The following is a 72,089-nucleotide window of genomic DNA, read 5'->3' on the forward strand; positions in this document are numbered from 1 at the left end:
ACTATCTGGAGGGAACACAATATCATCATTCCTTACAAGGCCCTTCTCAACTAAAATATTCCTTGCCTTATCATCCAGATTATCCCAGTTTCATGGGTCAAAAATATCAAAAGTGAATGGTTGTTGTTTATCGACACTCGGTGATTCACAATTTGATGAACGAGTTACATTTTCATGCTCGCTGGAATTACTACTACCCACATCCATATCATCATCAGTAGCATTTGCATTCTCAGTTGGTTGTTCAACACATACTATGGCCAATTCCATGGGACCTCTAGAAGAACTACCAGGTTTGAAATATCTGCTAAGTGATCCTTTTAGAGATTTTACCTCTTCATCTTTTTGCTTTTTTATCTTCCTTTTGTTACTACCAGATAAATGCTTTCTAAAGAACATGTTACTTATCAAGAACAAGCAGCATAAAATGATTAAAACAGGGAACAAAGCCACCTGAATGTTGAGGCAGCCAAATCAGCAAATCCGCGAGTGGCAATCAGCAGGACCCTTCTCGAGGTGTGCAGTTCAGTTGTTCGATGTTCAGCTGATTCGTTTCACCAGGAAGAAAAAAATCCGTTCTAAGAGAAAGTGAAGAACCTGATTACCTGAAACAGATCAGCTTCGGCCCCCTCCTTTCGGCTTCACCTTCGGCCTTCAAGGCTTCAAACAGATTAGGAGGCAGCAGCGAACAAGGGAAGCCAAATAGACCTGCTTCGGCTCCCCCTGCCTCAAATAGATCCCCTGTCCACTGAAACAGAGAAAGATAAGAGAGATTAGAGATGCAGGCAGGGGTCAGGGTCATCTATTTATCTGAAAGGAGGAACGGGATCACCGGGAAGTGAGGAACGGGCAGATCTCCCTGTCTCCAAGACTCCAATGTCTAGCTGATGGGGAAGTGAGGAACAGGAAGATCTTTGAAGAAGGAAGGTGAGCAGATCGGGGATATGATTTGCGCCATTAGTCTCCATTAATGGCCGGCGGTGATCTTGGAATCGGAGACGGCACGGGATGACGGGAGCGGCGGCGCTGTTCTGGGAGTCTCGGATTTGGGAGGAGAGTCTGTCTCGAGAAGGAACAGGAAGATTTCTCTCTCAGGCTGCGTTGAGTGCGTTCGCTAGTATAACTTGGGCTGGGATCTGGGAAAGTATTACCTGGGTTGAGGCCCCTGCCTTCCGGCGGCCCAGGGCGAGCGCCCATTTTCCCGGCCTATGGGCCGGCCCTAATCCCCAAGCTCACGAGCTTGGCAGCTGACTCCCGGAAAACCCACCACATGTCTCACAATCCCCAAGCCCCTTGATGACCCACAAGTATAGGGGATCAATCGTAGTCCCTTCGATAAGTAAGAGTGTCGAACCCAATGAGGAGTAGAAGGCTCCGATGGACGGATTTTAGTAAGGTAATAACTGCAAGCACTGAAAGTAGCGGTAACAAGTGATTGTGTAGCGAGGTGAAACGTAGCAAGCAAAAAGTAACAGGTAACAAGTAGTAGAAACAGTGCAGCAAGTGGTCCAATCGCTTTTGTAGCAAGGGACAAGCCTAAACAAAGTCTTATAGGAGAAAAAACGCTCCCGAGGACACATGGGAATTTTTGTCATGCTAGTTTCATCATGTTCATATGATTCACGTTCGTTACTTTGATAGTTTGATATGTGGGTGGACCGGCGCTTGGGTACTGCCCTTACTTGGACAAGCATCCCACTTATGATTAACCTCTCTCGCAAGCATCCGCAACTACAAAAGAAGAATTAAGACAAAGTCTAACCATAGCATTAAACTAGTGGATCCAAATCAGCCCCTTACGAAGCAACGCATAGACTCGGGTTTAAGCTTCTGTCACTCCAGCAACCCATCATCTACTTACTACTCCCCAATGCCTTCCTCTAGGCCCAAGTATGGTGAAGTGTTATGTAGTCAACTTTCACATAACACCACTAGAGGAAAAGACAACATACAACATATCAAAATACCGAACGAATATCAAATTCACATGACTATTATTAACATGACTTACCCCATGTCCTCAGGAACAAAAGTAACTACTCACAAAGCATAATCATAATCATGATCAGAGGTGTAATGAATATCATCAAGGATCTGAACATAAACTCTTCCACCAAGTAATCCAACTAGCATCAACTACAAAGAGTAATCAACACTACTAGCAACCTTACAAGTACCAATCGGAGTCGCGAGACAAAGATTGGTTACAAGAGATAAACTAGGGATTGGAGAGGAGATGGTGCTGATGAAGATGTTGATGAAGATGCCTCCCCTCCGACGAGAGGAGTGTTGGTGATGACGACGGCGACGATTTCCCCCTCTGGGAGGGAAGTTTCCCCGGCAGGATCGTCCTGCCGGAGCTCTAGATTGGATCTGCTCAAGTTCCGCCTCGTGGCGACGGCGAAACCACGAAAAAGCTCCCGTCTGATTTTTTCTGGACCAAAACCCTTCATATAGCAAAAGAGGGGGGCTAGTGGGCCGTCAAGGAGCCCACAAGCCCCCACTCCGCCACCAGGGGGTGGTGGCGGTGGCAGGGCTTGTGGCGCCCTGGCAGCCCCCCTCCGGTACTTCTTTCGCCCAGTATTTTTTATATAATCCCAAAAAAATCCATGTAACTTTTCAAGGCATTTGGAGATGTGCCGAATAGTGGACTAAGATTTGCTCCATTTCCAGTCCAGAATTCCAGCTGCCTGAATTCTCCCTCTTCAAATAAACCTTGCAAAATAAGAGAGAAAAGGCATAAATATGGTACCACAAAGTAATATAATAGCCCAAAAAGCAATAAATATCAACATGAAAGCATGATGCAAAATGGACATATCAACTCCCCCAAGCTTAGACCTCGCTTGTCCTCAAGCGAAAACCAAGTTCCATAAACATGTCCACATGTTTGGGACAAAGGTGTCAATAAAACATAATACGGACATGAGGGCATCATGATCACACATAGAACAGCAATACATCATAAAGACTCTTATGGGAAAGTAACAATTCCTTCACAAAGCAAAGCATGAAGCAAAAACCTTACCAAGAAGTAACCAACAATAGTCCATAGTCATTGAAGGAATTGCAATTTATCACAACATCAGAAAGAGTCAAATAAGAGCTTGTAAGGCAAACCCACATACTCAATCATCTCTTTTGTTTTCCACAATTGTTACAACTCACGTGGTACTCATGGTGTCAAAGCTTCAGCTGGACACAGAGGAAGATAGGGGCTTATAGTTTTGCCTCCCAACGATTTACCTCAAGGGTAAAGTCAACAATAATAAAGCATAAGTACTCAACTCCAAGTTGATATATGAATATAGATCTTTCCCAACCATCTGACGGTAGCCAAGACTGAGGCAAAGTAGGGAATTCGTGAAGATCACCATGACTCTTACAAGGGCAAAAAGTAAAGGTACAAGATAGGCCCTTCGCAGAGGGAAGCAGAGGTTGCCATGCGCTTTTGAGGTTTGAATGCGTGTCCTCTTAGTGAGGAGGAACGTCACTTTATATTGCCTCCTGTGATAAAAAACTTTATTATGCAGTCTGTCGCTTTTATGTCTTCCTCGTCATAGGTTCGTACAAAGCTTATTTTCCACACACTAATAGATCATACATATTAGAGAGCAATTTTTATTGCTTGCACCGATGACAACTTACTTGAAGGATCTTATTCAATCCATAGGTAGGTATGGTAGACTCTCATGGCAAAACTGGGTTGAAGGATTATGGATGCACAAGTAGTATCTCTACTTGGTGCGGGAGTTTTGGCTAATATGAGGTGGAAGCAATCGTCACATGCTAAGGGATCTCTAATCATATAACATTGTTTTGAACCAAGCAAACACAATTCATTATGTTGTCTTCCTTGTCCAACATCTACTCCTAAGCATGTAATAGTTTGATGAGTGCTCACAATTGTAAAAAGTGTCTAAGATGATATATTTATATGTGAACCTCTCTTTCCTTATTACTTCTTATTAATTGCAACAATGACTGAGGTCTATGTTGATTTATTATCAACAAGTTTCAATCATCATACGTGTCATAAGTGAAGTTATCACTTTCCATAAGATCGTCTCATGATCTTTCATGCTATCGTTCTTTTCATACTATTGATCATGGCACAAAGCAAAGACCTTGACTAAGATACTCTTTATTATATAGCTCATAAGCTCGAATACATCGGGGGAGAGACAAAAGCAAAAGACTCAAACTAAATACTAAAGACTTATTCCTCTAAGAGAAGAAATAAAAACTGAAAAGGAAAGAACTAAATGTTGGACATATGCCCTAGAGGCAATAATAATTAGTTATTATTATATTTATTTGTTCATGATAATCGTTTAGTATCCATGCTATAATTGTATTGATTGGAAACATAATACTTGTGTGGATACATAGACAAAACACTGTCCCTAGTAAGCCTCTAGGTGACTAGCTCGTTGATCAAAGATGGTCAAGGTTTCCTGGCCATACGCAAGTGTTGTTACTTGATAACGGGATCACATCATTAGGAGAATCATGTGATGGACTAGACCCAAACTAATAGACGTAGCATGTTGATCGTGTCATTTTGTTGCTACTGTTTTCTGCGTGTCAAGTATTTGTTCCTATGACCATGAGATCATATAACTCACTGACACCGGAGGAATGCTTTGTGTGTATCAAACGTCGCGACATAACTGGGTGACTATAATGATGCTCTACAGGTATCTCCGAAGGTGTTCGTTGAGTTAGTATGGATCAAGAATGGGATTTTTCACTCCGTATGACGGAGAGGTATCTCGGGGCCCACTCGGTAATACAACATCACACACAAGCCTTGCAAGCAATGTGACTTAGTGTAAGTTGCGGGATCTTGTATTACGGAACGAGTAAAGAGACTTACCGGTAAACGAGATTGAAATAGGTATGCGGATACTGACGATCGAATCTCAGGCAAGTAACATACCGAAGGACAAAGGGAATGACATACGGGATTATATGAATCCTTGGCACTGAGGTTCAAACGATAAGATTTTCGTAGAATATGTAGGATCCAATATGGGCATCCAGGTCGCGCTATTGGATATTGACCGAGGAGTCTCTCGGGTCATGTCTACATAGTTCTTGAACCCGCAGGGTCTGCACACTTAAGGTTCGATGTTGTTTTATGCGTATTTGAGTTATGTGGTTGGTTAACGAATGTTGTTTGGAGTCCCGGATGAGATCACGGACATCACGAGGGTTTCTGGAATAGTCCGGAAACGAAGATTGATATATAGGATGACCTCATTTGGTTACCGCAAGGTTTTCGTGCATTACCGGAAAAGTTTCGGGCTCATCGGTAGTGTACTGGGAGTGCCGGGAGGGGTGCCGGGGACCATCAGGAGGGGTGTCACGCCCCAAGGGGTCTCATGGGCTATGGGAAGAGATAAACCAGCCCCTAGTGGGCTGGAATAAGTTCCCACTAAGGCCCATAAGGTTTGAGAAGGAAAAAACACAAGGTGGAAAGAGTTTCCAAGTGGGAAGGTGGAATCCTACTCCAAGTAGGATTGGAGTAGGACTCCTCCACCTCCAATTTCGGCCAAACCTTTAGGTTTTGAGGCTGCCTCCTCCCCTCCCTCCTTCCTATATATAGTGGGGTTTTAGGGCTGATTTGAGACAACTTTTGCCACGGCAGCCCGACCACATACCTCCACGGTTTTACCTCTAGATCGCGTTTCTGCGGAGCTCGGGCGGAGCCCTGCTGAGATTAGATCACCACCAACCTCCGGAGCGTCGTCACACTGCCGGAGAACTCATCTACCTCTCCATCTCTCTTGCTGGATCAAGAAGGCCGAGATCATCGTCGAGTTGTACGTGTGTTGAACGCGGAGGTGCCGTCCGTTCGGCACTAGATCGTGGGACGGATCGCGGGACGGTTCGTGGGACGGTTCGCGGGGCGGATCGAGGGACGTGAGGACATTCCACTACATCAACCGCGTTCACTAACACTTCTGCTATGCGATCTACAAGGGTACGTAGATCGGAAATCCCCTCTCGTAGATGGACATCACCATGATAGGTCTTCGTGCGTGTAGGAAAATTTTTGTTTCCCATGCGATGTTCCCCAACAGTGGTATCAGAGCTAGGTTCATCCGTAGATGTAATCTCGAGTAGAACACAAAAGTTTTTGTGGGCGGTGATGTATGTCTTGCTGCCCTCCTTAGTCTTTTCTTGATTCCGCGGTATTGTTGGATTGAAGCGGCTTGGACCGACATTACTCGTACGCTTACGAGAGACTGGTTTCATCGCTACGAGTAACTCCGTTTCTCAAAGATGACTGGCAAGTGTCGGTTTCTCCAACTTTAGTTGAATCGGATTTGACCAAGGAGGTCCTTGGATAAGGTTAAATAGCAATTCATATATATCCGTTGTGGTGTTTGCGTAAGTAAGATGCGATCCTACTAGATACCCATGGTCACCACGTAAAACATGCAACAACAAATTAGAGGACGTCTAACTTGTTTTTGCAGGGTATGCTTGTGATGTGATATGGCCAACGATGTGATGTGATATATTGGATGTATGAGATGATCATGTTGTAATAGTTAATATCGACTTGCACGTCGATGGTACGGCAACCGGCAGGAGCCATAGGGTTGTCTTTAAACTAACGTTTGTGCTTGCAGATGCGTTTACTATATTGCTAGGACGTAGCTTTAGTAGTAATAGCATGAGTAGCACGACAACCCCGATGGCGACACGTTGATGGAGATCCTGGTGTGACACCGGTGACAAGAAGATCGTGCCGGTGCTTTGGTGATGGAGATCAAGAAGCACATGATGATGGCCATATCATGTCACTTATGAATTGCATGTGATGTTAATCCTTTATGCACCTTATCTTGCTTAGAACGACGGTAGCATTATGAGGTGATCTCTCACTAAAATTTCAAGACGAAATTGTGTTCTCCCCGACTGTGCACCATTGCGACAGTTCTTCGTTTCGAGACACCACGTGATGATCGGGTGTGATAGACTCAACGTTCACATACAACGGGTGCAAAATAGTTGCACACGCGGAACACTCGGGTTAAGCTTGACGAGCCTAGCATGTGCAGACATGGCCTCGGAACACATGAGACCGAAAGGTCGAGCATGAATCGTATAGTTGATATGATTAGCATAGTGATGCTTACCACTGAAACTATTCTCGACTCACGTGATGATCGGACTTGAGATAGTGGATTTGGATCATGTACCACTCAAATGACTACAGAGATGTACTTTTTGAGTGGGAGTTCTTAAGTAATATGATTAATTGAACTTATTGTCATGAACATAGTCTAATGGTCTTTGCGAATTACGATGTAGCTTGCGCTATAGCTCTACTGTTTTTATATGTTCCTAGAGAAAATTTAGTTGAAAGTTGATAGTAGCAAACTTTGCAGACTGAGTCTGTAAAACCGAGGATTGTCCTCGTTGCTGCGCAGAAGGCTTATGTCCTTAATGCACCACTCGGTGTGCTGCACCTCGAGCGTCGTCTGTAGATGATGTGAACATCCGACATACACGTATCTGATGACTACACGATAGTTCAGTACAAAATACTTAATGGCTTAGAAGCAAGGCGCCGAAGACGTTTTGAAACGTCACGGAACATAAGAGATGTTCTAAAGAGATGAAATTGTGATTTCATGCTTGTGCCCTTGTTAAGAGGTATGAGACCTCCGACAAGATTCTTTGTCCAAGAAGTAAAGGAGAAAAGCTCAATCGTTGAGCGTATGCTCAGATTATCTGAGTACGACAATCGCTTGAATCAAGTGGGAGTTCATCTTCCAGATAAGATAGTGATGGTTCTCCAAAGTCACTGCCACCAAGCTGTGAGAGCTTTGTGATGAACTATAACATATCAAGGATAGATACAATTATCCTTGAGCGATTCGCGATGTTTGACACTGCGAAAGTAGAAATCTAGAAGGAGCATCAATAGTTGATGGTTAGTAAAACCACTAAGTTTCGATAAAGACAAGGGCTAGAAGAGATACTTCGTGAAACGGCAAAGCAGTTGCTGCACTAATGAAGAGACCCCAGATTAAACCCAAGCCCGGGACTAAGTGCTTCTGTTATGAGGGGAACGGTCACTGAGGCGGAGCAACTCTAGATACTTGGTAGATAAGAAGGCTGGCAAAAGTCGAAAGAAGTATATTTGATATACATGATGTTGATGTGTACTTTACTAGTACTCCTAGTAGCGTGAGGGTATTGGATACCGGTTCGGTTGCTAAGTGATTAGTAACACGAAATGAAAGCTACGACATAAACGGAGACTAGCTAAAGGCGAGGCGACGATACGTGTTGGAAGTGTTTCCAAGGTTGATATGATCAAACGTCGCACGCTCCCTCTACCATCGGGATTGGTGTTAAACCTAAATAATTGTTATTTGGTGCTTGCGTTAAGCATGAACATGATTGGATTGTGTTTATTGCAATACGATTATTCATTTAAAGAGAATAATGGTTACTCTATTTGCTTGAATAATCACCTTCAATGGTTTATTGAATCTCGATCGTACTGTTACACATGTTCATGATATTGGTGCCAAAATATACGAGGTAATGATGATAGTACCACTTACTTGTGGCACTGTCGCTTGAGTCATGTTGGTATAAATTGCATGAAGAGGCTCCATGCTGATGGATCTTTATACTCACTTGATTTTCAATCACTAGTGACATGCAAATCATACCATATGAGCAAGGCCTTGTTTTCATTGAGATGAAACAAGATAGTAACTTGTTGGAAGTGATACATTTTGATGTATGCAGTCCAATGGGTGCTGAGGCACGCAGTGGATATCATTATGTTCTTACTTCAATGACGATTTGAGTAGATAAAAGAGTATTTACTTAATGAATCACAAGTCTGAAATATTGAAAAGTTCAATTCTGTTTCAGGAGTGAAGTTCGTCGTAACAAGAGGATAAACTACTACGATATGATCATAGAAATGAATATCTGAGTTACGAGTTTTGGTACGCAGTTAAGACAGTGTGGAAATTGTTTTGCAGTTCATGCCACCTAGAACATCATAGTGTGATGATGTGTCTGAACGTCATAGCCACACACTATTTGGTATGGTGCATGCTATGATGTCTCTTATCGAATTACCACTATCGTTTATGGGTTATGCATTAAAGACAACCGCATTCACTTTAAATAGGGCACCGCGTATTTCTGTTGAGATGACACAGTATAGACTGAGGTTTAGAGAAATCTAAACTGTCGTTTCTTGAAAATTTGGGGCTTCGACACTTATGTGAAAAAGTTTTAGTCTGATAAGCTCGAACCCAAAGCGGATAAATGCATCTTCATAGGATATACAAAACAGTTGGGTACATCTCCTATCTCAGATCCGAAAGCAAAGTGTTTGTTTTTCGTAACGGATCCTTTCTCGAGGAAAGGTTTCTCTCGAAAGAATTGAGTGGGAGGGTGGTAGAACTTGATGAGGTTATTGAACCATCACTTCAACCAGTGTGTAGCAGGGCGCAGGAAGTTGTTCCTGTGGCACCTACACCAATTGAAGTGAAAGCTGATGATGGTGATCATCGAGCATCGGATCAAGTTACTACAAGCCTCGTAGGTTGACAAGGTCGCGTACTACTGCACAGTGGTACGGTAACCCTGTCTTGGAGGTCATATTGTTGAGCAACAGTGAACCTACAAGTTATGGAGAAAGCAATGGTGGGCCCGGATTCCGACAAATGGCTGGAAGCCATGAAATCCGAGAGAGGATCCATGTATGAAAACAAAGTGTAGACTTTGGAAGAACTACTTGATGGTCATAGGACTATTGAGTAAAGATGGATCTTTAAAAGGAAGACAAACGATGATGGTGATAAGTCACTATTAAGAAAAGCTCGACTTGTCGCAAAGATGTTTCCGACAAGATCAAAGAGTTGACTATGATGAGACTTTCTCACTCGTAGCGATGCTAAAAGTCTGTTAGAATTATGTTAGTAGTTGCTGCATTATTTATGAAATATTGCACATAGGATGTCAAAACATTGTTTCCTCGACGGTTTCCTTGAGCAAACATTGTATGTGATACAACCAGGAGGTTTTGTCGATCCTAAGGATACTAGCAAGTATGCAAGCTCCAGCGATCCTTCAATGGACTGGTGCGAGCATCTCGGAGTTGGAATATACACTTTGATTAGATGATCAAAGATTTTGGGTTTGTACAAGGTTTATGAGAAACTTGTATTTCCAAAGAAGTGAGTGGGAGCACTATAGAATTTCTGATAAGTATATGTGGTTGACATATTGTTGATCAGAAGTAATGTAGAATTTCTGTGAAGCATAAAAAGTTGTTTGAAAGGAGTTTTTCAAAGGAATACCTGGATTGAGCTACTTGAACGTTGAGCATCAAGATCTATGGAGATAGATCAAAACGCTTAATAGAAGTTTCAACAAGATGCATGCCTTGACAAGTTTTTGAAGGAATTCGAAATAGATCAGCAAAGAAGGAGTTCTTGACTGTGTTGTAAGGTGTGAATTTGAGTAAGACTCAAAACCCAACCACGGCAGAATAAAGAGAATAGACAAAGGTCATCTTCTATGCCTTAGCCGTAGACTCTAAAGTATGCCATGCTGAGTACCGCACCTCATGTGTGCCTTGTAGCAAGTCTGTTAAGAGGTATACAGAGTGATCCACGATTGAATCACTGATCAGCGGTCAAAGTTATCCTTAGTAACTAAATAGACTAAGGAATTTTTCTCGATTATGGAGGTGGTTAAAGAGTTCGTCGTAAAGGGTTACGTCGATGCAAGCTTTGACACTAATCCGAATAACTATGAGTAGTGAAACGGATTCGTATAGTAGAGTAGATATTTGGAGCATTTCCGAATAGCACGTAGTAGCAACATCTATAAGATGACATAAAGTTTTGTAAAGAACGCACGGATCTGAAAGTTTCAGAACCGTTGACTAAAACCTCTCTCACGAGCAAGACGTGATCAGACCCCAGAACTATATGGGTGTTGGATTCATTGAAATCACATGGTGATGTGAACTAGATTATTGACTCTAGTGCAAGTGGGAGACTGTTGGACATATGCCCTAGAGGCAATAATAATTAGTTATTATTATATTTCTGTGTTCATGATAATCGTTTATTATCCATGCTATAATTGTATTGATTGGAAACACAATACTTGTGTGGATACATAGACAAAACACTGTCCCTAGTAAGCCTCGAGGTGACTAGCTCGTTGATCAAAGATGGTCAAGGTTTCCTGGCCATAGGCAAGTGTTGTTACTTGATAATGGGATCACATCATTAGGAGAATCATGTGATGGACTAGACCCAAACTAATAGACGTAGCATGTTGATCGTGTCATTTTGTTCCTACTGTTTTCTGCGTGTCAAGTATTTGTTCCTATGACCATCAGATCATATAACTCACTGACACCGGAGGAATGCTTTGTGTGTATCAAACGTCGCAACGTAACTGGGTGACTATAAAGATGCTCTACATGTATCTCCGAAGGTGTTCATTGAGTTAGTATGGATCAAGACTGGGATTTGTCACTCCGTATGACGGAGAGGTATCTCGGGGCCCACTCGGTAATACAACATCACACACAAGCCTTGCAAGCAATGTGACTTAGTGTAAGTTGCGGGATTTTGTATTACGGAACGAGTAAAGAGACTTACCGGTAAACGAGATTGAAATAGGTATGCGGATACTGACGATCGAATCTCAGGCAAGTAACATACCGAAGGACAAAGGGAATGACATACGGGATTATATGAATCCATGGCACTAAGGTTCAAACGATAAGATTTTCGTAGAATATGTAGGATCCAATATGGGCATCCAGGTCCCGCTATTGGATATTGACCGAGGAGTCTCTCGGGTCATGTCTACATAGTTCTCGAACCCGCAGGGTCTGCACACTTAAGGTTCGACGTTGTTTTATGCGTATTTGAGTTATATGGTTGGTTATCGAATGTTGTTTGGAGTCCCGGATGAGATCACGGACGTCACGAGGGTTTCCGGAATGGTCCGGAAACGAAGATTGATATATAGGATGACCTCATTTGGTTACCGGAAGGTTTTCGTGCATTACCGGAAAAGTTTTGGGCTCATCGGTAGTGTACTGGGAGTGCCGGGAGGGGTGTCGGGGACCATCAGGAGGGGTGTCACGCCCCAAGGGGTCTCATGGGCTATGGGAAGAGATAAACCAGCCCCTAGTGGACTGGAATAAGTTCCAACTAAGGCCCATAAGGTTTGAGAAGGAAAAAACACAAGGTGGAAAGAGTTTCCAAGTGGGAAGGTGGAATCCTACTCCAAGTAGGATTGGAGTAGGACTCCTCCACCTCCAATTTCGGCCAAACCTTTAGGTTTTGAGGCTGCCTCCTCCCCTCCCTCCCTCCTATATATAGTGGGGTTTTAGGGCTGATTTGAGACAACTTTTGCCACGGCAGCCCGACCACATACCTCCACGGTTTTACCTCTAGATCGCGTTTCTGCGGAGCTCGGGCAGAGCCCTGCTGAGATTAGATCACCACCAACCTCCGGAGCATCGTCACGCTGCCAGAGAACTCATCTACCTCTCCGTCTCTCTTGCTGGATCAAGAAGGCCGAGATCATCGTCGAGCTATACGTGTGCTGAACGCGGAGGTGCCGTCCGTTCGGCACTAGATCGTGGGACGGATCGCGGGACGGTTCGTGGGACGGTTCGCGGGGCGGATCGAGGGACGTGAGGACGTTCCACTACATCAACCGCGTTCACTAACGCTTCTGCTGTGCGATCTACAAGGGTACGTAGATCAGAAATCCCCTCTCGTAGATGGACATCACCATGATAGGTCTTCGTGCACGTAGGAAAATTTTTGTTTCCCATGCGACGTTCCCCAACACTAAAACAAAGGTAAAAGCAAAAGATATAAAGGTGATACGATACCAGGGCAACTCCCCCAAGCTTGGAAGAAGCCAAGGGGATTACCCATACTAATGTTTAGTTGTCTTCCTTCGGTGGTGATGGTGGTGGAGTTGTTGGAGCAGTCTTGAGCTTGTCTAATTTCCACTTGAGCAAAAAGTTCTGCTCCCTTAGATCGTCATTTTCTTCCTCAAGTTTCAACAATCTATGGCAAAGTTCATGCTTACTCTCCTGCAAGAAACGAGAAGGGATAAACAAGGTCTTAGGCTTCTTCCTATGGTCGGGGAGGCTTGACTTTTTGAACTCCACATGGGTGTTTGCAGGTTGAGGTAGAGGAGCCTCCTCTTCATCGGAACTCGTTTGCTCCTTCCCTTTGGGCTCATAGTCCTCTTCCTCATCAGTGGTCCAGCCATATGGTTCCAAGTCCCCGTAGACCTTGGGGTTAGCAAGGTAGTCAGCCACATAGCTCTCCTCCTCTGAATCCTGAGAAGACATCTTGACCTAGATCTGCGGCAGAAACAAGCTCGAAACGAAAACAGAGGAAAACTGCGCGATACGGAGATCAAAACCTTCGGGCGACTATATATTGATTTTGTCTGGACCAGAAGGAGTGCTCCGTAAGAAAACAGAGTCCGGGAGGCACACGAGGTGCCCACAAGCTTGCCCTCCGCCACCAGGGGGGTAGGGGGCGGTGGCAGGGCTTGTGTCCGCCTCGTTCGCTCTCCGGACTGATTTTTATTTTTCTAATTTTCCAAAAATTCCAAAACGGAGGAAATTTCCTATTGGAAAAGCATCAGAGTCCAATTTCTTACCGAAACAGATACCTCTTCGGTTTCCGGGTCTGAAACAGGCTGATAAACATCCCTTATGTACTCCTCTGGAGTTATGACATTGATGATATTGGTCTCAACATTTATGGGAGTACTAGAGATGTAATGTTTGATTCTTTGCCCATTTACCACTCTAGAAATTTTCATTCCGTGTTATTGATTTTGATGGCACCGGAACGATATACTTCCTCGATAACATAAGGACCTTCCCATTTAGAGAGAAGCTTGCCTGCAAAGAATCTCAAACGAGAATTGTATAGCAGGACATAATCACCTACGTTGAACTCTCGTTTCTGTATTCGTTTGTCGTGCCATCTCTTAACCTTTTCCTTGAACAACTTGGCATTCTCATATGCCTGGGCCCTCCATTCATCTAACGAGGTGATATCAAACAACCACTTCTCACCGGCAAGTTTGAAATCAAAGTTGAGCTCTTTGATTGCCCAATAAGCTTTGTGTTCCAGCTCAAGAGGTAAATGACAGGCCTTACCGTAAACCATTTTATACGGCGACATGCCCATGGAATTATTATAAGCAGTCCTATAAGCCCATAGTGCATCGTCAAGTTTGCTAGACCAGTTCTTTCGAGATCTATTAACGGTCTTTTTTAAGATCAACTTGATCTCCCTATTACTCAGCTCCACTTGACCACTAGACTGAGGATGATAAGGAGATGCAACTCTATGGTTGACATCATACTTAGCTAGCATTTTGCGGAAAACACCATGAATGAATTGTGAACCGCCATCAGTCATCAAGTATCTAGGGACTCCAAATCTTGGGAATATGACTTCTTTAAGCATCTTAATAGAGGTGTGGTGATCAGCATTTTTAGTGGGGATAGCCTCTACCCACTTAGTGACGTAATCCACAGCAACTAAGATGTGAGTGTACCCATTGGAACTCGGGAAGGATCCCATATAATCAAAGCCCCAGACATAAAATGGTTCAATGACAAGTGAATAGTTCATAGGCATTTCCTGACGCTTACTGATGTTCCCTATTCTTTGGCATTCGTCACAAGACAAGACAAACTTATGGGCATCCTTGAAGAGAGTGGGCCAATAGAAACCTGATTGCAATACCTTATGGGCAGTTCTATCTCCAGCGTGGTGTCCTCCGTAGGCTTCGGAATGACACTTCTGCAGGATCTGTCCCTGTTCATGTTCATGCACACAACGTCTAATAACACCATCTACTCCTTCCTTATAAAGGTGAGGATCAACCCAAAAGTAGTGTCTCAAATCAAAGAAGAATTTCTTCTTTTGCTGATAGGTGAAACTGGGTGGTATGTATTTGGCTACGATATAATTTGCATAATCTGCATACCACGGTGCACTATGTGAAGTGCGGATGACATTTAATTGCTCATCAGGAAAGCTGTCATCAATAGGTAGTGGGTCATCAAGGACATTCTCTAGCCTCGACAAGTTCTCTGCTACAGGGTTATCAGCACCCTTTCGGTCAATGACGTGCAAATCAAATTCCTATAGCAGGAGAACCCATCTGATTAGCCTAGGCTTAGCGTCCTTCTTCTCCATAAGGTACTTAATAGCAGCATGATCAGAGTGAATAGTGACTTTGGAGTCAACTATATAAGATCTGAACTTTTCACATGCAAACACGACTGCTAAAAATTCCTTCTCCGTAGTGGTGTAGTTTCTTTGGGCACTGTCTAGAGTTTTACTAGCATAGTGAATGACATTCAACTTCTTGTCAACTCTTTGTCCTAGAGCAGCACCAACAACATAATCACTAGCGTCACACATGATTTCAAATGGCAAGTTCCAGTCAGGTGGTTGAACAATAGGTGTGGTTATCAAAGCCTTCTTAAGTATTTCGGAAGCTTCCTCACAATCCTCATCAAAAACATAAGGAACATCCTTCTGGAAGAGGTTAGTAAGAGGCCTAGAAATCTTAGAGAAGTCTTTAATGAACCTTCTATAGAAACCAGCATGACCTAGGAAACTTCGTATACCTCTGATATCTGTGGGGCAAGGCATTTTCTCAATTGCATCAACCTTAGCCTTATCAACTTCAATGCCTCTTTCAGAAATTTTGTGTCCTAAGACGATACCTTCATTAACCATAAAGTGGCACTTCTCCCAATTCAAGACGAGGTTGGTGTCTTCACATCTCTGTAAGACTCGATCAAGGTTGTTGGGGCAATCATCAAAGGAAGACCCGTAAACGGAGAAGTCATCCATGAAAACCTCGACGATCTTTTCACAAAAGTCAGAGAATATAGCCATCATACATCTTTGGAAGGTGGCAGGTGCATTGCATAAGCCAAAAGGCATACGTCAATAGGCAAAGGTACCGAAGGGGCAGGTGAAAGTGGTTTTCTCTTGATCAGATTGTGCAACAGGTATTTGCGAGAAACCTGAATAACCGTCTAGAAAGTAGAAGTGTGTGTGCTTTGATAGCCTTTCTAGCATTTGATCTTTCCTGGTTGCCTTGTTCAGTTTTCGGAAGTCTATCACCATCCTATAGCCGGTAATAATCCTTTGTGGGATTAGTTCATCCTTATCATTAGGAACGACGGTGATACCTCCCTTCTTAGGTAAGCAATGTACTGGACTTACCCAATCACTATGAGCAACAGGATAAATGATTCCTGCTTCCAGAAGCTTTAATATTTATTTTCTAACGACCTCTTTCATCTTAGGATTCAATCTCCTTTGATGATCAGCAACTGGTTTGAAGTCAGGATCAGTTTTAATCTTGTGCTGACATAGAGTAGGACTAATACCCTTAAGATCATCAAGAGTATATCCAATAGCAGCACGGTGCTTCCTTAGAGTTCTTAGTAACTTATTCTCTTCGTGCTCTGAGAGGAGAGCACTAATAATAACAGGATATATCTCCTTCTCATCAAGATAGGCATACTTAAGAGTATCACGCAACTGTTTAAGCTCGAACACAGGATCACCCTTTGGTGGGGGAGGATCCCCAAGCAGTTCAACAGGCAGATTATTCTTGAGAATAGGATATTGTTCTAAGACAATTTTATCTATCTCATCTCTCTCCTCCATATGCATATCATTTTCATGCTCAAGCAGATATTGATCTAAAGGATCCGTAGGAGGTACGACAATAGAGGCAAGAGCAATAATTTCATCTCTACCAGACGACTCTCTTTCATGGGGTTGTCTTCCAAACTTGGAGAAGTTAAATTCATGAGACACACCCTTGAAACTTACTGTGACAGTCTGCTTAATGCAATCAATGTGAGCATTGACAGTGTTGAGAAAGGGTCTACCAAATATGATGGGACAAAAGTTATCTTGTGCAGTACCAAGGACGAGGAAATCAGTAGGATACTTCATCTTACCACACAGGACTTCTACGTCTCTCACAATTCCCAAAGGGCAGATAGTGTCTCTATTAGCTAGCGTAATAGTGACATCAATGGGTTCTAACTCAGCAGGTGCAATCTCATCTTTGATTTCATCATATAGAGAACGGGGTATTGCACTAACACTAGCTCCCATATCACATAAACCATGGTAACAGTGATCTCCTATCTTGACAGAAACAACGGGCAGGCCAACTACAGGTCCGTGTTTGTCTTTCGTGTGAGGTTTAGCAATTCTAGCAGAGTCCTCACAGAATTTGATAACAGGCCCGTCTATGTCTTCGGCTAAGAGATCTTTGATAATAGCAACACTAGGTTCAACTCTAATTTCCTCACGGGGTGCAAGTGGTCTAATGTAACCCCTACGTATCACAGGAACAACAGGATCACTAAAAGCAATGACTTTCTCCTCAACTAGATTGGTTTTGGCTATGTTGCTTTCTATAGGAGGATGATATTTAAACCACTTCTCTTTGGGAAGATCAACATGAGCAGCAAAAGGTTCACATAGAGAAGCTACTATCTCAGAGTCAAGTCCATACTTAGCGCTAAAATCTCTAGAAGTGTTTGTCTCAACAAAAGATTTAACGCAATCAAACTGGAAATTCATACCTGACTCCTTACCTTCCTCCAGCTCCCAATCTTCAGAGTTGCGTTTGATTCTTTCCAATAAATTCCACTTGTGATCAATATCCTTCTTCATAAAAGAACCGGTACAAGAAGTGTCAAGCATGGTACGATCTTCATGAGAAAGTCGAGCATAAAAGTTTTGAGTGATGATTTCTCTCGAGAGCTCGTGATTGGGGCATGAATATAGCATTGATTTAAGCCGCCCCCAAGCTTGAGCTATGCTTTCCCTGTCACGAGGCCAAAAGTTATAAATAAAGTTCCAATCACGATGTACTAAATGCATAGGATAGAACTTTTGATGAAATTCCAATTTCAACCGATTGTAGCCCCATGATCCAGTATCATCACATAGCCTATACCATGTCAACGCCTTATCCTTCAAAGATAAAGGAAAGACTTTCTTCTTTACCTCATCCTCGGGCAAACCTGCAAGCTTAAATAAACCACAAACTTCATCTACATAGATCAGATGCAAGTCTAGATGTGAAGATCCATCTCCTGTAAAAGGATTAGCCAGCAGTTTCTCAAGCATACCCGAAGGAATTTCATAAAAGATATTTTTAGTAGGTACCTCAGGTTGAGGAACAACTCCTCGTGCTTCCATTCGTGGTGAAGATACCCCAAACAAACTCCTCAAAGGAACAGTTTCCATAGTGACAAGTGACAATAAATTTCAGCACAGTATAAAAATGTTTCCTTACCAATTTCCACTTACCAAAGGCGCTTCACCCCCCGGCAACGGCGCCAGAAAAGAGTCTTGATGACCCACAAGTATATGGGATCAATCGTAGTCCTTTTGATAAGTAAGAGTGTCGAACCCAACGAGGAGGAGAAGGCTGTGATGGACGGATTTCACCAAGGTAATAACTGCAAGCACTGAAAGTAGCGGTAACAAGTGATTGTGTAGTGGGGTGAAACGTAGCAAGCAAAAAGTAACAAGTAACAAGTAGCAGCAACGGTGCAGCAAGTGGCCCAATCCCTTTTGTAGCAAGGGACAAGCCTGAACAAAGTCTTATAGGAGGAAAAACGCTCCCGAGGACACACGGGAATTTCTGTCATGCTAGTTTCATCATGTCCATATGATTCGCGTTTGTTACTTTGATAGTTTGATATGTGGGTGGACCGGCGCTTGGGTACTACCCTTACTTGAACAAGCATCCCACTTATGATTAACCTCTCTCGCAAGCATCCGCAACTACAAAAGAAGAATTAAGACAAAGTCTAACCATAGCATTAAACTAGTGGATCCAAATCAGCCCCTTACGAAGCAACGCATAGACTGGGGTTTAAGCTTCTGTCACTCCAGCAACCCATCATCTACTTACTACTCCCCAATGCCTTCCTCTAGGCCCAAGTATGGTGAAGTGTTAGGTAGTCGACGTTCACATAACACCACTAGAGGAAAAGACAACATACAACATATCAAAATACCGAACAAATATCAAATTCACATGACTATTATTAACATGACTTATCCCATGTCCTCAGGAACAAAAGTAACTACTCACAAAGCATAACCATAATAATGATCAGAGGTGTAATGAATAGCATCAAGGATCTGAACATAAACTCTTCCACCAAGTAATCCAACTAGCATCAACTACAAAGAGTAATCAACACTACTAGCAACCTTAGAAGTACCAATCGGAGTCGCGAGACGAAGATTGGTTACAAGAGATGAACTAGGGATTTGAGAGGAGATGGTGCTGATGAAGGTGTTGATGAAGATGCCTCCCCTCCGACGAGAGGAGTGTTGGTGATGACGATGGCGACAATTTCCCCCTCCGGGAGGGAAGTCTCCCCGGCAGGATCGTCCTGCCGGAGCTCTAGATTGGATCTGCTCAAGTTCCGCCTCGTGGCGGCGGCGAAACCAGGAAAAAGCTCCCGTCTGATTTTTTCTGGACCAAAGCCCTTCATATAGCAAAAGAGGGAGGCTAGTGGGCTGTCAGGGAGCCCACAAGCCCCCACTCCGCCACCAGGGGGTGGTGGCGGTGGCAGGGCTTGTGGCGCCCTGGCAGCCCCCCTCCGGTACTTCTTTCGCCCAGTATTTTTTATATAATCCCAAAAAAATCCATGTAACTTTTCAAGGCATTTGGAGATGTGCCGAATAGTGGACTAAGATTTGCTCCTTTTCCAGTCCAGAATTCCAGCTGCCTGAATTCTCCCTCTTCAAATAAACCTTGCAAAATAAGAGAGAAACGGCATAAATATGGTACCACAAAGTAATATAACAGCCTAAAAAGCAATAAATATCAACATGAAAGCATGATGCAAAATGGACGTATCACCCCTCTCTTCTCCTCCCCCCTAACGGCCGTCCTCGATGCGATCTCATTCTATAGCGGCTCCCCAATGGTTAGGCACTCCATTCGCCACGTACGTACATGCATTCTTGTGGAGAAGATTGATCGGGATGCACAAGTCAACCATAAGAGGTAAGTCACACGACCATCTTTCTTTTTGTTAGAAATTTGCTTCTCGAGTCACACGGCTCCTTAACAAAACCAGACTATAGTTTGCTCCTGAAAATAATCACCGACCACAAGGCTCCTTCTAATTCTGACCAAGAACTAATCTCATATGATTTGTACATATAACAACAATTTAGTATGAGACACTTCATGTTTATAAAAGGGGAGTTGGTAGCTTTTTTTTAGTTGTTTTGTCTCCCTCCTACCTTTGTCTGATTGTTTTTCATCCCTTTTTTTGTCCGGCTTTTTACATCATCCCTTTTCACGCACGCGCACGACGCACCCCTCCTCCTGCGAGTGGCCCCATATGCCCTATCCCTTACCCACTCTCGTCTTCCTCCTAGGACGCAACCGCCCTCCGAATCTAATCCCGCTGTCGGGCTCGTCCACCTCGCAATGGCCGATGAACATGTTCGTTGCGGTCGCGTCCCTCTCCGAATGGCGGCCATGATGGAGGGAGCCGCTGGCCTAGCTTTATTTGCAAAATAAAACACTTGTTTTTGTGCAGCCATATTGTACATGCGGGCGTAGATTATGAGGCAAAAATGCTACATCTACGTAAGAATTTAACGTAAACTTACGTTCTTTCCTCAATCAACCAATCACCCTCCCCCGTCCGGAATGGGAATGACGTAAGTTTTTCCACGAAAACCTAAAACCCTCTGGCGATTAGGGTTTCGGTGGACATTGACGGCGCCCGTTGTTCCTCGGACGGCGGTGCGCCCTAGGACTTCCCTGGGATGGCCTCCAACTCCAACTCATGCGATGCGTCGCACACCTCTGGTCCATGTCCCCCCCCGGGCGAAGAGGGCTAAGCTGGAAGAGGTGCTGGGAAAGATGGCGATCACAGACGAGGAAGCAACACCGCTCGTGATTGATGACTGGGAAGATGATAAACCGGCCAAGTGGCTCCTGGCGGGAAGGATACTCCATCGAAATCTCCTGCACATCCAGACAATCTCAGGTGCTCTTATGCCGGCATGGGGTAACCCTAGAGGTCTACAGTTCCGATCTATGGGAGAGAATACTTTCGTGGCAGAGTTTGAGTCACAACGAGACAGGGATAGGATCTGGGAGGGATCCCCCTGGCATGTCAGTAGAAACGTTGTCGTCCTCGCTGAATTCGATGATTGCATGAGGCCAGATGAAGTCCAGTTTGACACGCTCAGTCTATGGGCTCGTGTCCCAAATCTCCCATACAATCTACGTAATGATGCATGGGGGAAGTTGATAGCGCAACAGATCGATAAGAACGCGACAGCTGTTCAGTTTGATCATGTGGGCGGCTTTCTGAGAGCAAGAGTTTCAATCGAGGTAAACAAACCACTCTGGCGGTGGATATTGATCGATTCGGCCAAGAGGAAGAAGGTGGATATGTATGACATCCAGTATGAGCATGTACCTCACTTTTGCTTCTCCTGTGGCCGGCTCGGACATTCAGAGCTCTACTGCCCTAATCCAGGCCCCCGAGATGCTAAGGGCGATCTGCCTTTTGGGCCAAAACTTAGGGCTAGTGACGACTGGAAGAAGGTTGCGTCTGGTGAGAGCTCGAATAAGGAGCACTATTCAGGAACAAGTAACCAGAGGGAGTCCAAGAACTCTACTACTAGTACAAAGGGTGGCAACGCTGAAGTCAATTCTCCTGTCAAAAACCGCACGAACTATAAGAGGAAAGATGTACCTAAGCAGGCATACCGCCGTGTGGCTGAAACTAAGCTGTTGATCACTGATGGTTCTGTCGCAGCTGCTGCAGAGGTGGGGGATCATGATATGAATAGGGATGAAAATGAGGTGGATCATGAGTTGGAACAGGAAGGGGAAAGAGTACCAAAGAAGAAGAAACCTACTCCGGCTAATTCAGCAGAGGCTGCGGCGTAGCCCTGCCAGTCCCAATGAGGTGCATCAGTTGGAACTGCCGGGGGCTTGGGAACCCCGAGGCAGTTCGAGAGCTTCACAACATTGTGAAGCAAGAAGCTCCTGCCATGCTGTTTGTAATGGAGACCAAAATCAGGGCTCGAAGGGTGGAAAACCTACGCCGTCGGCTAGGGTTTGCGGGATGCTTTGCGGTGGACAACAATGGACTAAGTGGGGGTGTGGGCCTGTTCTGGTCCAAAGATGTCACCGTTGATTTGAGAAATTTCAGTATCGACCATATTGATGCTATGGTGCGATTGAGTGATCAAAACTCAGTTGAGTGGAGATTCACAGGGTTCTATGGTGCACCAAGAGTGGACAATAGGATGCAGAGTTGGAATCTGTTGCGGACACTGTTCGCCATGCCACACTCAGCGTGGTTGAGCATGGGGGGTTATAATGAGACTCTCTATGCTGATGAACACTTTAGTCAGGCGCGTCGGCCAGAGCATTAGATGCAAGCTTTCAGAGATGTCATAGAGGAGGTAGCATTCTAGGATCTGGGATGGACTGGAATTCCTTTCACATGGGATAACAGACAACAAGGTTCTTCCAACGTGAAAGCTCGGTTGGATAGAACTTTTGCCAATGACTCTTTTCGACAACAGTATGATGATGTTAGAGTGCGCCATGTCAGTGTTGTGGAGTCTGATCACTGCTTCCTTATCGCAGAAATAAATATGCACGGGACTGACCAGGGGGCACGTCGAACAAAACAATTTCGCTATGAAAATGTGTGGCAAACACACCTGGATTACGAACAACTAGTTTCGTCCACTTGGCAAGAGCAACAGCGGCCTGATGACCTTCAAGGTATCATGGATTCACTGGGAGCGTTACAGAGAACACTCGAACCATGGGGGCGAGAGAGTTTGGCTGCTTGGCAAGGACGGTTCGCCACCTACAGCGAAAGCTTGAGAAGCTGCGGCGAGGCTCTATCAGGCGAGGTCCCGCTGATGAGGAAAAAAGGACCGCAGCGAAACTTAGGGAGGCTCTGAAGCAGGAAGAAATTTGGATGCGTGAGCGATCCAGAGTTCGGTGGTTGCAAGAGGGTGACCGAAATACTGGGTATTTTCATGCACAGGCAAAACAACGCCAGCGGATGAATAAAATCAGTGGTCTTGAGAGGGCAGATGGCTCTGTTTGTGCAAATAGTGAAGAGGACAAAGTTGAGATTCCGTTGTTCTATCAAAACCTATATACTTCCCAAGGTGGGCATGACATAAGTGAGATCCTGAGACATGTTCCAGTCAAAGTATCACCTCAGATGAATGAGCTTCTTGATAAACCCTATGAAGCACAGGAAGTCCGGGAAGCGTTGTTTCAGATGGCACCATCGAAAGCTCCGGGAGTAGATGGTTTCACTGCGGGTTTCTTCCAGAAACATTGGAAACTATTGAGTGGGCAGGTCACTACGGCTGTGCTTGGTTTCTTGAATGGGGGAGAGCTACCTTGGGGTCTAAATGACACCTCAATCACCCTTATACCTAAGGTACGACACCCCCAAAAGATCTCCCAATTTCGTCCTATTTCCCTTTGTTCAGTCCTCTACAAGGTGGCCTCCAAGGTTATCACAAACCGGCTAAGAACTTGTATTGATGAGATCATCAGCGAGGAGCAGAGTGCATTTGTGCCAGGCCGATTGATTACTGATAATGTGCTAGTTGCTTTCGAGTGTGTTCATGCTATACGCAGAAGGAAGAAAGGCAACAACTACTCCTGTGCGATTAAGCTGGATATGATGAAAGCATACGATCGTGTAGAATGGTCTTATCTGGAGGCAATTCTTCTTCGTTTGGGGTTTAGCACAACACTAGTTCGACTGATCATGAAGTGTGTTACCTCAGTACGTTTTTCGGTAAGGATCAATGCGGAACTACAACCTTACTTCACACCATCCCGTGGTTTTCGGCAAGGAGACCCAATGTCGCCCTTTCTATTCCTCCTTTGTGCTGAAGGATTGTCCTCGCTGCTCAAGAACTATGGTTACATTGACAGAGGAGTACGGGCAAGCTTTCGGGCTCCTTGGGTAAGTCATCTATTGTTCGCAGATGATAGTCTGATTTTTATAAATGCCAATGCCCAGAGTGCAGAGAGGCTCAACTCAATTCTGCGGGTTTATGGAGAAGCTTCGGGCCAGTGTGTGAATCGTGATAAAAGTGCCATCTACTTCAGCCCTAATACTCCCCATGAGCTGCGTCCGTTTATGAAAGACGTTCTTGGGGTTTCTGTTGAAGCTTTCAGCGATCGGTACCTCGGGCTACCCACAGCAGTGGGACGAATCACCAGCGGAACCTTTGATCATATCGGTGAGCGATCGAGAAGTAAGATGAGGGGTTGGTCTGAGAGGTTGTTTGCATGTGCAGGCAGGGAAGTACTTCTCAAATCGATAGTTCAGGCCATCCCAACGTTCAGCATGAGCTGCTTCCTACTTACAAAGAAGGTGTGCAAAAATTTAACTTCCAGTATGGCCAAGTATTGGTGGGGCAGTTCCATCGATAAACGATCTTTACACTGGATTTTGTGGAAGGAGCTGGCGACACCAAAATGTAAAGGGGGGATGGGTTTTCGAGACTACCATAGCTTCAATCTAGCTCTGTTGGGCAAGCATGGATGGCGTTTGATCACCAACCCTTCCTCCCTTTGTGCACGTGTGTTGAAGGGGAGATACTATCCGGATACAGACTTTACTCGGGCACCGGTGCCACATTCAGCCTCAGCTACATGGCGTGCCATTGTGGCTGGCAGGGAGGCGCTAAACCTAGGCCTCATTCACCGCATCGGCGATGGCTCTTCCATCAATGTTTGGAATGACAGATGGATTCCTTCTACAAGGACTATGACCCCTACTGTTAAACCTCCTGGAGCGACTGTCATGAATGTCAGTGAGCTGCTTAATATGGAATCAGGAACATGGAGGGTGAAGCTGGTTAGGGAAAACTTCGCTACAACAGACGCAACCGCTATTCTGAACATCCCTCTTCGGAGGGGAGGGGGTGCAGATTTTTTTGGCATGGGCGCATGAGAAGTCCGGCAACTACACAGTGAAATCGGCGTACCGAGCTCTAATGACACACAAAGAGCAGTCAGCTCAAGTGGAAGGGCAGGTCTCATATACTTCAGTGGCACAAACACACTTGTGGAAGTTGCTATGGGCCCTCAAGGTAGTGCCCAAGGTGCGTGTTTTATGGTGGAGGGTCATGCGGGGCATACTACCAGATGAATCAACACTCAAATACAGACATATCAGAGATACAAGCATGTGCAAATTATGTCTTCTTGCCGATGAAAATCTGGAGCATGCGCTCATACATTGCTCTCATGCTCGTAGTTTCTGGGTCGAGGCACAAGCATTGTTGGATTTTCAACTTCCAACGCTCCACCCCGACTCTTGGCGAAAGGACATCCTTACTGATCCCAGGTTCTCCCCGAAGGATCGGGCCACGATCATCACCATCATGTGGTCTATTTGGAGCTCTCGGAACAGATGGACTCATGATGGAGAGAGCTTTGATCCAATGCAGTCCATTAAGTATACCGGGGAAGCTCTAGCTCTGTTGGAGATTCCAAAAGCTCAAGCCGCGACATTGCCGGGGTATGGATGGCAGCCTCCTGAAGGTAACCAGGTTAAAATTAATACTGATGCAGCGGTTGATATCTTGCGCCAACAATGCGCTGCTGGTGGGGTGGCCCGGTCCCGAAGCTCCTTATTAGGGGCATGGGCCAAGCCTCATGCTGGGGTGACTGATACCCTCATTGCCAAAACTCTTGCACTACGGGAATGAGTCATATTTGCAAGTCTAAGGGGTTTCTCGGATGTGGTGATGGAAACAGACTGCCAGGAGGTGGTTAACCTCTGGCATGATCGGCATGATCGCCGTGACGGACGCTCCGTCGTGGCTGCTATTCTATTTGACATTGAAGAGCTTTCTCTTACTTTTTCCTCTTTTGTAATTCAGCATGTATTAAGAGCAGCAAACGGTCCAGCGCATCTATGTGCCAAGCATGCTTGCACTAGAAACGCTACCGAAAGCTGGCTTACTGAAACTCCTAGTTTTCTGGTGAGCAGCCTGTTGGCTGACTGCCCAACGAACACCTTATATCAATAAAGCTCTGAAATTTCGACGCAAAAAGAAAACCAATCACCCTCCCCCTGATTCTCATCGGATGGGCCTGTTTCTTTTTCTCTTCCAACCAACACATGCCACATCATGTCATACGTAAGTTTACGTTAACAACTTACGTGGATGTAGCAAAACTGATTATGAGGAGTGACTAGATCCCGTAAAAAACAAGAAAACGGAAAACAGAGACTATGAGTGACTAATCGTATTACGACGTGAGATTGTGGCATTGTGTGACTGATCAGATGCAGTAGGACATGGGCATGAGGTCGTACATAATAGAAGGACAAGTTGTGATCATATATTTGAAGTCGTCGGTGGCCATGACAGCCCTCAGATTCGCCGGTGTGGAAAGATAGTTGAAGCACGCCTTCTTCAGACCCTGACATTGGTGCTGCTCAGCCAGCGCCAGGATGATCATCACGCTGTCAACGTCGATGTACCGGCACAGCTTCTGCTCGCAGATTAGCTTGAGCCGCTCCATGTTGTACCTGTCCGCCGCGCCGATAACTCCGGCAGCGAGCCGGTGTACGCGAAGCGGATCAACGCCTTGAACGCTTCCGCCTCCATGTCTTGTATGCGCATGACACCTCCGGCGGCGACATCGCCCTCCTTCATCGGTCCGCGGAGCTCGGCTGCAAAGACCGGCGAGCGGGCCGCGAGCACGCACCGGTGCGCGGAGACCGTCTCGCCGCCGACCTCGAACACCACGTCGGCGTCCTTCTCGGTCTCGAGGAGCTCTCCCAGGTGCCGACCCAGGTCGCACGGGGGCACGGAGACCAAGCCGGTGGTGTACACGGCGCGGAAATCCTGGACGACGGCGATGTCGCACCGGATGGTGAACGAGTCGCTCCTGAGGTGCTCGGATGCCTCCAGGTCCGTCCTTTTGATGAACTGCTCCGCGCAGGCCGACAAGCTTCCCGGGGTATAGCTTCTCACCTTCTCCAGCGAGAGCAACTCAGCTTGCTCCGCCTCAGTCCCCGCCTCGCCGGCGAGGCAGAACAAGTGCTGCGACTTCACCGCGGGATTACTGATAGATTGGTGGAGGATTAGGCGGAGGGATACATGGTCAGCGTAGGCCTTGTCCGTGCCGTTGGGGAAGTAGTCGATGCACCAGTGGTGGCCGCCGACCGTGAAATGGTGGGACCTGATGTACTCTCCGGTGGGACGGCCTTTGACGGTGCTGGAGTAGCTCTGGATCCTAAGAAAGTGGTGGCCGCTCGCCATGCCGCCAACAATATCGGACATGGTCGGCTCGCCGGTGGACACCATCGGCGCCCTGTTCCGCGGAACCGTGTTGTTGGCGACGACGGCTGACCTCAAACACTTCTTGCCCGCGGACGACGACATTGCCCGATCGATCCTTCGGCCTGCTCCGCGGAATTAATCAGGTGTTCAAAAAAGGTTTGTGCAATTGCGATGCCTTGGGTTGCCGCTGCATCGCCTTTATATACGCCTTCACGTGCCGGTTTGTATACAAGGCGGTTCTGTTCGATCAGAGAGATATATACTCCCTCCGTCCGAAAATACTTGTCATAGGAATGGATGTATCTAGATGTATTTTAGTTCCAGATACATCCATTTTTATACATTTGTGCTACAAATAATTCCGGACGGAGGGAGTATCAGGCTGTAAGTGGACGTGGGCCACCCACGATGCCCACTTAAAATCCCACTTATCTTGCGTTCGTGAACACCCACGTATTATGCGTTTTTGGAAATGGATTAAGTGGGTTGTTCCGTGGACGTCACATAGAGCCCACTTTTTCTTCCTCGTCCCCTCATTCCCTAACTCCTCATAGTCGTTCAAACGATGCGGCAAGTCCATGGCTTCTTGTGCAGCGGCGAGTGACGAGCTCTCCATGCGACAGCGTGATGCAGCGGTGCGACTCGAAGCTTGGCCACCCAAGTGTGGCGGCACTGCAGCAGCGTGTGGCACTAATGGGGCACGAGTAATTATGCGAGGACACGCCCGGGCTCATGCCGTGCTCTGCGGCAAAACCAGTAGAGGTGCAACGGCCGTTAGGGACCAGCGTGCTCGCGAGAAATGTGCGACATCGCCAGGAGCAGCGCAAGCGTATAGCACTCACGCGGTAGGGGACGCTGAGCATAGGATCACGTTTACACTGGAGGAGGTGCGAGGAGGCTCGAGAAATAAAATTGGTGGTGACCGCGGTCGTCACGACAACCAGTGCATCACGCGCCTGCGGGACCAGTGGGGGCGTCGCGCAGAGCTCACAGCGCAGGCGAGCCAGCCACCAACACCACATTCAGCGCGACCTGGCTTCACATGCCGACGACGTGGCTACACACGGTGCTGATGGAGTGAGACAAACTGTGGCACGCACCAGCTGCCCACATGCCAGGCGTAAAACTAAGACAAAAAGAACAACGACATTCGGAATGGATGCTGGTTGAGGCGATATCTACAACGTTCAACAGCGAATGTGGACAAGCAATGGTGCATTCCTAATTTGCATGCATGATTATGTGGGTTGTGGTAGCCGCGAACAGGAAGCTAAAGCTAAATGGGTTTGCCCACATATCCCACTTAAATTGTGTGGACTATGCGGCATTATGTGGGCGTCCCGCAGGTGATCCCACTTACAGGCTGATATATAGTACGTGAGTCAAGTCCGATTGTTTTCCGTTTAGAAAAAAGTCCAACTGTTCGAGTCAAACTAAGACTAGTGAAAAACAGGGTTATAGTCCCGATTGGAAAGGGTCTTGTCCCGGTTCTCATAGACCCTATGGATTAAATGGGTTGGAGATTTGCGGTAGTGGGGAGGAGGAGATGGTGGTATACCTTCTCCTTGGCTCAAGGATCCCGAGCCGGATACCATGGTGGGAGGACGACGGCGGTGAGTGAGCACCGGTGATGGTGGAGCTTACCGTCGGCCTAGCGCTAACCCTAGATCGGATTGGGGTGTCAGTTGGGCGTGTGGCGTACGGTCAACCTCGTGTTCTGTGTGTCCGGCCCCCCATCTCTCTTTGTAGCGCTGGCGACAGGGGTCCACCAACCAGAAGTGGGTTGGGCACCCCCGATCAAGGCGCAGGCCAAGGAGCCAGTTCGGCCGTTGGGCTCAACCAGGTGGAGATCAACCTAACATTCTTCCGCTTGATCTCAATTTTACTTTTACTTTTATACTTTTTACTTTACTCGTTTCATCACAGATCAATACATAGAAGATGTTTTATCGTCACAACTCAATTATCGATAGAATCGGGCAACTACCACATACCTCTCTGTTCTGAAACAAATTATGTTCCTTTTGGGCCTCTCATGATCCACGAATCATAGGCTTTTCCTTAAACCCATGTCGGATAAGTGTTCCTTGAACACATTTGGTGATAAGCCTTTCGTTAACGGATCTGCAAGCACATGCTTTGTCATTATATGCTCGAGAGTTATAGTGTGATCTTGGATTTTATCTTTCACAACAAAATCTTTATATCTATTGTTTTGGTAGCATTACTCGACTTATTGTTGTGAGCATAGAATATTGTAGGCTGGTTGTCAGAGTATATCTTTAGGCCTTGTTTGGTAGGAAGGGGTTGGGGAGGATTGTGGAGGGGGGGGGTTCAGAGGATTGGGTGAATCCCTTCCTTCCACCCAATCCTCTCAAATCCCCTCAATTGCCAAATCCCTGAGCCATGAGACAAGGTTTCTCAGCCGCGTGGGTAGGAAGAAATCGAGGGGGGTTAGAGAGGATTGAAGGGGTTTGCTCATCACAAACCCTGTCCACCAAATGGACATGCAGGGAATCGCGGGGTTTCTGATCCCCTCGGGGATAATCCCCTACAAGCCTCCTCAAACCCTGTGCACCAAACAAGGCCTTAGTGGTTTGTCAATACAATCTACCACTTTTAAGTCGGGTATAAATTTCTTTAACCATATCACCTGTCCGGTGGCCTCAAAACATGCTATAAATTCTGCATACATCATGGACGATGCAACTATTGAATGTTTGGAGCTTCTCCACGGAATAGCCCCTCCAGCGAAAGTGAACATGTATCCTGGCATGAATTTTCTATCATCTTTGTCTCCCGCAAAATCTGCGTCTGAATACCCTCTTATCTCCAGGGAATCAGGTCTTCTGTATGTTAGCATGAGGTCCTTTGCGCATAACGCAGTGTTTTCTTTACCATCTTCGAGTGCTCTATGCCTGGATTCTCTTGATATCTACCAAGTACCCCGGTGATAAAAGCTAAGTCAGGGCGAGTGCACACTTGTGCATACTGTAAAGTTCCAACAGCCGAAGTATATGGCACTACTTTCATTTGATCGAGCTCGTACTAGTTTTTGGGATATTGGAATTTTCCAAAACTGTCGCCCTTGACTATAGGAGAAGGTGTGGCCTTACTCGCATGCATATTATATTTTTTGAGAACCTTCTCTAAATATGCTTTCTGCGATAGTCCTAAAACTCCATTTTTCCTATCTCGGTGAATTTGAATGCCCAAAACATATGATGCTTCACCAAGATCTTTTACATCAAAATTTGAGGACAAAAACTTCTTTGTTTCTTGTAGCAGACTAACATCACTGCTAACAAGCAGGATATCATCCACATACAAGATTAGGAAAATATATTTCCCATTTTTGAACTTTGCATAAATGCAGTTATCCTCAACATTCTCTTTAAATCCAAATCTTTTAGTTGTTTCATTGAACTTTAGATACCACTGTCTAGAGGCTTGCCTTAATCCATAGATGGATTTCTTCAAGCGGCATCCCATATGTTTCTTGCCTTCAATGATAAAACCCTTATGTTGTTTCATGTAGACATTTTCTTCTAAATCCCCGTTTAGAAATGTTGTCTTTACATCCATTTGATGTAATTCTAAATCAAAATATGCAAATAATGTCATTATGATTCGGAAGGAATCCTTACATGAGACTGGGGAAAATGTCTCATTGTAATCTATCCCTTCTCTTTGTGCAAATCCCTTTGCCACAAATCGTGTTTTATACTTCTCTATATTCTCATTAGAGTCATACTTAGTTTTATAGACCCATTTACAACCTAATGTTTTGGATCCTTTAGGAATGTCTTCTAAGTCCCAAACATCGTTGGAACTCATCGATCTCATCTTGTCTTTCATAACCTCCAACCACTTCGATGAGTGAGGTCTTCTCATGGCTTCTTCATATGAAGTGGGATCACCTTCCATATGAACCAATTCTGTGTTATGGCACGCAGTGGCTGATAGGGAGGAACACGCCATTGTTTCCTCCTCCGCGACCGGCCGCCGCCGACGAGGAGCCGTCAAAGTTCAGTTGCCGGACCAAGGGTGGCGACGGGTTCGCCCATCCGTCTCCTGCTATGGCACGCAATGGCTGTTAGGGAGGGAGCCCGGAGGCCCTGACGCGTCCAGGAAGGAGCTCGTCGTTGCTCTGGAGGAAAGCTCCATACAACCAAAGCCCCGGGAACCCCTCCGATGCGGAAGCTTGAGAGTTGAGGTCGAGACCGACCTGGGTAGCTGGGTTGCTTGCCGACGTCTGCGAACCCCACACTTCGAAGCCCTCTCCATCCATCGTAGGGTGATTCGAGGTAGAGGTAGAGGTGCATGGATTCTCAGGTGCCCGACGCAAAGCTTCGCCTTGGTTCGCCGTAGACTGGTGTCAGTGGCTGGGGTGAAGGAACATGGGGAGAGGGGCTGGTGGCGGCGACGGCCTGGGTTTGGGGCCGGCAGAATAGGGTGGCTAGGGCCGAAGGAACGGGGGGGAGGGGCTGGTGCCGGCGACCGCCTTGGTTGGGGCTGATGGAATGGGGCGGTTGGGAACGGCGGGATGGGTGCGGCCGGCCGGATGGGGAGGCTGGAGGGGTATGGGGATGGTTGTCGCCGGCGGCCGGTGGAGTTGGGACGATGGATGGGGACAACTGAGGCGGCGAGACGGGGGAAGTTGTGGCTGCGGGAGCGGGATGGATGGGGCGACGGGAGCGGGGTGGATGGGACGACGGGAGTGGGATGAAAATTTATACGTAATTTTCAAAAATATGGCAATTAGGTTATTCTTTATCAGACAAGTAAGTACTCCCTCCGTCCCAAAATTCTTGTCTTAAATTTATTTAAATATAAATGTATCTAGTCACGTTTTAGTATTTAGATACATTCATTTCTGGACAAGCTTAAGACAAGAATTTCGGGACGGAAGGAGTACTTACTAATATGACAAGTAAGTGCAACAAATGTGGTAAGTACGAGCAAATTTTTTTTTATCGAAACATGTCGATATGGGATCTAGTTTTGAAGATTTCGTCGAAACAAAGTCAACGGCAAAAACGGATCATCGGTTGAATTAACGGTTTAAGAGATAAAAGTTTTTGAATTCTGGTCATAGAAACAGAATCTAGCGCACGGGAGCACCCCTGTACGCACACTTTTCTTTAAATTTTCTCTATATTTCTTTAGGTGGGTTAGATGCATCTAATCTAACCAAACCGTTGTAACCATGGCCATTGTATCACTCGTGCTTTGAGATTCGTATCGCCACGCGTCGTCCGCAGGAGAGGCCTCTCGCGATGGGCTTCGTACAGTAGGACCGACCTGGATTATTTCCCCCCGGTAAGCCGGTCCTCTTCCAGTCTTCCTCCCTCCCCGCGTCTCCTCCCGGGTCGCATCTGCCATCATCCTCCCCCGACGCGTTCCTCCGGCAGGCGAGCGGCGGCCAGCCCCCACTACCTCGTGCCCCCGCCCCCCACTCCGTCCTCGACCCTGCGGCGGCGCGTCTCAAGGTGGGTTCCTTCTTTCCGTATCTGTTTGCTGCGTGGCAGCTCCCTGATCCAATCGATCCATCAAGGTTCGACTAACTTAACTTCTTCTCGCTCCTCTTCTACCAGGGTCGGCCGGCGTGGAGGATAGGTGCAGGCGCGCGCAGCCCCCGGCTCCAGGTTTCTGCTGATATTCTACTTCCTGTCATACGTGCTCCAGGGCTAGGAGGGCTGTCTCGTGCTCGAAATGGCAGATGGGGACTCGTCCGACTTCACCTTCTGCAAGGCATGATCCTTCCATCTGTTGCTTCTTCATTCAAGCATTTATTTATGTTGTTGTTCTTGTGTATGGAGACGCTGAAATCTGATAGGTCTTGTCTTGCTGGACCTGTGAAATTGCTTGTCTAAAATAAGGGATGTCAAGTTATTTTTGTGTTAGCTGAATTTGTACCAGTGTAGATGCACAGGTGATGTTCGGTAATTCAGATGATAACACAAGGAGCAAAGTGTTTATAGATGAACAGTGTAGTAAATGGAAATTCAACAGGAGAGTAGATAACATAGGAAGTCAAGTCAGCAGAGTATTCAGTCATTCACTCTGTGTGATATCGCTCTTCTTATTTCTCTCCCTGCTTGGTAAGTGCTCATAGTGGGGGCTTGAATGAATTGTACATGTGTTGTATTGTATCCTGTATAATCATCTCCAAACATATGGTTTCCCCAGTCCATTGAGTGTTACTCCCTCTGTTCAAAAATAAGTGACGCTTGTTTTAGTTATTTGAACTAAAACAGCACCACTTATTGCCGAATGGAGGGAATACGTCATTTCCTGCTTTGGTTTGTGATAGGTCCAGTCTGAAGTTTGGGTACCTCAGTGCTTCCAGTCTGGCAGATGTATAATGATTTTACCATCTTTCACCCATCAAGTGCATTTAAGTGACATCTTGTCATTTTTCCCAAGTCATATTTGCCTACCCTAATTATTATATAATGGACATGTTCTGCTTTGAATTATTGAAATGAGTTCCCAGTGGCTTGACTTAGAAATTGGATATGCCAATATATTGTTGCTTGTTTCTATTTTATTTGGTATTCAATGTTTATTTTGCTCTCTAGGTTGATTATGCTGAAAATGATGGTCATTTGGACTCCCCTAATTCCATCCCTGTGGCAAGTATGACACTGGAGGATGTTGACAGTAATGGTGAGACTAAGAATGTTCCGGATGACAAGCAAACAGCCAATCCAGTTACTGTTCAAAAGTCTAGTTCCATATCTAGTCGTGCCAATAGTGTATTGCTTCAAGAAATCAAGATAGAAGAACCAGTTGTACCAAGCAGTAGCGGAGAGTCTGTGCAGCCAAATGTATCAGGTCAACCAAAACCTTCAAAGAAATCTGCTGTACGTGCAAAGGTTCCTTTTGAGAAGGGCTTTAGTCCAATGGACTGGCTTAAACTGACTCGTACACATCCAGATCTGGCAGGTAAGTTATGAAAGAGATTAGCTGGTACTGTTTTCTGATCATCGATGTGTCCTATTTATCTTGGATGGTTTGATGCTACTTCGTAATTAATGATTAATAAAGGAAAAAACAGACTTAGACTGTAATTGTGTGATATAATCCCATACCTGAAGTTATGTTATTGCTTACCAATGACATTTCCTTTGTGCTAGATTGAGATTTATTTTGGGGTTTAGCTGCACTGTGTGGCATTTTCACCGTGTGATATATCTCATGTGAATTAGATTGTTGGAAACTTTGAATTTTACTGCTCAATGTAGTTTTATTCAAGTAAGGTAGGTTAAAGTGTTTCAGTGATTATTTCATTATTTGTTGGTCAAAGTGGGTCCTTAGTTATAGTTTTACACTTTTAATCATGGATATATGAACCAGATTCAGAGTTAGATGGAATGATCTCCTAGAGATTTATTCTTACATAAGTTGGCCCCTTAATTTTGTGGTATAAACAAGACAAGATTGTATATCAGAAAAGGCAGAAATGTTCCATCCTGCGGAAGTACTGGTGATACTGTTTTTGCTTCCTGTGTCATTTAGAAATATGCATTGTTTAACTACAATGTGGTGACATTGAGAAAGACCAGGACTTGTGCTAAATGTGTGTGATGCTGCTTGAAATGATGAATATATAAATGGCAAGCTAAGGGTATTAAAAAACTTAAATGGATGCAATATATCTCGCATGAATTAGATCGTTGCAAACTTTGAATTTTACTGCTCAATGTAGTTTTATTCAAGTTAGGTGAAAGTGTCTCAGTAACTTTTTGTTGGTCGAAGTGGGTCTTTAGTTTATTGGTTTACACTTTTACTCATGGATATATGAACCCAATTCTGAGCTAGGGGAATGGTCTTATTATAGAAATCTATTCTGACATAAGTTGGTCCCTTCATTTTGTGGTATAAACAAGATAAGATTAATACTGTACATCAGAAAAGATAGAAATGTTATCCTGCATAGGTAACTGGCTATACTGTTTTTGCTTCTTGTCTCATTTCTTATTGCATTGTTTAACTACAATATTGGTGTGATGCTCCTTGAAATGATGAACATATAAATGGGCAGCTAAGGATATTAAAGATCTGAATAGGTGCCCAAATCCATATTAGATGCATTTTTTGTTGATGTGAAGTTGTGACTTGTGAACGATAATAACTTGAGTGGGAAATAATGCTGGTTACCGTTGTGCCATATTTAGTTATGTGTATCAGTTCCTGATTTTGTTTTTCTCTGGTTTTTCGGCCCTACTTTCAAGTGTTCTCTTCTCAGTTGGTCATATTTGTGTAGTGATGTTGCTTTTCTTTTCTCTGATGTTCCTCTGTCTGTAGGGCTTAAGGGACAGTCAAACCGGAGGCTAATTTCTTTGGAAGAAGTTAAGCAGCATAAAACTGGAGATTGTATTTGGACAGTTTTGAAAGGCCGTGTGTACAATATTGGTCCCTACATGAAATTTCATCCAGGAGGTAACTTGTGAATTTCAGCCTTGTGCAGGTTTTGGTTCTGTTTGAAGTATCAAACCTAATATCCAGTCCTTACTGTTTTTTGCTGGCTGTGAATTTTATTGTGTATTTGCAGGAGTTGATATGCTTAGGAAAGGTGCTGGAAAAGACTGCACTGCTTTGTTCAGTATCCTTTTGATAGTATTATTATTGACGTCATAGTTAAATTGAAAATAGATTGCCGCTTTTTGTAGATTGATGCAAGAACATAACATGCTTTAACATATAAGTAATAGCAACACACAGCGAACTTTATAGCTGGTGACATTGAACAACATGATGATTGTGATTGTTAACTATTGTAGTTGTACGAAAAGGATTTGTGTGCTTATATTTTGCAAATTTTGATATGATTCCTTGACTTCCTCAAGATAAATACCATGCCTGGGTGAACGCAGAGTTCCTCTTGGAGAAATGCCTCGTGGGATACCTTGATCCCAATGAGTAGATCATGCTCTAGCTGGTTCTGAAGAATGTAAACAGCGCGTTGATGAAGTATAGTGCAGATAGGTTGATCAACATTTTCTGCGGAAAATAGACGAATAAATAAATTTGATGACGACGGTCCTTGAAGAACAAATTGTCATCACTGGTTGCTGCATAAAAAAGTACTACATGTTGGGTATCTGTGTTGTTGGGCGGGCTTATTTCAGAGAGAGGCAAAATATGGAGCTTCTGTTTCTATTTTTTGAAGGAGAAAGGCAAAGAAAGAGGAAACTGTGGTAGCATTCCAGCAGAAACAAATACTAACATACAACATGATCGCAAGAAAAATAATAGAACACATACGGAGCTAACTAGCATTCCACATGATTCGTTTGTTCTTGTATTTCATTTTACAAACATCTAATGCTACATCCAAATTAACCCTTGGCAGTGTGCAACTTAATTGCCCAGAGGGCTGTGGGAAATGCATTGGAGCACCCAGGTGCCACACCCCTATATGAAAATAACATTACAAAAATATCAAAAAAAATTAAAATATTCTGAAATCTTGGGATATCAAACCTTGGTGTTCATTGTACACCATGTTCATTTTCATGGGGAATGGGTGCCCGTGGTAGCGTGGCGCAGGAATTATGGTAGGACATATGATACATTGAATATTTTTTCTATACATATGATTTGTCTTATTTACTAATATTACCATGGTCACCCAGATGTGCAGTGGGCAACCGGATTTCATGTCCCAAAAATTCAGATTTTTTCAAGAATTTCTAGTATGCTTTTTAATGGTATATTTATATAGGTGTGTGTGACACCCGAGAGTCACAAATCCTCTTCGCTATGAAAAATGTATTGGAGCACCCCGGGTCCCACACACAAGGGGGCTGTTTGCTTTAATGCTAGGCATTATACTTTTCAGTCCGAGTTTACTAGGCCCTTTTGTATTCTGGGTCATTTTTTTATTATCTGTTTGAAATATATATATGGTATGTGCTAGAAAAGTATGCTATTGATTTATATATTTGAAAAAGAGGTTTTCCATAGTACTCCTACAACTTCTGTGGCAGAGTTTATATTTTATTACTCCCTCTGATTCAGGGGCAAATTTGTCCGGGCACTCAGGGAACGTTCCCGGGCTCCACGCTGACATTTTTGAGAACTATGGCGAGCTTCCGTAATCCTCAAAATCGCTGAAAAGTACAAATACACGCTGAAAAATTGGAAAGATGCTCTAACTGGCCCAGCCTGGGTGTTTTCGTCTCATCAAACTTCACTCCTTACATGGGCCAAATCCGGCCCAGTTGTTTTTCTAAAAAAAATAATATTTTTTTCTGTTTCATTTTTCCTTTTCTGCTTATTTCCTTTATTTTTTATCTTTTTTGGTTCCTTCCCTTTCTTTTCTCCTTTCCTTTTTTATTTAAAGCAAAAACATTTTTCGAGTTTGAAGAACATTTTTTGTAAATCAGAACATTTTTTGAACTTAAGAGAAAAAGGAAATAAATAAAAAAGGAAAAATGTTTCTTTTTTGTTTGTTACTTTTTTCCTTTTCTGTTTATTTCTTTTTTTTGTTCGTTTTTTCTTTCCTGCTTAGCAATATAGTAAAGGCATTTGCAAGCATAAACGTTAGTTTAAAGACAATCCTATGGCTCCTGTCGGTTGCCGTAGCATCGACGTGCAAGTCGATATTTAACTATTACAACATGATCATCTCATACATCCAATATATCATATCATGTCTTTGGCCATATCATATCACATGCATACCCTGTAAAAACAAGTTAGACGTCCTCTAATTTATTGTTGCATGTTTTAAGTGGCTTCTATGGGTATCTAGTATGATCGCATCTTACTTACGCAAAGCCACAACGGTGATATGCAATTTGCTATTTAACCTTCTCCAAGAACCGCCTCGGTCAAATCCGATTCAATTAAAGTTGAAGAAACAGACACCCGCCAGTCATCTTTGCGCAACAAGTTGCATGTTAGTCGATGAAACCGTCTCTCGTAAGCGTACGAGTAAGGTTGGTCCGAGCCGCTTCAATCCAACAATACCACCGAATCGAGAAAAGACTAAGGAGGGCAGCAAATCGAACATCAACCCCCACAAACTCTTTTGTGTTCTACTCGAGATATCATCTACGCATGAACCTATCTCATGATGCCACTGTCGGGGAACGTAGCATGGGTAACAAAAAATTTCCTACGCACACGCGATACCTATCCATGGTGATGATCATCTACGAGAGGGGAGAGTGAGTCTACATACCCTTGTAGATCGCTAAGCGGAAGCGTATATAACGCGGTTGATGTAGTGGAACATCTTCGCGATTCAAATCGCAGCCCGTCCCGCGATCTCATCACGATCCGTCTCGCGATCCCATCACGATCCATCCTGATCTAGTGCCAAACGGACGACACCTCCGCGTTCAGCACACGTACAGCTTGATGACGACCCCCGCCTTCTCGATCCAGCAAGAGAGACGGGGAAGTAGATGAGTTCTCCGGCAGCGTGAAGGTGCGCCGGTGATGGTAGTAATCTATTCCTGCAGGGCTTCGCCTAAGCACCGAAGAAATCTGATCTAGAGGAAGAACCACAAACTAGAGGAGAGGGTAGCACGTGGCTGAAATTGTGTGTCCCAAAAACCCTAAATACCTCTAGTATATATAGGAGGGAGGGAGGGGAGGAGGCAGCCTCAAACCCTCAAGGTTTGACCGAAATTGGAGGTGGAGGAGTCCTACTCCAATCCTACTAGGAGTAGGATTCCTCCTTTCCACTTGGAAACCCTTTCCACCTTTTCCACCTTGTGGTTTTTTGCCTCTCAAACCTCATGGGCCTTAGTGGGAGCTTATGTTAGCCCACTAGGGGATGGTTTGTATCCTCCCACAGCCCATAAGGCCCCTCGGGGTGTGACACCCCTCCCGATTGTCCCCGGTACCCTCCCGGCACTCCCGGTACACTACCGATGAGCCCGAAACTTTTTCAGTGACCAAAACAGGACTTCCTATATATCAATCTGTACCTACGGACCATTTCAGAGCTCCTCGTGACGTCCGGGGTCTCATCCGAGACTCCGAACAACTTTTGGTTACCAACACCTATAACTCAACTATACCGAAACGTCACCGAACCTTAAGTGTGCAGACCATGCGGGTTCGAGAACTATGCAGACATGACCTGAGACAATCTCCGGTCAATAACCAATAGCGGGACCTGGATGTCCATATTGTCTCCTACATATTCTACGAAGATCTCTATCGGCTGAACCTCTATGTCAAGGATTCACTTAATCCCGTATGTTGTTCCATTTGTCCTTCGGTACGTTACTTGCCCAAGATTCGATCGTCGGTATCTCCATACCTAGTTCAATCTCGTTACCGACAAGCCTCTTTACTCATCATGTAATACAAGATCCCGTAACTAACTCCTTAGTCGCATTTCTGTTGGAAATATGCCCTAGAGGCAATAATAAAATAGTTATTATCATATTTCCTTGTTCATGATAATCGTCTATTGTTCATGCTATAATTGTATTAACAGGAAACAGTAATACATGTGTGGATAAATAGATCACAATGTGTCCCTAGCAAGCCTCTAGTTGGCTAGCTCGTTAGTCAATAGATGATCATGGTTTCCTGATCATGGACATTGGATGTCATTGATAACGGGATCACATCATTGGGAGAATGATGTGGTGGACAAGACCCAATCCTAAGCCTAGCACTAGATCGTATTGTTCGTATGCTAAAGCTTTTCTAATGTCAAGTATCTTTTCCTTTGACCGTGAGATTGTGCAACTCCCGGATACCGTAGGAGTGCTTTGGGTGTATCAAACGTCCCAACGTAACTGGGTGACTATAAAGGTGCACTACGGGTATCTCCGAAAGTGTCTGTTGGGTTGGTACGAATCGAGATCGGGATTTGTCACTCCGTGTGACGGAGAGGTATCTCTGGGCCCACTCGGTAGAACATCATCATGAGCTCAATGTGACTAAGGAGTTAGTCACACGATGACGTGCTACGGAACGAGTAAAGAGACTTACCGGTAACGAGATTGAACAAAGTATAGGTATACCGACGATCGAATCTCGGGCAAGTTCTATACCGACAGACAAAGGGAATCGTATATGGGATTGATTGAATCCTTGACATCGTGGTTCGTCCGATGAGATCATCGTGGAGCTAGTGGGATCCACCATGGGTATCCAGACCCCGCTGATGGTTATTGGCCAGAGAGGTGTCTCGGTCATGTCTGCCTGTCTCCCGAACCCGTGGGGTCTACACACTTAAGGTTCGATGACGCTAGGGTTATAGGGAATTGTTGTACGAGGTTACCGAAAGTTGTTCGGAGTCCCGGATGAGATCCCGAACGTCACGAGGAGCTCCAGAAAGGTCCGGAGGTAAAGATTTATATATAGGACGGATGGTTTTGGACACCGGAAGTGTTTCGGGCGTCACCGGTAACGTACCGGCACCACCGGGACCACCGGAGGTGGTCCCGGGGGACCACCAAAGGGGGGCAATGACCCCAGGAGGCTAGATGGGCTAAGTGGGGAAGGGAACCAGCCCCTAGGTGGGCTGGTGCGCCCCCACCCAGCCCATACGCACCAGAGAAGGGGGGAGGGGGGAAACCCTAGGCGCAGATGAGGCCCAAGGCCCACCTAGGGTGCGCCCCCCTTTCCCTGCCCTGGCCGCCGCCCCCTCTATCTGGTGGCTGCCGCACCACCTAGGGGGGAACCCTAGGGGTGGCGCACCCCCCTCCCCCTCCTCCTATAAATATAGAGGGGTTTTGGCCATTGAGACACACCGTTTTCCCTCTCTCTCGGTGCAGCCCTGCTCCTCTTCCTCCTCCTCTCTGCCGGCGCTTGGCGAAGCCCTGCCGGGAGACCTCGTCTCTCCATCGACACCACGCCGTCGTGTTGCTGGAGTTCTTCCCCAACCTCTCCCTCCTCCTTGCTGGATCAAGGTGCGGGAGACGTCACCGGGCTACACGTGTGTTGAACGCGGAGGTGCCGTAGTTCGGCACTAGATCGGAATCGCTGCAAGTACGACTCCATCAACCGCGTTCTAGCAACGCTTCCGCTTAGCAATCTTCAAAGGTATGAAGATGCTCTTACCCCTCTCTCGTTGCTGGTCTCTCCATAGGAAGATCTGAATATGCGTAGGAAAATTTTGAATTTATGCTACGTTACCCAACAGTGGTATCAGAGCCAGGTTTTCTATGCGTAGATTCTATGCACGAGTAGAACACAAAGTTGTGGGCGATGATTTGTCAATTTGCTTGCCGTTACTAGTCTTATTCTTTTCCGACGGTATTGTGGGATGAAGCGGCCCGGACCGACTTTACACGTACGCTTACGTGAGACTGGTTCCACCGACAGACATGCACACAGTGCATAAAGGTGGCTAGCGGGTGTCTGTCTCTCCTACTCTAGTCGGATTGGATTTGATGAAAAGGGTCCTTATGAAGGGTAAATAGCTTTGGCATATCATCGTTGTGGCTGTCACGTAGGTAAGAAGGCGTTCTTGCTAGAAACCCAAATCAGCCACGTAAAACTTGCAACAACAATTAGAGGACGTCTAACTTGTTTTTGCAGGGTTTGACATGTGATGTGATATGACCAAAGTTGTGATGTTGCATGTATGATGTATGAGATGATCATGTTATTGTAATAGGTTTCATGACTTGCATGTCAATGAGTATGACAACCGGCAGGAGCCATAGGAGTTGTCTTAAATTTATTGTATGAGATGCAACGCCATGTGCTTACTACTTTTACTTCATTGCTAACGGTTAGCTATAGTAGTAGTGATAGTAGTAGTTGGCGTGACGACTTCACGGAGACACGATGATGGAGATCATGGTGTCACGCCAGTGACGATGATGATCATGCGATGCCTGAAGATGGAGATCGAAAGAGCAAAGATGATAATGGCCATATCATGTCACTATATGATTGCATTGTGATGTTTATCATGTTTTACATCTTATTGCTTAAAACGACGGTATCATAATAAGATGATCTCTCTTAAAATTTCGAGAACGTATTCCCCTAAGTGTGCACCGTTGCGAAGGTTCGTTGTCTCGAAGCACCACGTGATGATCGGGTGTGATAGATTCTAACGTTCGCATACAACGGGTGTAAGCCAGATTTACACAAGCAAAACACCTAGGTTGACTCGACGAGCTTAGCATGTACATACATGACCTCGAATACAAGAGACCGAAAGGTCGAACATGAGTCGTATGGTTGAATACGATCAGCATGGAGTTGCTCACCATGGTGACTAGTCCGTCTCACGTGATGATCGTGTTGGAAATATGCCCTAGAGGCAATAATAAATTAGTTATTATTATATTTCTTAGTTCATGATAATCGTTTATTATCCATGCTATAATTGTATTGATTGGAAACACAATACTTGTGTGGATACATAGACAAAACACTGTCCCTAGTAAGCCTCTAGTTGACTAGCTCGTTGATCAAAGATGGTCAAGGTTTCCTGGCCATAGGCAAGTGTTGTCACTTGATAACGGGATCACATCATTAGGAGAATCATGTGATGGACTAGACCCAAACTAATAGACGTAGCATGTTGATCGTGTCATTTTGTTGCTACTGTTTTCTGCGTGTCAAGTATTTATTCCTATGACCATGAGATCATATAACTCACTGACACCGGAGGAATGCTTTGTGTGTATCAAACGTCGCAACGTAACTGGGTGACTATAAAGATGCTCTACAGGTATCTCCGAAGGTGTTAGTTGAGTTAGTATGGATCAAGACTGGGATTTGTCACTCCGTGTGACGGAGAGGTATCTCGGGGCCCACTCGGTAATACAACATCACACATAAGCCTTGCAAGCAATGTAACTTAGTGTAAGTTGCGGGATCTTGTATTACGGAACGAGTAAAGAGACTTGCCGGTAAACGAGGTTGAAATAGGTATACGGATACTGACGATCGAATCTCGGGCAAGTAACATACCGAAGGACAAAGGGAATGACATACGGGATTATACGAATCCTTGGCACTGAGGTTCAAACGATAAGATCTTCGTAGAATATGTAGGATCCAATATGGGCATCCAGGTCCCGCTATTGGATATTGACCGAGGAGTCTCTCGGGTCATGTCTACATAGTTCTCGAACCCGCAGGGTCTGCACACTTAAGGTTCGACGATGTTTTATGCGTATTTGAGTTATATGGTTGGTTACCGAATGTTGTTCGGAGTCCCGGATGGGATCACGGACGTCACGAGGGTTTCCGGAATGGTCCGGAGACGAAGATTGATATATAGGATGACCTCATTTGGTTACCGGAAAGTTTCCGGGCATTACCGGAAAAGTTTCGGGCTCATCGGTAGTGTACCGGGAGTGCCGGGAGGGGTGCCGGGGACCATCGGGAGGGGTGTCACGCCCCAAGGGGTCTCATGGGCTATGGGAAGAGATAAACCAGCCCCTAGTGGGCTGGAATAAGTTCCCACTAAGGCCCATAAGGTTTGAGAAGGAAAAAACACAAGGTGGAAAGAGTTTCCAAGTGGGAAGGTGGAATCCTACTCCAAGTAGGATTGGAGTAGGACTCCTCCACCTCCAATTTCGGCCAAACCTTTGGGTTTTGAGGCTGCCTCCTCCCCTCCCTCCCACCTATATATACGGAGGTTTTAGGGCTGATTTGAGACGACTTTCTCACGGCTGCCCGACCACATACCTCCATAGTTTTTCCTCTAGATCACGTTTCTGCGGAGCTCGGGCGGAGCCCTGCTGAGACAAGATCATCACCAACCTCCGGAGCGCCGTCACGCTGCCGGAGAACTCTTCTACCTCTCCGTCTCTCTTGCTGGATCAAGAAGGCCGAGATCATCGTCGAGCTGTACGTGTGCTGAACGCGGAGGTGCCGTCCGTTCGGTACTAGATCGTGGGACTGATCCCGGGATTGTTCGCGGGGCGGATCGAGGGACGTGAGGACGTTCCACTACATCAACCGCGATCTCTAATCGCTTCTGCTGTACGATCTACAAGGGTACGTAGATCGCTCATCCCCTCTCGTAGATGAACATCACCATGATAGGTCTTCGTGCGCGTAGGAAAATTTTTGTTTCCCATGCGACGTTCTCCAACAGTGGCATCATGAGCTAGGTTCATGCGTAGATGTCTTCTCGAGTAGAACACAAAAGGTTTTGTGGGCGGTGATGTGCGTTTTGCTGCCCTCCTTAGTCTTTTCTTGATTCCGCGGTATTGTTGGATTGAAGCGGCTTGGACCGACATTACTCGTACGCTTACGAGAGACTGGTTTCATCGTTACGAGTAACCCCCTTTGCTCAAAGATGACTGGAAAGTGACGGTTTCTCCAACTTTAGTTGAATCGGATTTGACCAAGGAGGTCCTTGGATGAGGTTAAATAGCAACTCATATATCTCCGTTGTGGTGTTTGCGTAAGTAAGATGCGATCCTGCTAGATACCCCCGGTCACCACGTAAAACTTGCAACAACAAAATTAGAGGACGTCTAACTTGTTTTTGCAGGGTATGCTTGTGATGTGATATGGCCAACGATGTGATGTGATATATTGGATGTATGAGATGATCATGTTGTAATAGAAATATCGACTTGCACGTCGATGGTACGGCAACCGGCAGGAGCCATAGGGTTGTCTTTATAACTAACGTTTGTGCTTGCAGATGCGTTTACTATTTTGCTAGGACGTAGCTTTAGTAGTAATAGCATGAGTAGCACGACAACCCCGATGGCGACACGTTGATGGAGATCATGATGATGGAAATCATGGTGTGACGCCGGTGACAAGAAGATCGTGCCGGTGTTTTGGTGATGGAGATCAAGAAGCACGTGATGATGGCCATATCATGTCACTTATGAATTGCATGTGATGTTAATCCTTTTATGCACCTTATTTTGCTTAGAACGACGGTAGCATTATGAGGTGATCTCTCACTAAAATTTCAAGACGAAATTGTGTTCTCCCCGACTGTGCACCGTTGCTACAGTTCTTCGTTTCGAGACACCACGTGATGATCGGGTGTGATAGACTCAACGTTCACATACAACGGGTGCAAAACAGTTGCGCACGCGGAACACTCGGGTTAAGCTTGACGAGCCTAGCATGTGCAGACATGGCCTCGGAACACATGAGACCGAAAGGTCGAGCATGAATTGTATAGTTGATATGATTAGCATAGAGATGCTTACCACTGAAACTATTCTCGACTCACGTGATGATCGGACTTGAGATAGTGGATTTGGATCATGTACCACTCAAATGACTAGAGAGATGTACTTTTTGAGTGGGAGTTCTTAAGTAATATGATTAATTGAACTAATTGTCATGAACATAGTCTAATGGTATTTGCGAATTACGATGTAGCTTGCGCTATAGCTCTACTGTTTTTATATGTTCCTAGAGAAAATTTAGTTGAAAGTTGATAGTAGCAAACTTTGCAGACTGAGTCTGTAAAACCGAGGATTGTCCTCGTTGCTGCACAGAAGGCTTATGTCCTTAATGCACCACTCGGTGTGCTGCACCTCGAGCGTCGTCTGTGGATGCTGTGAACATCCGACATACACGTTTCTGATTACTACACAATAGTTCAGTGCAAGATACTTAATGGCTTAGAAGCAAGGCGCCGAAAACGTTGTAAAACGTCACGGAACATAAGTGATGTTCTAAAGAGATGAAATTGTGATTTCATGCTTGTGCCCTTGTTAAGAGGTACGAGACCTCCAACAAGATTCTTTGTCCACAAAGTAAAAGAGAAAAGCTCAATCGATGAGCGTGTGCTCAGATTGTTTGAGTACGACAATCACTTGAATCAAGTGGGAGTTAATCTTCCAGATGAGATGGTGATGGTTCTCCAAAAGACACTGCCACCAAGCTGTGAGAGCTTCGTGATGAACTATAACATATTGAGGATAGATACAATGATCCTTGAGCGATTCGTGATGTTTGACACTGCGAAAGTAGAAATCAAGAAGGAGCGTCAATAGTTGATGGTTTGTAAAACCACTAAGTTTCAAGAAAGGCAAGGGCTAGAAGGGATACTTCGTGAAACGGCAAAACAGTTGCTGCACTAATGAAGAGACCCAATATTAAACCCAAACCCGAGACTAAGTGCTTCCGTAATGAGGGGAACAATCACTGAGGCGGAGCAACTCAAGATACTTGGTAGATAAGATGGCTGGCAAAAGTCGAAAGAAGTGTATTTGATATACATGATGTTGATGTGTACTTTACTAGTACTCCTAGTAGCACGAGGGTATTGGATACCAGTTCAGTTGCTAAGTGATTAGTGACGCGAAATGAAAGCTACGGCATAAACGGAGACTAGCTAAAGGCGAGGTGACGATACGTGTTGGAAGTGTTTCCAAGATTGATGTGATCAAACGTCGCACGCTCCCTCTATCATCGGGATTGGTGTTAAACCTAAATAATTGTTATTTCGTGCTTGCGTTAAACATGAACATGATTGGATCGTGTTTATTGCAATACGATTATTCATTTAAAGAGAATAATGGTTACTCTATTTTCTTGAATAATCACCTTCAATGGTTTATTGAATCTCGATCGTAGTGTTACACATGTTCATGATATTGGTGCCAAAAGATACGAGTTGATGATGATAGTACCACTTACTTGTGGCACTGCCGCTTAAGTCATGTTAGTATAAATTGCATGAAGAGGCTCCATGCTGATGGATCTTTGACCTCACCTGATTTCGAATCACTAGTGACATGCAAATCATACCACATGAGCAAGGCCTTGTTTTCATTGAGATGAAATAAGATAGTAACTTGTTGAAAGTGATACATTTTGATGTATGCAGTCCAATGGGTGCTGAGGCACGTAGTGGATATCATTATGTTCTTACTTCACTGACGATTTGAGTAGATACATGAGTATTTACTTAATGAATCACAAGTCTGAAATGTTGAAAAGTTCAATTCCGTTTCAGAGTGAAGTTCGTCGTAACAAGAGGATAAACTGTCTACGATATGATCATGGAAATGAATATCTGAGTTATGAGTTTTGGTACGCAGTTAAGACAATGTGGAAATTGTTTCGCAGTTCATGCCACCTGGAACATCATAGTGTGATGATGTGTCTGAACGTCATAGCCACGCACTATTTGGTATGGTGCATACTATGATGTCTCTTATCGAATTACCACTATCGTTTATGGGTTATGCATTAGAGACAACCGCACTCACTTTAAATAGGGCACCGCGTATTTCCGTTGAGATGACACAGTATAGACTGAGGTTTAGAGAAATCTAAACTGTCGTTTCTTGAAAGTTTGGGGCTTCGACACTTGTGTGAAAAAGTTTCAGTCTGATAAGCTCGAACCCAAAGCGGATAAATGCATCTTCATAGGATATCCAAAACAGTTGGGTACATCTCCTATCTCAGATCCGAAAGCAAAGTGTTTGTTTCTAGAAACGGATCCTTTCTCGAGGAAAGGTTTCTCTCGAAAGAATTGAGTGGGAGGGTAGTAGAACTTGATGAGGTTATTGAACCATCACTTCAACCAGTGTGTAGCAGGGCGCAGGAAGTTGTTCCTGTGGCGCCTACACCAATTGAAGTGGAAGCAGATGATGGTGATCATCAAGCATCGGATCAAGTTACTACAAGCCTCGTAGGTTGACAAGGCCGCATACTACTACAGAGTGGTACGGTAACCCTGTCTTGGAGGTCATGTTGTTGAGCAACAGTGAACCTACGAGTTATGGAGAAAGCGATGGTGGGCGCAGATTCTGACAAATGGCTGGAAGCCATGAAATCCGAGAGAGGATCCATGTATAAAACAAAGTGTAGACTTTGAAAGAACTACTTGATGGTCATAAGACTATTGAGTAAAGATGGATCTTTAAAAGAAGACAGACGATGATGGTGATAAGTCACTATTAAGAAAAGCTCGACTTGTCGCAAAGATGTTTTCGACAAGATCAAACAGTTGACTATGATGAGACTTTCTCACTCGTAGCGATGCTAAAGGTCTGTTGGAATTATGTTAGTTGTTGATGCATTATTTATGAAATATTGCACGTAGGATGTCAAAACATTGTTTTCTCGACGGTTTCCTTGAGCAAACATTGTATGTGATACAACCAGAAGGTTTTGACGATCCTAAAGATACTAACAAGTATGCAAGCTCCAGTGATCCTTCAATGGACTGGTGCAAGCATCTCGGAGTTGGAATATACACTTTGATGAGATGATCAAAGATTTTGGGTTTGTACAAGGTTTATGAGAAACTTGTATTTCCAAAGAAGTGAGTGGGAGCACTATAGAATTTCTGATAGGTATATGTGGTTGACATATTGTGGATCAGAAGTAATGTAGAATTTCTGTAAAGCATACAAGGTTGTTTGAAAGAAGTTTTCAAAGGAGTACCTGGATTACGCTACTTGAACGTTGAGCATCAAAGATCTATGGAGATAGATCGAAAGCGCTTAATAGAAGTTTCAACAAGATGCATGCCTTGACAAGTTTTTGAAAGAGTTCAAAATAGACCAGCAAAGAAGGAGTTCTTGGTTGCGTTGTGAGGTGTGAATTTGAGTAAGACTCAAAACCCGACCACGGCAGAATAAAGAGAATAGACGAAGGTCGTCTTCTATGCCTTAGCCGTAGAATCTAAAGTATGCCATGTTGTGTACCGCACCTGATGTGTGCCTTGACTCAAAGTATGTTGAGAGGTACAGAGAGTGATCCATGATTGAATCACTAGCAGCGGTCAAAATTTATCCTTAGTAACTAATGGACTAAGGAATTTTTCTCAATTATGGAGGTGGTTAAAGAGTTCGTCGTAAAGGGTTACGTCGATGCAAGCTTTGACACTAATCCGAATAACTATGAGTAGTGAAACGGATTCGTATAGTAGAGTAGATATTTGGAGTATTTCCGAATAGCACGTAGTAGCAGCATCTATAAGATGACATAAAGATTTGTAAAGAACGCACGGATCTGAAAGTTTCAGAACCGTTGACTAAAACCTCTCTCACGAGCAAGACGTGATCAGACCCCATAACTATATGGGTGTTGGATTCGTTGGAATCACATGGTGATGTGAACTAGATTATTGACTCTAGTGCAAGTGGGAGACTGTTGGAAATATGCCCTAGAGGCAATAATAAATTAGTTATTATTATATTTCTTAGTTCATGATAATCGTTTATTATCCATGCTATAATTGTATTGATTGGAAACACAATACTTGTGTGGATACATAGACAAAACACTGTCCCTAGTAAGCCTCTAGTTGACTAGCTCGTTGATCAAAGATGGTCAAGGTTTCCTGGCCATAGGCAAGTGTTGTCACTTGATAACGGGATCACATCATTAGGAGAATCATGTGATGGACTAGACCCAAACTAATAGACGTAGCATGTTGATCGTGTCATTTTGTTGCTACTGTTTTCTGCGTGTCAAGTATTTATTCCTATGACCATGAGATCATATAACTCACTGACACCGGAGGAATGCTTTGTGTGTATCAAACGTCGCAACGTAACTGGGTGACTATAAAGATGCTCTACAGGTATCTCCGAAGGTGTTAGTTGAGTTAGTATGGATCAAGACTGGGATTTGTCACTCCGTGTGACGGAGAGGTATCTCGGGGCCCACTCGGTAATACAACATCACACATAAGCCTTGCAAGCAATGTAACTTAGTGTAAGTTGCGGGATCTTGTATTACGGAACGAGTAAAGAGACTTGCCGGTAAACGAGGTTGAAATAGGTATACGGATACTGACGATCGAATCTCGGGCAAGTAACATACCGAAGGACAAAGGGAATGACATACGGGATTATACGAATCCTTGGCACTGAGGTTCAAACGATAAGATCTTCGTAGAATATGTAGGATCCAATATGGGCATCCAGGTCCCGCTATTGGATATTGACCGAGGAGTCTCTCGGGTCATGTCTACATAGTTCTCGAACCCGCAGGGTCTGCACACTTAAGGTTCGACGATGTTTTATGCGTATTTGAGTTATATGGTTGGTTACCGAATGTTGTTCGGAGTCCCGGATGGGATCACGGACGTCACGAGGGTTTCCGGAATGGTCCGGAGACGAAGATTGATATATAGGATGACCTCATTTGGTTACCGGAAAGTTTCCGGGCATTACCGGAAAAGTTTCGGGCTCATCGGTAGTGTACCGGGAGTGCCGGGAGGGGTGCCGGGGACCATCGGGAGGGGTGTCACGCCCCAAGGGGTCTCATGGGCTATGGGAAGAGATAAACCAGCCCCTAGTGGGCTGGAATAAGTTCCCACTAAGGCCCATAAGGTTTGAGAAGGAAAAAACACAAGGTGGAAAGAGTTTCCAAGTGGGAAGGTGGAATCCTACTCCAAGTAGGATTGGAGTAGGACTCCTCCACCTCCAATTTCGGCCAAACCTTTGGGTTTTGAGGCTGCCTCCTCCCCTCCCTCCCACCTATATATACGGAGGTTTTAGGGCTGATTTGAGACGACTTTCTCACGGCTGCCCGACCACATACCTCCATAGTTTTTCCTCTAGATCACGTTTCTGCGGAGCTCGGGCGGAGCCCTGCTGAGACAAGATCATCACCAACCTCCGGAGCGCCGTCACGCTGCCGGAGAACTCTTCTACCTCTCCGTCTCTCTTGCTGGATCAAGAAGGCCGAGATCATCGTCGAGCTGTACGTGTGCTGAACGCGGAGGTGCCGTCCGTTCGGTACTAGATCGTGGGACTGATCGCGGGATTGTTCGCGGGGCGGATCGAGGGACGTGAGGACGTTCCACTACTTCAACCGCGATCTCTAATCGCTTCTGCTGTACGATCTACAAGGGTACGTAGATCGCTCATCCCCTCTCGTAGATGAACATCACCATGATAGGTCTTCGTGCGCGTAGGAAAATTTTTGTTTCCCATGCGACGTTCTCCAACAGATCGGACACGGGTTAGTCAACATGGATCATGTATCACTTAGATGACTAGAGGGATGTTGATTTAAGTGGGAGTTCATACTTAATTTGATTAAATGAACTTTATTGTCATGAACTTAGTCTAAAAGTTGTCTTTATAAATATTGTAGATGTCCAACGTCAACCTCAATTTCAACGCATTCCTAGAGAAAAACAAGCTGAAAGATGATGGTAGCAACTATGCGGACTGGGTTCGCAACTTGAAGCTCATCCTTGAAGCAGCTAAAAAGGCTTATGTCCTTAATGCGCCGCTAGGTGACCCTCCCGCTCCCGCAGCAGCCCAGGACATTCTGAACGTCTGGCAAACGCGGAGTGATGACTACTCTCTGGTTAGGTGTGGCATGTTATACAGTTTAGAAACGGGGCTCCAAAGGCGTTTTGAGCAACACGGGGCATATGAGATGTTCCAGGAGCTGAAGCTAGTTTTTCAAGCTCATGCCCGTGTCGAGAGATATGAAGTCTCCGACAAGTTCTTTAGCTGTAAGATGGAGGAGAACAGTTCTGTCAGTGAGCACATACTCAAAATGTCTGGGTTACACGGTCGTCTGACTTCACTTGGAGTCGAACTTCCGGATGATGCTATAATTGACAGAATCCTCCAGTCTCTCCCACCAAGCTACAAAGGCTTTGTGCTCAACTACAACATGCAAGGGATGGAGAAGACCATTCCCGAGTTGTACTCGATGCTCAAGTTTGCAGAAGTAGAAATCAAGAAAGAGCATCAAGTGTTGATGGTCAACAAGACCACTAGTTTCAAGAAAGGCAAGGGTAAGAAGAACTTCAAGAAAGACGGCAAAGCTGTTGCCGCGCCCGGTAAGCCAGATGCCGGGAAGAAGAAAAAGAACGGACCCAAACCTGAGACTGAGTGCTTCTATTGCAAGGGAAAGGGTCACTGGAAGCGGAACTGCCCCAAATACTTAGCGGACAAGAAGGCCGGCAACGTTAAAGGTATATGTGATATACATGTTATTGATGTGTACCTTACCAGCACTCGTAGTAGCTCCTGGGTATTTGATACCGGTGTTGTTGCTCACATTTGCAACTCAAAGCAGGAACTGCGGAATAAGCGGAGACTGGCCAAGGACGAGGTGACGATGCGCGTCGGGCATGGTTCAAAAGTCGATGTGATCGCCGTCGGCACGCTACCTCTACATCTACCGTCGGGATTAGTTTTAAACCTTAATAATTGTTATTTAGTACCAGCTTTAAGCATGAACATTGTATCAGGGTCTTGCTTAATGCGAGACGGCTACTCATTTAAGTCAGAGAATAATGGTTGTTTTATTTATATGAGTGATATGTTTTACGGTCATGCTCCGTTGGTGAATGGTTTATTCTTGATGAATCTCGATCGTGATGTTACACATATTCATAGTGTGAGTACCAAAAGATGCAAAGTTGATAATGATAGTCCCACATACTTGTGGCACTGCCGCCTTGGTCATATCGGCGTTAAGCGCATGAAGAAGCTCCATACTGATGGACTATTAGAGTCTCTTGACTTTGAATCGTTTGACACATGCGAACCATGCCTCATGGGCAAGATGACTAAGACTTCATTCTCAGGAATAATGGAGAGAGCAACCGACTTATTGGAAATAATACATACTGATGTGTGTGGTCCAATGAACGTTGAAGCTCGCGGTGGTTATCGTTATGTTCTCACCCTCACTGATGATTTGAGTAGGTATGGGTATATCTACTTGATGAAGCACAAATCTGAGACGTTTGAAAAGTTCAAGGAATTTCAGAGTGAGGTTGAGAATCAACGTGACAGAAAAATTAAATGTCTACGATCTGATCGTGGAGGTGAATATTTGAGTCACGAGTTTGGCACACACCTAAGGAAGTGTGGAATCGTTTCACAACTGACGCCGCCTGGCACACCGCAGCGCAACAGAGTGTCTGAACGTCGTAATCGCACTTTATTAGATATGGTACGATCTATGATGTCTCTCACCGACTTACCGCTATCATTTTGGGGATACGCACTAGAAACTGCAGCATTCACTTTAAATAGGGCACCGTCTAAATCCGTTGAGACGACACCGTATGAACTGTGGTTTGGCAAGAAACCTAAGTTGTCGTTTCTTAAAGTTTGGGGCTGCGATGCTTATGTGAAGAATCTTCAACCAGAAAAGCTCGAACCCAAAGCGGAGAAATGCGTATTCATAGGATACCCTAAGGAAACTATTGGGTATACCTTCTATCTTAGATCCGAAGGTAAAACCTTTGTTTCCAAGAACGGATCCTTTCTAGAGAAAGAGTTTTCTCGAAAGAAGTAAGTGGGAGGAAGGTAGAACTTGATGAGGTAATCACACCCCCTCTCGAACAGGATAGTAGCGCAACGCGGGAAGTTGTTCCTGTGGCGCCTACACCGACCGCAGAGGAAGTTAATGTGATGATCATGAAGCTTCGGATCAAGTTACTACTGAACCGCGAAGGTCCACAAGGGCACGGTCCGCACGAGAGTGGTACGGCAACCCTGTGATGGAAATCATGTTGTTAGACAACGGTGAACCTTCGAACTATGAAGAAGCGATGGCGGGCCCGGATTCCAACAAATGGCTTGAGGCTATGAAATCTGAGATAGGATCCATGTATGAGAACAAAGTATGGACTTTGGTGGACTTGCCCGATGACCGGCGAGCCATAGAAAATAAATGGATCTTCAAGAAGAAGACTGATGCAAATGGTAATGTAACTATTTACAAAGCTCGACTTATCGCAAAGGGTTTTCGACAAATTCAAGGAATTGACTACGAAGAGACTTTCTCTCCTGTAGCGAAGCTGAAATCAGTCCGAATCATGTTAGCAATTGCCGCGTTTTATGATTATGAAATTTGGCAAATGGACGTCAAAACAACGTTCCTTAACGGGAACCTTAAAGAAGAGTTGTATATGATGCAACGAGAAGGTTTTGTCGACCCTAAGGGTGCTAACAAAGTGTGCAAGCTCCAGCGCTCCATCTATGGGCTGGTGCAAGCATCTCGGAGTTGGAACATTCGCTTTAATGAAGTGATTAAAGCGTTTGGGTTCATACAGGTTTACGGAGAAGCCTGTCTGTACAAGAAAGTGAGTGGGAGCTCTGTAGCTTTCCTCATACTGTATGTGGATGACATATTATTGATGGGGAATAATATAGAGATGTTGGAGAGCATAAAGGCCTATTTGAACAAGAGTTTTTCAGTGAAGGACCTTGCAGAAGCTGCATACATATTAGGCATCAAGATCTATAGAGATAGATCAAGACGCCTCATAGGTCTTTCGCAAAGTACATACCTTGACAAGATATTGAAGAAGTTCAATATGGAAAACTCGAAGAAAGGGTTCTTGCCAGTTTTCCAAGGTATGAGATTGAGTAAGACTCAGTCGCCGACCACGGCAGCAGATAGAGAGAAGATGAGTTCTGTCCCCTACGCTTCAGCCGTGGGCTCTCTAATGTATGCCATGTTGTGTACCAGACCTGATATAAACCTTGCCATAAGTTTGGTAGGGAGGTACCAAAGTGATCCCGGTATGGAACACTGGACAGCGGTCAAGAATGTCCTTAAGTACCTGAAAAGGACTAACGAAATGTTTCTCGTTTATGGTGGTGACGAAGAGCTCGTCGTAAAGGGTTACGTCAACGCTAGCTTCGACACAGATCCGGATGAATCCAAGTATATGTGTTGAATGGTGGGGCAGTGAGCTGGTGCAGCAGCAAGCAAGAAGTCATGGCAGCATCTACATGTGAAGCAGAGTACATAGCTGCTTCAGAAGCGGCTCATGAAGGAATTTGGATGAAGGAGCTCATCACCGACCTTGGAGTGGTTCCAAGCGCGTCGGGTCCTATGACACTCTTTTGTGATAACACTGGAGCCATTGCCATAGCCAAGGAGCCCAGGTTTCACCGGAAGACGAAGCACATCAAACGCCGCTACAATTCCATCCAGGACCATGTCCAGAGTGGAGTGATAGATATTTGTAAAGTACACACGGATCTGAATATTGCAGACCCGTTGACTAAACCTCTTCCACGAGCAAAACATGATCAACACCATAATGCTATGGGTGTTCGATACATCACAATGTACCTAGATTATTGACTCTAGTGCAAGTGGGAGACTGTTGGAAATATGCCCTAGAGGCAATAATAAAATGGTTATTATCATATTTCCTTGTTCATGATAATCGTCTATTGTTCATGCTATAATTGTATTAACAGGAAACAGTAAGACATGTGTGGATAAATAGATCACAATGTGTCCCTAGCAAGCCTCTAGTTGGCTAGCTCGTTAGTCAATAGATGATCATGGTTTCCTGATCATGGACATTGGATGTTATTGATAACGGGATCACATCATTGGGAGAATGATGTGGTGGACAAGACCCAATCCTAAGCCTAGCACTAGATCGTATTGTTCGTATGCTAAAGCTTTTCTAATGTCAAGTATCTTTTCCTTTGACCGTGAGATTGTGCAACTCCCGGATACCGTAGGAGTGCTTTGGGTGTATCAAACGTCACAAGGTAACTGGGTGACTATAAAGGTGCACTACGGGTACCTCTGAAAGTGTCTGTTGGGTTGGTACGAATCGAGATCGGGATTTGTCACTCCGTGTGACGGAGAGGTATCTCTGGGCCCACTCGGTAGAACATCATCATGAGCTCAATGTGACTAAGGAGTTAGTCACACGATGACGTGCTACGGAACGAGTAAAGAGACTTACCGGTAACGAGATTGAACAAAGTATAGGTATACCGACGATCGAATCTCGGGCAAGTTCTATACCGACAGACAAAGGGAATCGTATACGGGATTGATTGAATCCTTGACATCGTGGTTCATCTGATGAGATCATCGTGGAGCTAGTGGGAGCCACCATGGGTATCCAGACCCCGCTGATGGTTATTGGCCAGAGAGGTGTCTCGGTCATGTCTGCCTGTCTCCCAAACCCGTAGGGTCTACACACTTAAGGTTCGATGACGCTAGGGTTATAGGGAATTGTTGTACGAGGTTACCGAAAGTTGTTCAGAGTCCCGGATGAGATCCCGGACGTCACGAGGAGCTCCGGAATGGTCCGGAGGTAAAGATTGATATATAGGACGGATGGTTTTGGACAACGGAAGTGTTTCGGGCGTCACCGGTAACGTACCGGGACCACCGGGACCACCGGAGGTGGTCCCGGGGGACCACCGAAGGGGGGCAACGACCCCGGGAGGCTAGATGGGCTAAGTGGGGAAGGGAACCAGCCCCTAGGTGGGCTGGTGCACCCCCCACCCAGCCCATACGCACCAGAGAAGGGGGGAGGGGGGAAACCCTAGGCGCAGATGAGGCCCAAGGCCCACCTAGGGTGCGCCCCCCCTTTCCCTGCCCTGGCCGCCGCCCCCCTCCATCTGGTGGCTGCCACACCACCTAGGGGGGAACCCTAGGGGTGGCGCACCCCCCTCCCCCTCCTCCTATAAATATAGAGGGGTTTTGGCCATTGAGACACACCGTTTTCCCTCTCTCTCGGCGCAGCCCTGCTCCTCTTCCTCCTCCTCTCTGCCGGCGCTTGGCGAAGCCCTGCCGGGAGACCTCGTCTCTCCATCGACACCACGCCATCGTGTTGCTGGAGTTCTTCCCCAACCTCTCCCTCCTCCTTGCTGGATCAAGGTGCGGGAGACGTCACCGGGCTGCACGTGTGTTGAACGCGGAGGTGCCGTAGTTCGGCACTAGATCGGAATCGCTGCGAGTACGACTCCATCAACCGCGTTCTAGCAACGCTTCCGCTTAGCGATCTTCAAAGGTATGAAGATGCTCTTACCCCTCTCTCGTTGCTGGTCTCTCCATAGGAAGATCTGAATATGCATAGGAAAATTTTGAATTTATGCTACGTTACCCAACAATTTCTTGCAAGGCTTGTTGTGATGTTGCATTACCGAGTGGGTCCCGAGATACCTCTCCGTCACACGGAGTGACAAATCCCAGTCTTGATCCATGTCAACCCAACAGACACCTTTGGAGATACCTGTAGAGCACCTTTATAGTCACTCAGTAACGTTGCGACGTTTGATACACACAAGGTATTCCTTTGGTGTCTGGGAATTGCATGATCTCATGGTCATAGGAACAGATACATTGACATGCAGAAAAACAGTAGCAATAAAGTGACACGATCATATGCTACGTTTATAGTTTGGGTCTTGTCCATCACATCATTCTCCTAATGATGTGATACCGTTATCAAGTGACAACACTTGCCTATGGCCAGAAAACCTTTACCATCTTTGATCAACGAGCTAGTCAACTAGAGGCTCACTAGGGACAGTGTGTTGTCTATGTATCCGCACATGTATTTGAGTTTCCAATCAATACAATTCTAGCTTGGATAATAAACGATTATCATGAACAAGGAAATATAATAATAACCAATTTATTATTGCCTCTAGGGCATATTTCCAACAGTCGCTACTCCTTCTTTCCCTAGTGCATAACAAATATCTAGCACAAAGAGAAGAAGGAGAAGCGACCCCCACAACAATAGTCGGCATTCTTCTTCTCTCATATATGGTGGCTCGGGCATTTCATCGAACACCTCATGTGCATGAACTAGAGTGGCAAGAGCATGGCATGCATGGTCACACCTCAACGTCCAAAAACACATGAAAGGGTGAGCAGGGGCAAAGATTTATATAGGCAACACTTTAGTCCCGGTTTTTATCTAAAACCGGGACTAATAGCCTACCCTTTAGTCCCGGTTCGTGCCATAAACGGGACTAATGATCCGCGGCACGCTACGTGGCAGTCGATGGATTTTTAGTCCCGGGTTTTGCCCCGAACCGGGACTAATGAGGTGAACCGAACCGGGACTAATGCCTGACATTGGTCCCGGTTTGATTTGAACCGGGACTAATGGTCTACTAGTGAGGCGTAAGGGTACATGTGTCCTAATAGAACACGACTCCTACCTTGTCTACACACCGTACGACTCTAAGTCCAACTGTAACCTACCTTGTATAATAATATTCGACACAACTCTAACACTTGACCCATCCTCGAGGAGGCTTGATCCACTGTTCTGGCTGCCGGATGCAACTAGATGGGGTTTTAGTTCCCTTTGGAAAAACACATGTTTTGTTGTTCTTGTATCTTAACGCTACATCCAAATAAAACAATCGTCAAAAACCAAACTTATAATTTAATCGTGTAGCAAGTCAGCTGACCGGCCGGCCACCGAACTTGCCGGGGCCGGCCAATGCGTGGGGCGCCTGCAAAACCAGACACACACAAAAAAAACACGTTGCATGTGTTTAGCAGTTGAGAATGCTGCGCTTTAGCAAGTCTTACACTACTCATTAACAATCCAATGGATTAAACAATTGATCATGGCCCAACTTTGTGCAAGCATCCTCCCATTTAGGGCGACATGTCTAGTTAGTTGGATGGGCTTTATATATATATATATAACCAAGTTAGTTAATTAACGACAGCGATCCGGAGACATTCGCAAGTAGAATCAGTTGTTTAATTTCTCAAAAAAAGGAAATTATAGTTGTTTAATTTTGTCATGCAGCTAACTAGACATTAGCGCAGCAAACACTGGGACGTGTTGCAAAGCAGGATGCATATATACAGGCACCATCATTCATGTGGTTAAACGCTCCATCAGTTCAGACCACGACTTAATTAGCCTCTCCGCTCTACACTCTCTTCTGAGCTGAACATTGAAGCATAGTGCAGTGCAATACTCTCTTACTGGCATCGATCTCTGACAGTAACAGATGAGACGTTGCAGTTCCACCTACTTGTCACTGGCTGCAGCCGCGGTCTTGCTTCTCCTACTGACGGCGGCCATGGAGGCTGAAGGCATCCGGCTAGACGCCGAGACCCGGGCTTCAGTCGGCAGTAGCAGCAGCAACCCAGTGCACAATGTAAGTCGTGATTAATTCTGATGACCTTCTGTTTGATCGTCGATCTTAATCTTTGGATGATGCTTCCTGCGGATGCTAATTAACTTGCCTTTATTCATGATTGCAGAAACCAAGCGATGATTTGGTCAAGGGTTCTGCCACTGGCTCGGTTAGCGAGAGCGAGGCGACGAGAAGCGCCGGTGCGGCGAAAGAAGTTAGGGCAGGGGCGCATGGGTTGCCTGAGTTCCATGAAGACTACTACGTTCGAACTGTTCATGGTTCTAGGCACCACTGAGCAAAGAGTCAAAAACTAAACAGCCAGCTAGTTAGTTAGTCAGTCGCAGCGCCTGCAGACTGCCATTCATTCATAGTTGCTGAAGTTTTCATGTAAGCTTAGATAGTGAGCACATGCATGGTGGTGTGGTAGGACATCAACTGCGAAGCTAGCTTGTTAGCTCCACTTCTGCATCTCTACAGACAGCAACGATTAGCAGGAGAAGGAACAATTTTGATGTACTGACCTCTTGTCAAAGGAAACAACTGAAGTTCAGAGTTCAGTAATCTGGCAAGAACGACCATGCACCTACACAGACGACAGAGCAGCTAGTACTTGTCAGTTTACTACTGGTAATCGTGTAGTGTGTTACGTAGGAGAGTACCACTGTACCACTAGACGCAGCCGGCGATTAGTTTGTGGACATTATTCTGAGTTACTAGCCAGTACCAACTCCAACATTGCCGGATATGCTGCAGTGTTGTTTGCTGAGTGCAGTACTACTAGTCTACTGCTACCATATATCCCGGCCGGACGGCGCACTGAAGTATTCTATACCCACCCTCTGTTTTTGGCACATGCTCAATGCTAACTACTACTCCTAGATGATTGAATGAACTAGCCAACCTTTTGGAAAGCACGAAAAAATGTGCGAACTGTAAAGGATGTGGTACACGACCTTCTTGGGACAAGGAAAAAAAGGAATGTGTTGATAAAAGGCAAAAAATAGGAAATGCAGAGATATTCCAAAAAAAAATCTTGTTGTTTCGTTTTTGCTGTCATGGCAGCATTTTATGTCGCTGTGTTATGTGTTTGGTTGCCATGGTAGTATGTTTTGACCGGTGCTGGTACCATCCCAGCTCGACCCAAACACCTCATTTTCCCCTGGTAAATTTCAAAAAATTGAAAAAAAAATTCAAATTTAAAAGAATGTTCCAACATTTTAAAAGTATTCTAGGATTTAAAAAAAAATCAATGTTTCTTAAGACAATTGCAAATAAAAAAATGTTGCAGGATATAAAAAAAATCATGAATTTGTAGAAATGTTAAGAAATTTTAAATCATTCTGAATTTCAAGTTCAAAAATTTGAAGAAACATCATGAATTTTGAAATAAAATCATGAAATAAAAAAATGGCGCAATTTCAAAAAATCATGAATCATGATAAATATTTATCAATTTAAAAACTTTCTATGAATTTCAAAGTTCTTTGTCGATTAAAAAATGTTCACACATTCCCAATATTCTTTCCAAATTACAAGAAATATTCGTTTATGAAAAATGACCGTGAATTCAAAATTGTGTCTTGTTCACCAATTCAAAAATGTGTGCGTGTTTTAGAAATTTATCCCAATTTTAAACATTGTTCCTAAATCTAAAACAATGTGATAAATTTTAAAAATAAATACTCAAAACGATAATAAAACGAAAAAATGACAAAAGATGGTTCAAAAATCGGTGGGAAAACAGAGAAGCGCAACATTAGAAATGGGTCGTCATAGTAGTGCGGGTGGGTGGGTGTGTTGTTCGCCATCCCCCGATCCGCCCAAGGAATAGGATTCCCCATTTTTTTTAACATAATATTTGTTAGTGAAAAAGGTCAACAAAATTGGGTCACGCACATAGTTGTGTTCAGCCTGTAGTATTTTTTAGGGGATGCAACCCCATCGGACTTCAACGTGGCCCTGTCGCACCATGGGGGTATTCTCGTCTCGTCATGCTTACCATTGGGCATCGGCCAGTGGAAAGAAGAGACGGCCCCACCATGAAATGGGGAGGGGGGTTAATTAAGCGATAACACGTATGCATGTAGGATTGTTTTCGTAAGAGTTATCCCTAGGTGCATCCTTTTCGATTCATCCCAATCTTGTGTTAGTTAACCCCTCGTTTCAGGCCATGCATGTGTGTTTACACATGATTAGGCAACAAACAAGTGATTTCCATAACAGGTAATTTCACCCGACATTGATACACCCGGACCTTGCTTTCATAGTCATGCATTATACAGATATCAATGATCCTCGTTGCAACATCGAATATGTACATGCCAAGCACTTGATCCATCTCAAACATATATTTATTTAAATAAAAGGGAGTTTTCATTTTGTTCCATTCAATTTATTGAAACCAAACATTGTTCGAGGTTTCTAGGCACACCAAGGTATCAAGTGAGGACAAAACAAACAGATTAACCAATTAGTTGTTGTAAGAGAAACAACTACGGACGTTACAAAAGTGTTAGGACGAAATCACTAAGAAAGGGAGAACAAAGATATGGTTCAGCTTGGAACAATTTATATTGGAGATCAACATATGAGTCCACTCTTCATCACTTGCGTCCCAAGAAGGATCAGGCTCAAGTGTTTTGGAGTAGCTCCATATGACAAGGTACAACACCTTCGCAAAGCACCTTCGATATTGAAGTTGGTAGAATGACATAAGAGATTATCTTGACACACCAGTCAGTTTCATAGTCGTTGCTCCAAGATTATGTTTCACAAATTTGAATGAAGGGCTTGAAAACGACATTGGGGGTATGGGAAAACCAAAACAAACTAAAAATTTATACAAAATTGTTATACTTTGTTTTAACTTATTTATTTAAATCACAACCTTAGTTATTATATTTTATCATAATTATTTCTAATAATTATCTGAATTATAATGTTGCCAAATATTAACAATATTTTTTGGGGGCCGTTGTAATGTCTATCATTGAAAATGCGTTTGGTTGTGCTAAATTTGAACCAAGATTGCACTCAAAGTTACATTAATTTATATTTAATACAGTGCATTTGTAATAAATATGTAAACCCAATCCTTATAAATATGGGAGAAACGAATGAAAACACGTAAAACATGTCTTTGCGAATTCATTAGTAATATTTGCACGAACACATTATATTTGTATCTATGTGTGCATCCTTAAATATATCTTGGTAGATCTATATATCTTATATAGACAACCCCAATTACAAAGTCATTAAATACCTATAATGCTGCACATGCGTGCTGTCATATCACTTTAATTACTCACATCCATTGGATCTATATATTGTCTAAGGCTGGTTGTAATGGGGAGTATCATATATCAGTATCATGCATATGATACTAGTGTATGATACTACACCCGTAATGCATAGTATCATATGTTAGTATGGCTAGATCATTTATTGTCATGCATGACACATAGTAGCACAACATTTAATATGATACGGTATCATGATATGATACTCAACCCTCTTTTTTTTCATTTAATACTAAGCCACCTCATCAAAATTGTCTAGTTGGCATGCATGATACTACCTATGGTACTACCATTACGACCAGCCTAAGCCCATGGACTGTTGGATTCAGCAACAACTAGGCCCTTCCCTACCCTTCCTTTCGTTCCATTATTTACTCAAATTCCACTTCCAACCAACCACCTACATATTAGTTGTCAATCCTACTAGCTAGCTCTGTGCTAGATTAGGCATGTGTTTTGGACTTGGGTTTCAAAGTTAAAGGTTTTGTTTGTTTGCTGCTAGGCACTCTAGAGGCTCCCATTGAAAATCGAGAATGGCGTGCATATGGCAGTGCTGGAGCTAGGAATTTGCTCCTGGGTATTCTTGTACTTTCTTTTGACCAAAGCAATATAACAGAACAATAAATATGCAGTAGGATAACAACATCAATGACTCAATGACCATATATGGATAATAGTAGCAAAATATCACTGTGGCAATACCTCTAACAATTAAGAAAGATTACAAAAAACAAAGGAAATTACAATATAACTTTATGATCCCCTTTCTGAAAGAGATTAATGATATCTTCATATTTGACTTGCTTGAAAATTCTCTCTCAATGAAGGTAACCAAGCAATTATTGAAATATTAAACACCCATTTAATTTCTTAGTTGATTCTTCAAATATTTCACTAAGGAAAATAATCTTTCAACACTAGCAGTGGTTACTCGAAGAATGAGCACAAACTTAAGAAGTTTGTAAACAATATAATATTGTTCATTCTTTCTTGACACAACCATCAAAACTAAAAGCTCTCACAAAGCTTAATCTGTTACAATAGTTAGATCTTGGAATTTGTTAAGAAATATTAGTGGCTACACACAAATTAGCAATCAATGGTTACACACATGGACTTGCAAAACATAGCTTCTAATTTGTTAATAAATAGAGGACAACTTTAAAATTAAATTATGTTATTAAGACGGACGCCAAATTGCATGATGGTACGCATGGCCGCACAGCCTTCGGGCTGGACTGCCAGAGGTGAAGCCAAGAGGCCGACAGGGATGAGGCTTCCAACTGCGCCACTGCTGGAGAATCGCACCGCCGCAGGGATCTGCCAATCTGGCCAACAAAGCATGGAGAGAGAAACCGTCATCGCCAGCTATTGACAAACCTATACCGGAGTCTTGGAATTGCCAAGCTCTAAGATCGATGCCGACCATGATGCAACCAAGCTCAAAGGCTAGTTCACGGACTATTGACGGTATTACGACCCATGGTTGCCTCACCTCTATGGTTCTCGACCCAAGTAGGTCGAACCGAGAACCCTTAGGCCTGGTTTTGGTCCTCGGCCATCATGTCGGCCCATGGGCACTATAAGGGGGAGATTCGGCAACCCTTGGCATTTGATACATCTCAAACGGATCGATAAGTTTTTCATGATTCATGTTATATTGCTATCAACTTTACACACTTGGGGCATGATTGATAGTAAATTTATTGGACTAACATATTAACCCAGTGCCACTTTTAGTTCTCGATTTTATTTTGTTTTTGCTTTTTCAGGAAAATACACAGAAAAGTCCTAGAAATATCTATATCCAAAAAAATGTATTTCAGAAGATTGAAGACCAGGAGGACCCTTGGGGATCTGAGTCCACACCTTGTGGGGCCCATATGTCCTTGGAGACCTTAGGAACCCTAGGTTTTGAGGCCTCTACAGCTTGTTCGACCCCTACATGGCCTCTGGTGCTCAACAGTTCATAGATACCCCCATTTTCATACCCTAATTATCAAGAATTTTTTCATCACATCCACATCACGTTTACAAGGAGTATTTAACAAAAACTATCAAATTTCAGCCAAACGTGCCGAGAAACTACCACTTTACGTTTTGTGTCAAAATCTACCACCTTTTCTCTAATCCGTTGCAAAAAAACTACCAAGTATGAAACTCAACCGCTTCACCACGGTTAAACGTGTTTCTTCCAGGTCGGACCCACATTTCAGGCGACAACGTGGCCAGTCGTTGACGACCAGGCGTTAACGCCTCGTTGGCCGTCGGTGGTCAAGGTGGGGTGGACTCATGGCGCTCGTGCCCAGCGGCGGCGACCAGGTCGCGGCCTCCAAGGCCATTATCCCCTGGTCCAAGATGTTCCACTCCGCCTCCGTCCGCCGCCCCAAGCAGGCGGAAGACCCGCCCAAGCCCGCGCCCACGCCACCGGGGAAGAAGGCAGCGCCATTGACGGCCAAGGCCGAGGGGCTTTCCCTCGAGCCGGATGCACGCCTGGTGCTCTACATCACCATGGCGCATAAGGGCTCACCACGACGCTGCTCAAGCTCTACGACCTCTACATGATGCATCCCGCCCCACGAGAAGCACCACGCGCTCTTCGCCTTGTGGGAGTCGCCGCACCGCGGCGGGTTTAGCGCCACCGTGCTCGCACTCCCACTCGATGCGTTGCGCTCCTACGCGACCACACTCGCCGACGTGTCCGCGACGTTGCTGCGCCGCTGTGACACCTCGGTAGTTAAGCTACAGTAACCGTACCCTAATGATGCTAGGTCATCATATTTAACTAAGCTAGGTGTCACTTAATAAGAATCAAAGCAGTTATCATATTTAGTTTAAAGACAAACGAATTAAATTTTCAGATGTAAAGAAATAAAAATATTTGAGTTGTAGCAGATAATAATGGTTAATATATTTTCTAAACTAGCGTGCAGAAAAATATGTATATAAAGAAATAAGCATAAGGGTAAAATAAAACTGAAGATGAAATACAAATAAAGAAAGAAGAAACAACAGAGAAAAAAAAAAGAAAAAAAAGACCAAACCCCCCCACCCCTGGCCCAACTGGGCCTAGTGGCCCAGCCGGCCACATTCACCAAACCCTGGCGGGAACCCCCTGGCTCCCCTCGCTCCCTTTAGCCGCCGCTAGCACCCCTCCTGCTCGCCTCCCATCCCACCACCAACCCCCTCGAGGGGCCCCTCCCCACCTATCCCTCTCGCCTCCCCCCACCGACAGGAACCCCCACGTCCCCCGTTCTCTCCCTCTCGGTACGTCTCCCCACGGGAGCCAAACCCCAGCCCGATTCCCCATCTAACGAGCACCCCCTCTCGCTCCTCTCTCACCAGACCTCCCACCCCCGGCCGAACCGCCCCCAGCCCCAGGTGCGCCGCCCGTCGGCCCGAGGACCCCGTTGACCGACCCTCCCCCTGCGCCTCTTCGACCAGCCCCGTCGGGCCCCCCCTCCCGTCGGCCCCCACTACCACCCGCCGGTACCCTGTTCCCCCATCGGCCGGAGCACACGCCCCCCCGGAAACTCGTCTCCCGTCGGCCCCCCGCGCCGGCCGGAGCTCCACTCCGGCGGCTCCATCCCCGGGGGCCCTCCGCACCGGGGCCCCTCTTGGCGCCTCTCCTCGCGGGCAACGACCTCACCAGCACCACCACCGCCGTCACCATCATCACCGCCTCCGGGAACGCCTCCACGCCGTCTCCTCCGCCCCTTCCCGCGAACTCCGGCTTCACCGGGCCGTCTCATCAACGTCGGTGAGCCCCTCCTCGGGCTCCTCCCACCATCTTGTTCTCCTCGCCGTCCAGGTTCCGTTCCGGCAAACGGGGCTCCGATCCGTCGACGTTTGACCCCGGTAGGAGGAGATGAAGTTGGCTCTCTTCTATGTTCAGAAAGTTGAGACTCTCTGTTGTGTGTTAACACACAGAGTTGTGAGAGATGAGAGTTAAGAAAATAAAAAATAAAAGATGTATTAGATGCCGTATGTATGTATGTATGTATGAAATGCGATGTATGTATTGCGTATATAGGTATTTGGAGAAATACGATAATTGCATGATTATGTATCTATGAAAAAGATGAGTATATGGCCTAAAGTCACTTACCGGTGGGGCCAACACACCCGCTGTCCATGACAGGGAGGCCCCACGCGATAATTAGAAAATAAAAATAATGTTAATGTTTTTATTAAATAAATAAATAGATATATTAGTTAATTAATTAATTAGAATAATTAGAATATGACACGTGGGTCCCCCACTAAATTAATTTGATTAATTAATATTTAATCTTAATTAAAACTTGTGCCTATGACGTTCGGGACCCGCTGGTCAGTTGACCAGTGAACTGTTGATGTGAGCATGACATCATGCTGATGTCATAATAGCTTTTTATTAAATTATTTAAATCTGTTTTTAATTCCTAATTATTGAATAAAACTTTAAAAATTAATATTAAATAATCCGTAAGTCAGATCAAAATATTTTCAACATGAAAGTTGATCAGTAGAACGAGACGAACCCGGATACACGGTCCATTCGTCTGTCACGCGTTCCTAGCATAGCAAACATGGAACATTTCCATCGTTTCCAGTATGACCGGTAGTAGCCCGAGACCCGAAAAGTATCGTCAGATATTCTTCCGACCCGTCTATGACGGATGTTGCTGCGTTAGCTCATGTCTAGCCTGCATCTTGCCATGTCATGCTTTGTGTTGCACCGTTGCTATCATTTATTGTTTCTTCCCCCTCTTCTTACCGGTAGATCCCAAGACTGACGCTGCTGCCGGGTACATCTATGACCCTGCCGATCAGTCCTTTGCCACAGAGCAGCAAGGCAAACAAACTCCCCTTGATCATTCCTATATCGCCTATCTCTTTCTTCCTACTGCTTGCATTAGTATTTTGCTACTGTTGTAGTTAGCTCCTATATCTGATGCATAGCCTATTTTTGATGATCTGCTATTTTCAGTCATGTACCTTTAATATGCTTAGTATAGGTGGAGCAGTCATCCCCTCAGACCCCGTAGTCCAGTTGCCCCGCTTGTTTTCAAATCTCGATCCCTGATCGACGAGCCAGACCCGACACAACACATACACCCCCTTCGTTGTACGACGCTACAGAGATACTATTGGGTACCGAGGGTGACACCTCGCTAAGTACTCCTGATGATATCTCTGTAGTATAGCTAGTCGGTCGTGGTTATCGAGGGTGATTCCTCTTTCACCATTCCCGATGATGCCTCTGTCGTGCAACCCCTCAAGTGTGGGACCCCCGAGGGTGATTCCTCTAAGCCCACCTTGACGGGTACATCGTTCAGAATCCAACGAGGGTGATACCTCGGATTCCCCCCGATGTTACAACCACACAGTTACTCGACCATGTTACTGGGATCTTTGGTGATTAGTTGTAAGACGGGGTGGATTCCCGTGAGACTGTGTTGTTGACCTAATTAAAATGTTAATGGATTTGGGTATTTGATCTGGGTTGGCCGGAGACCTTTTCGCACTAACCGGCTACGCGGGAAGAATTATGGGTACTCGGCATCGCGGTATCAGCCGAAGCTTTTCAGATGCCAGCAATGTAGCGGCGCGCGCCTGAGTGGTCCCGGGATGCATCGCTCTTGTGATTAAGGGATGCTAGGACCGACGTCGGCCGCCCACGCCACGTGCAGGAGCGCGAAGGGGAACTGGGCCCACGAACCCTTTGTGCTTAGGAGTTAGACCAGCGGGCTGGCCTCTGTGATTAGTCTTAGGTGGGGCTGCGACGTGTCGATATTCCGAGGCCGGGCAGGACCCAGAAAAGTATGTCCGGCCAGAGTGTTATCGAGCATGACGGGACATGTGGTGCACCCCTGCAGGGATGAAAATTAACTATTCGGATAGCCGTGTCCACGGTTACAAGACGACTTGGAGTTGTGCCCTGATCTTATACAACTACAATGGTTACTTAACTGGAATTAGTTTGCCTCGGGATTGCTTCCTCGCAGGGAGTCGAGGGAGGATCTTTAGGCGTGACCTCACTTTAATATTGCTGCAACAATATGACTATTATTGTTTTACCCCTGTTCTACTCTCGTCTTTTGCTGCAAAACCCTGAAGATGCTAGTCTTCGATAGGACTAGGCTTTCTCTCTCTGTTCTCGCATTGCTGCAGTCAGTCCACATATAAAACCCCTTCTTTGATACTGGTGCATTTAGCATAGTTTTGATGTAAGTCTTGCGAGTACTTTGGATGAGTACTCATCGCTGCTTTGCTCCCCCTTGTCCCCTTGATCCGTTTGCTGCGACCAGATGATGGAGCCCAGGAGTGGAGTTTCCTGCCGACGCCTGCCGTCCCGATGGTGTCTTCTACGTGGAGGCCACTGATGATCAGGAGTAGTTAGGAGGTTCCCAGGCAGGAGGCATCGCCTCGTTCGATCGTTGTATCTTTTGTGCTAGCCTTCTCTAAGGCACCCCTTGTTTTATGTCTGTAGTCAGATATTGTTGCTTCCGCTGACTCGTGTGCTTATCGAGCTTTCGTATTCTAGCCCTCGAGGCCCCTGGCTTGTAATATGAAGCTGATGTTATTTTATTTGTGTCTAGAGTTGTGTTGTGATATCTTCCTGTGAGTCCTTGGGTTTGATCGTACGCATTTGCGTGTATGATTAGCGTACGATTAAACCGAGGGCGTCACAAGTTGGTATCAGAGCCGACTGCCTGTAGGTAGCCCCCTTTCCAACTCCTTGGCCGAAGTTGGGTCTAGTGTTTGAAAAACTTTACTAACACTGATGTTGTGGCTTACGGGCCCACATCTCAATTGGGTGGTATTAGTATCTTTTACTCCTTTCCTATACTCTGGGATTCTACTCTCTCTTCTCTTTCGGGACAAAGATTTTGCTAACTCTAACATTAGGTTCTCGTAAATACTTCCTCCCGGAGAGCCCCGTATTCCAGACGATGGCTTTATCCCTCAGAAGAAATGCAGTTACTCTTCGATGTTCTCTTGAGCTGTTGTGCTCATTGCTTCTGCAATTTTCCGTTCCTTCGTCAACCACTACAGATGACTACATACAAATGTCGTTCATACTTTCTTCTCCAATTTCTCTTGTTTACGAGATGCAACAGATTATCTTATCGAGGATTCGTCCATCATCAGTTCTCATGAGTTTCGAGAGTTCTTCGAATTGCTATTCGATCTTTCGGAATCCCCAGTAACCTATTGCTCTTGACCTTTCTCACCTGCTTGCATTATGGTTAAATCCATATGTCTAGCAGCATTCGTTAAAATCCTTTGTGATTTTCCTATGATCTTATTGATTCTACCTTGGGCTGAATTCACACAATCATCTGTTCTGACTCATAAATTATCTTCCGGCTCAAACGTCCTTCAAAACAGAGCTGGTTCTCGACAAATCAACTTTGATTGGTTGTCCATCTAAGTCCATTCAACTTACTGGTATTTTGATCGGAGCTTCTGATTATGATACGCCAACCTGGAAATCATAATTCCTTTGGTGATTAAGTATCGTTATTTTTAAGATGTTCTATAACCCGATGCATTGCGTCCTATCCCCCTCTGATTGAGTACCTATACTCACATCGGGTCTTTTGTGTACTGCCAGACTCATTCTGGGTTATTATCCGATGGCATCCTTTGCTTTCGAAAATTCTTGTGATTGCTTCCCCTGACACATGAGACCATTGGTAAATTCTGTTTTCTCCCTGTGATAGAATTTTATCCTATGCTTTGGCAGCCATGCTCCTATAGCATGTGTTAATTACTCTTGGAGTTTGTGGTATATGTTCCTAAGATGGCCCGATGGGTTGAACCTATGCCTTCCTAAATCAATATGACTCGAAAGGTTTTCATGAGTCTTACTCTTCTGGTGCTTTGCCGAATATCCTTTCAAAGCTACAACCTGATCTAAGGCGAGGAGTAAATGACAGATGATGCATTGATGAAGTGGGAGTCGACCTTGAACTTTGTGTTCATGCCCATGGAAAGGATGTTGATCCTATCATAGAAACTTCTCGTATCAATAATCATTCATTTTGTGGTTTAAATTTGGTATCTATGATCTTGTACTTTGCAACCATGGTTCCGACCATGTTGTCCTACCTTGATTTCATTCTTAGACGAGTTAAAGTACTTGTCTTCTTCAGATCAACACACTGGTCCAAACCTTAAAGTTGATCTACCTCCGTGTATTATTCCTTGTAGCTCGAGGATATCACGGAGCTATATAACTTCTTATGAGCTCCTCATCAACTATGATATTTTCATTAATTCCAGTTTCCTCGTGTTTGAGGTGTTGGACACGCGAGTACATCGATAACTGAATCTAGTACGCATTGCGATTCAACATCTTTTCGTAATCTTCCTTGTTTACGAGTTTGTACTCGATCATGTCATTCCAAGCTGTTAAGCTACATCATCGCCATGTTGGAGCTCGACCATGCTATCTATATCCTTCATCCCTGGAACACAATTCCAACTGTGTGTTAAGCTTGCATCGAGTTTTCAACATTTTGTTGGTTGTTCTAAAAGGCAATCTCAATTCTAAGCTAGCAGTCTTATCTGTGATTCCAACAACCTCTTGCTTCATCATTCCCTTGCTTGATGTCGTCGCTGAACGATTACGTCTTCATGAAATTTCTCGACAAATGTGTCGTGATCATCATCAGCATTCTGAGCTCTTGCAGCGTATCAATCGAATGCATGTTGACAAATACCATCCTTGCCCCTCGATGATTGTGTTATCGTCGACAACCTTCTTGCCTTCCCTCCTACACAAACATGTATGTGTTTTGTGTTGTCCCCTGTGTTCCTCGCTATCCAGCTTATGTTATCTTCTACCTTGGGGTATTACCATCTTTATGTCAAGAATGTCGTAAAAATTGCACACGCCTTAAGAATTCTTGATATAGTAATACCTCTCGCCATCACCATTCATTTCTTGGTCCCGTGTTGTTTCTAACTGGTGTACCGACAAGTGAACTCTGATGTGTGATTCCAATACTTTTGTCAACCCTATCACCTTGAGGTTAATAACTGATTGTTTCCTCCTTAGTGTGTTGGGTGTTGACTCATCATTTTAGCATTGGTCGTGCTACTCACTCAGTATTTCCGAGTGCACCCTTTTACCAATGTTTAATTGTTGTTGTTCCCTCGAGCATACGACATTATACCATTTGATTTGACAAATGCTAACTCCTTGATATTATAATTTTGGAAATTCGTCCCTGTCAAAATCTTGAGGGATTGTTGCCGAGCCCATCGGTCACACCCTCAAGTTCTCCATGGTTCGTGATGAAGCTTTTGAAAGCACTATCTTTGTGCCTAGCTCATGGAGGATATGTTTGATATAAGAAGTGTTTTCCCAAGGTTCACGTGCAATCCTGTCGCTGTGAATATATGAAAGTTTTGTTTTGCTTCCTCTAGGATTGTCCCAAATCATTAACGCATGTGTGAAGTGTTATATGTTTTGAAGATTTGCTATCTTCACTTCATATAATTTCTCTTAGCACGCCAAGCCACTGACTGATTTGATCAAGGAAAAG

At 44.9% G+C, this 72,089-nt stretch overlaps 2 protein-coding genes and 1 pseudogene across 2 annotated transcripts; 2 read left to right on the forward strand and 1 right to left on the reverse strand.

Annotated features, from left to right (window-relative positions):
- Positions 1-26,472: 26,472 nt before the first annotated feature.
- Positions 26,473-27,581, reverse strand: LOC123405819 (annotated as a pseudogene).
- Positions 27,582-32,769: 5,188 nt separating this feature from the next.
- LOC123403227 (cytochrome b5 domain-containing protein RLF) lies at positions 32,770-36,588 on the forward strand. Its single transcript, XM_045097176.1, has 6 exons — positions 32,770-32,971; positions 33,077-33,233; positions 34,064-34,430; positions 35,793-35,927; positions 36,040-36,090; positions 36,335-36,588. Exons 2-6 carry the CDS (start codon positions 33,195-33,197, stop codon positions 36,409-36,411), a joined length of 669 nt encoding a protein of 222 aa, XP_044953111.1. The 5' UTR covers positions 32,770-32,971; positions 33,077-33,194; the 3' UTR covers positions 36,412-36,588.
- A 22,421-nt stretch (positions 36,589-59,009) lies between these two features.
- Positions 59,010-60,075, forward strand: LOC123406011. Its single transcript, XM_045099514.1, has 2 exons — positions 59,010-59,266; positions 59,373-60,075. The coding sequence occupies exons 1-2, from the start codon at positions 59,117-59,119 to the stop codon at positions 59,538-59,540; spliced, it is 318 nt and encodes a 105-aa protein (XP_044955449.1). The 5' UTR covers positions 59,010-59,116; the 3' UTR covers positions 59,541-60,075.
- The last annotated feature ends 12,014 nt before the right edge of the window (positions 60,076-72,089 follow it).

Source organism: Hordeum vulgare, chromosome 6H (genome assembly GCF_904849725.1).
Source record: "Hordeum vulgare subsp. vulgare chromosome 6H, MorexV3_pseudomolecules_assembly, whole genome shotgun sequence".
NCBI lineage: Eukaryota > Viridiplantae > Streptophyta > Magnoliopsida > Poales > Poaceae > Hordeum > Hordeum vulgare.

Coding starts and splice junctions, on each gene's coding strand:
- LOC123403227 (XM_045097176.1), top strand. CDS start 33,195: ATGGCAGATGGGGACTCGTCCGACTTCACCTTCTGCAAG. Junction 34,431..35,792: donor TACACATCCAGATCTGGCAG/GTAAGTTATGAA, acceptor CTCTGTCTGTAG/GGCTTAAGGGACAGTCAAAC. Junction 36,091..36,334: donor AGACTGCACTGCTTTGTTCA/GTATCCTTTTGA, acceptor GACTTCCTCAAG/ATAAATACCATGCCTGGGTG.
- LOC123406011 (XM_045099514.1), top strand. CDS start 59,117: ATGAGACGTTGCAGTTCCACCTACTTGTCACTGGCTGCAGCCGCGGTC. Junction 59,267..59,372: donor GCAGCAACCCAGTGCACAAT/GTAAGTCGTGAT, acceptor TCATGATTGCAG/AAACCAAGCGATGATTTGGT.